Source organism: Chenopodium album, chromosome 9 (assembly GCF_948465745.1).
Source record: "Chenopodium album chromosome 9, dcCheAlbu1.1, whole genome shotgun sequence".
In the NCBI taxonomy this organism is placed as follows: domain Eukaryota; kingdom Viridiplantae; phylum Streptophyta; class Magnoliopsida; order Caryophyllales; family Amaranthaceae; genus Chenopodium; species Chenopodium album.
In genome coordinates, this window is record NC_137842.1 from 9672191 (window position 1) to 9744279 (window position 72089).

General features: G+C 37.3%; 3 protein-coding genes and 1 non-coding gene across 8 annotated transcripts; 3 read left to right on the plus strand and 1 right to left on the minus strand.

Moving 5' to 3' along the window:
• The first annotated feature begins 80 nt into the window (after positions 1-80).
• On the plus strand, positions 81-11136 carry LOC145558373 (protein ENHANCED DISEASE RESISTANCE 2-like). The gene is made up of 21 exons (XM_081619597.1): positions 81-512; positions 1009-1083; positions 1233-1286; positions 1383-1448; positions 1550-1611; positions 2027-2157; positions 2266-2312; positions 2388-2488; positions 3699-3794; positions 3906-3970; positions 4078-4149; positions 5177-5323; positions 5416-5705; positions 6297-6357; positions 6480-6655; positions 7653-7754; positions 7869-7919; positions 8029-8169; positions 9709-9804; positions 10276-10377; positions 10650-11136. The coding sequence occupies exons 1-21, from the start codon at positions 357-359 to the stop codon at positions 10737-10739; spliced, it is 2181 nt and encodes a 726-aa protein (XP_081475723.1). The 5' UTR covers positions 81-356; the 3' UTR covers positions 10740-11136.
• Positions 11137-17567: 6431 nt separating this feature from the next.
• LOC145561063 (small nucleolar RNA R71) lies at positions 17568-17674 on the minus strand. Its single transcript, XR_014093647.1, has one exon. It is a non-coding gene; the product is annotated as a small nucleolar RNA R71 (small nucleolar RNA).
• Positions 17675-25673: 7999 nt separating this feature from the next.
• On the plus strand, positions 25674-26180 carry LOC145557427 (uncharacterized). Its single transcript, XM_081618609.1, has one exon. The coding sequence runs from the start codon at positions 25674-25676 to the stop codon at positions 26178-26180; it is 507 nt and encodes a 168-aa protein (XP_081474735.1).
• Positions 26181-40052: 13872 nt separating this feature from the next.
• On the plus strand, positions 40053-52745 carry LOC145558374 (protein-tyrosine sulfotransferase-like). 5 transcript variants are annotated; one of them, XM_081619599.1, is made up of 14 exons: positions 40056-40222; positions 40354-40391; positions 40493-40572; positions 41140-41317; positions 41403-41474; positions 43520-43808; positions 45483-45620; positions 45924-46028; positions 46182-46329; positions 50663-50712; positions 50804-50866; positions 50971-51093; positions 51359-51484; positions 52113-52745. In XM_081619599.1, the coding sequence occupies exons 3-14, from the start codon at positions 40524-40526 to the stop codon at positions 52266-52268; spliced, it is 1497 nt and encodes a 498-aa protein (XP_081475725.1). In that variant the 5' UTR covers positions 40056-40222; positions 40354-40391; positions 40493-40523; the 3' UTR covers positions 52269-52745. The 5 variants fall into 5 exon arrangements, with proteins under 5 accessions (XP_081475726.1, XP_081475725.1, XP_081475724.1 ...); XM_081619600.1 differs by having other exon boundaries at positions 40053-40391; positions 52119-52745; XM_081619598.1 differs by having other exon boundaries at positions 40056-40391.
• Positions 52746-72089: the final 19344 nt, after the last annotated feature.

Genomic DNA, 72089 nt, shown 5'->3' on the forward strand with positions numbered 1-72089 from the left:
GCCCATCACTGGTAATCTGTCAATCTTTTGTCTTACACAGTCAGCCAATCAATCACTGCCATTGACAGACTAAACTTGTAAAGAGAAAGAGACTCCTTTCAACTCCCCTTCTTCAACAAGACTCTTAATTAGATTCGCTTTAATCATAAATTAACAATTTTTAATCTTGTTTATCTTAATAATTCTCTGATTCCCTATTAAAATTGGGTCAAAAATTATTCCAAAAAAATCTTTGAATATTAGCAAGATTAAAACCGCTTTATAAAAAAAAAAACCCCATTAATTATAACTGAAATTTTCTGGGAGATTAACACGATTGAAGAAGCGGGTATTGCAGATTTGCAGTAATTAATCAAATGGGTATGTCTGAAACTGGAGAAAAAATTGAGGGTTGGTTGTATTTGATTAGTTCTAATCGTCTGGGGTTGAAGAATTCGCGAAAACGCTACTTTGTTCTTCAGAATCATCATTTCAAATGCTACAAATCAATCCCTAATTCCCAGAATGAGTTGGTAATGAAATTTTTAAACTGTTTTATTAGATTTATCTTTACTATACTAATTGTGCATAACTGAATAACTGCACTATTTTTTGGGGAATTTTTATTTAAATTTCCTGCAATTAAGGTTTAGTGATAATGTAGAATTGTGCCTTCTGGAAAATTTAATATTTGATGTGTCTTGAACCAATTTATTTTATCTGCTGCATGCAAACACTGTTTGTTGGACGAATGTCGGGTTCGTAACGGTTATAAACAATTTATCTATGATGCACATTGTATGTTGTAAGGTTATAAGGTCTCAATTGGGTCATAGTTGTTCTACCTATGATGAGACCATCTATATGCTTATTTCTAGTATAACTTGTTGAACTAATTGCTGTCTGAAGTTTGCAGCATTTTAGTCGTGTTCTCAAAATGTTATTTTGGAATTTGATTTTGTCTTTGTAGGAGGAGCCATAATTTTCTAAGTTGAATAAACCCTCTGCTTGTGATTTGGTTTGTTTCAGCATCCTGTCAAAAGCACGATCGTAGACTCCTGCATTCGTGTTGCAGATAATGGCAGAGAGAGTATTCACAGAAAAGTAAGGATGATTAAGATTTGAAGTTTTGAACCTTATCAGGATTCTTTAGTATGGGGGTTTGAGATGATCTATATTATCGCCTTTCTAATGCCTTTTTTTTTTTTTTTTTTTTTTTTTTTTTTTATCAAAATTCTATGTTTGGCTTGCAGGTATTCTTTATTTTCACACTTTATAATAGTTCTAATCACAATGATCAGCTAAAGGTATACATATTTTCTATCAGAGTTTGTTGTTGCTATTATTATTGTCATCATTATTATCATAGTGAGATATTCTAATGCTGGAAGACAAAATTGTAGTTGGGCGCAAGTAGTCCTGAAGTAGCAGCCAGATGGATACATTTCTTTCAGGAAGCAGTATCTAAGGTTTAAAGTTGTTGCTGTTTTTTTTTTTTTAATGTCTTTTTCCCCTTATATCAACTGGGATTTTGAGGCCCTTCAAAGTAAACAGGCTTTCCTCTATGTAGGTGTGTCCCGTTGATGAGATTAGTGGATTGGGTTGTCCCAAGAACACATGGCAGTCTTACAGGTAACCTGGTTGTCATGCAGTATGTGTCTTGTTTACTTGATCAACTTCTTACAGTATGTAATACGCTGTTCTGATCATATCAGTTTGGCAGTTGGTTTCATACTATTGGTAGCCTTCCTGCATTTTCAAAAGAGTTAAAGGGTATTTGTAGTAGCTGGTGCTATCTTATAGTGATATAGTTTTGCTATGCTTATTAGATTTTACATTTCATCTCAAATCTCCATGCAGAACATTGAACACTTCTACATTGATAAGGATACTTGAGTAACTTGACAGATGATACTTGGTGGGAAATTTCAGTCTAATCTAAGATCCAGACCCTTGCCTTAGTTTAGCGCTTGTAGCTGAGATTGTGTGCTTTAAAAATTTTATGAGCCAAAAAGTTGACGTTAGTGCAAAATCTTCTGTGAAACAGATTGAACAGTTCTAAGAGGATACATCATTCCAGTTCAACAAATTGGCCTAATGGTTCATCTTCTCAAATGGATCTTATAACTACTGATGTTGTTGCACCTTCTGCATGGACAATTTTTGGATGTCAAAATGGTAAGACTTGGTATTTTCCATAAAGTTTGAAAAAAAAAAACACACACATATACACATATACACACATAAGAAACAAGGAAAATAATTGTATTAATTTTCTTGTTGCAGGATTACGACTATTTAAAGAAGCCAAAGACAGGGATATTCATGGAAAGGTGGGTAGCCTTCCGAAATTCCAAATCTCTCCTTTCTAACCTGAAATATTTTGCTGATTCATCTTTTTTATTCAGCGATGGGATGACTATCCTGCAATCATGGCTGTTGGTGTTGTGGATGGAACATCAGAGAACATATTTCGGGCTGTCATGTCTCTCGGTTCCTTAAGATCACAGTAAGCTTGGTGAAATTTTGTACAGTAACAAATTTTTATATGATAGAGCTTTTCTGTGCTTGCACTTCGCATGTTTCATCATACTTGTACAGATACGTCATACTATGAGTATTATTTTTCTGGTTGCTTCTTTCTCTATGGATTTTTATCAACAAGATAGTATATAGGCGTGCTAACTGTTCTGAAAATGTTAGTAACTTCATATGGTGAATAGGAGAGATGATAATTCCAATCAAACATAACTGTCTCTCATTTGTTTTAAGCATAGCAATATGATCTATTAAAAAACTTAATAAAGAATCGAGGTCTGAGGGGCATAGTGGATCCACAACGTAATTATATGTGACCCTAAAAGTTGTAGCCCTTTTAGGAAATTTAGAAAGCAAACAATAAGATGAATAATACGTATATTATGTTACAAGGCAGTGAAATGCAACCTGTCAAACTTTTATATGAGAAAGTATGTATGTGAAAATAAATTAATAAATAAATTATGATTCAGGTGTAACATATAAGAGAATCAATTGGAAATGTTTAGCATGAAAGAGATCTATAGTCTAGCTGTTGCATGAGTAGTGAAGAGTGATCTTCTGCTGCATCTGTGATGAAGAGTGTACTATTGCTGAATCAGTGGTGAAGAGTGATGTCACTCACTGAATCAATAGTCTAATTATGCGGGAAATTGATTTTTTTTTACAATTAACTAGTTTTGAATAGTGCAATAGGTATTGACAAAATTAGCTGTATGTTTATGACTAATTGCTATCTGGATTTTAAATTCCAACTCATTTGCACTTTGCTTCATGTGAAGATTTCATCTGGGATTCATCTCAGGGTTGTGTTCCTGCTTTCTTTTCTCCATCGTTTCAATTTAATAAGTGGAGAGCTTGCTTGACATCTGTACGAAGTTCCCAGTTTTTGTTCTTCTCTTTCTTGAGAAACCATTGATTTAATTTTTTTTTTTTAATACTGGCTAAGATGAGCATAGGACTTGTTTTGTTTTTTGGCTAATATGTATGATCAATGTGGTCCAAACTAACTTTTAAGAATGGGCTGTTTCTGTGACTGATCTGTCCTAAAATCTGGTCCTGAAGAGAGATATTTTTCTAATTTTAATTTGAATTATTAAAATCTTTTGAGCAAAGGAATTGTTATGTCTTTCTCTTTGTATTGTTTCAGCAACTAATTTGATTTATTTATTTATTTTTAGATGGGATTACTCTTTTTATAGAGGGAATGTTGTTGAGAACCTTGATGGCCACACAGATATAGTTCACAAGGAGCTATGTGCTTCTTGGCTACCTTGGTGAGAAATTTTTTGAATGCTACATGATGGTTTTATCTATTAACTATTCTGAGGTTATTTTGTTTTTCATGATACCAAATTATCAACTAATTAGTTTTTCATGCTTTCCAGGGGAATGAAACAAAGAGACCTCTTGTTGAGACGGTATTGGAGAAGGGATGACGATGGAACATATGGTGCATATATATATGCTTTAGTGCTTAACCTTCATTACAAGCTGAGTTTTATTATTTCCATACTTATAGCTGCATAGCTCATGATTTCTCTGATTTTTGTGTCACAGTGATCCTTTATCATTCGGTATATCACAAAAAGTGCCCTCAGCAGAAAGGCTTTGTTCGTGCATGCCTTAAAAGTAATGTACTTTGAGCTACACATTTATCTAAAATATACCGTATTTACTGCTATGTTCATTCTACAATCCAATTTTTATATTTCCGAGCTGGATATTTACTAGTTTTTCGGGAGAATGTACATGTCTGCTGACTCTGCTCTATTTCCTGACCCATTAATTTTGGCCAACTTTTTGTTAATTCAAGCAACATCCTAAAATTTTACAGAACAGTGGTGTAAGAGGTGTTTGGCCATTAGACATGGTTAGAAAAATATCCCAGGTATAATACTGTTCTGCTTTATTCTTTAGTCAAGAAGCAATGGATATATCTAAGTTTAGGTCACCATTGTAGAACATTGCCTATTTGGGGCACAAAAATGAAATTCCTTTTAATTGGACTGTTCTAATGCTGCAATCATGTTTCATCCAAAATTTCAATTAACATGCCATGCAGTGAAGTTGATCTTTTGTATTGGTTGCGGTTTTTGCTGTTGTGCTGAATTTTTACATTTATACCTTGAAATGAGGAAGCATTTATTACTTTGTAAGGACTTAGAAGTTTGATTAATGACAGTTGGAATAGCTAAGAAATAACTGTTGAAGGAATTATTATCATATTTCCTCGGTTCCTCCGTTTCACGAAAAATGCAACACCTCATATTTCACGTTTGTTAATGAATTGTGTCAATAACTAATATCTTTAATCATCAATAAGTTTAAAACAAAAAAAAAAAAAAAAAAAAAACAAAAAACTGACATTATGAAAATATAAATCATGAAAGTTAGTCAGAGTAGAGTATGTGAATTGTACATAAGTATAGTGTTGTAATTTTAGTGAAACAGAGGAAGTATATTTCTTATACTTGTATATTTATAAATTCTTGTATTGAGTCCTTTGGTTATTTAGATGAAGAGTCCATTTGATACTAGTGACTACACAATATTTCAATATAATCATTTCTATTTTCTTATATATAGTGATTTTTTAAGGTCCAAATTTATGTCATGCGTAAACTGTAGTTTGATTAGGGGATGCTCTTTTTTGCAGGTGGAGGTTATGTAATAACTCCGATCAGCCATGGGAAGCAGTCTGTTGTGAAACATATGCTTGCCATTGATTGGAAACAGTGGGCAGCTTATTTGGCACCCTCTTTAGCCCGATCAACAACTATACATATGCTTGGGAGAATTGCTGGTATGGCTTTTTCTAAATATGCAATATTGATTTTGGGGTGTGCATATCAAATATCTTCCATGAGTCTTTGCCTTAGAGAGTTTTGTTTACAGCATTAAGGGAACTTTTCAAAGCAAAGGCAGGAGATTGCTTCTCTAATATAATATCTGGTGATTTGGCTTTTTGCCATAACACACAGAATGAGAATAGGACTGAAATTTACCCACCTTCTCCAAACGGGGTAGAAAATATGGAAGAGCAAAAAGACGAAACAGCTGAACTTGGTAGCCTTGCTGAACTCAATGATGTTAGTGATGAATTTTTTGATGCTCCAGAAGGATCAGATTTTGATCTACCAGATCATGGTTGGCCTTCTGACTGCAGTCCAGAGACAATTTTGCAGGTATAAATCTCTTATTAAATTACCTAGTATATGGATGGGAGCTAGTGAAAACTAATTTTAATCTGATGTAGCTTATAGTAGCGGTCTCCTTGGGCCATCATAAAAATTATTCTCCACGTCTTAATAACTAAGAACTATGAAATTATTGAAATATTTCTGTTTCTAGTAATTAATAAAGTTACTCTCGGTTGGTCTGAATCACCTCATTAGTAATCAGTTCCTGACTCCTTGTCTATGCCATTGCTACATACTGTTGTCATTGAAGTTCATAATTTTTTTTAGCAAAATTGCTTCTGACGGGATCATTTTGTAACTACCCTAAGTTTAATGGTAGTGGCAGAATGAGAAATTTGAAAACTACAGGTTTCATTAAAACTGATCAGAAATTTGTGATTAGAATATTTCAATTTGGATTTCCTCCAACAAAAAAAAAAATAAGTGTGATAAAACTGAATTATAATTTTTATCAAGCTTATAATTTTCATAGCAGTATAGGACCCTCCTTAATCTAACAGTAAGTCATTCTTTGGATTTTATTCATACTATCTGCTGGCTTCATCATGTCATCTTACTTCTACTCTGAATTGATAGGATTCACGGCCAAAGCTATCAACTGCTGCTGTGTTTGCAAAAAAATTGCATGAGTTAGCAGGTCAGTTAAATGTTTGAATTAATTGTGAATTTAAGGCATACTGTAAGCTAAATTTTATCACGAATGGCATTATGAAGTACTCCTATGTACTAGAAGTCTTGAACTCATTTCTTTTGATTCAGTGCATAAGAAGGGCTACGTCGATTTGATTGAGATGGCTGCCAAAGATGGAACATCTTGCTGCTATGGTGCAACACTTAATAAGGATCCAACATGTACCGTTGCTTCCAGTTGGACAACAGCCGAACCATCTACATTTTTGATTCGTGGAAAGACGTATTTAAAAGACAGTAAAAAAGTATGTGGGTAAAGAATGCTGATAATGATTGATTATTAATGTTGGTCTTCAAAAAAAAAAAAACTAATGTTGACTAGTGTTCTTGTCTTAAGATAAAGTTGTGGCAAGTTGAATGCAAGAATGCAAGATGCAGCTTTTAGATAGATTACTAATATTAGGAGGAGAGTGGAATTTCGTGTGTAGGGGTGAAATCCGCAAATCTACGGATTCAGAAAAAAAAGGAGTAGACATTCTTGGAAAAATGAAAAATCTAGGTCCCTAATTTGTTCAACAAAATGCGCTTACTTCCTTCAAGCTTCAAGAAAGACTTATGTAGTGTGCGCTAGCTGAAAAGGGAGGGGATGCGCCTCGCGTATAGGCTCGCTGCTTTGAAACCTGTGCCAGCTCGATAACAAATTTCTCATAACGAGCACGCTGTATGTTTTTTGATAATCTTTGAAACAATTCTTCTTTGCCCGATAGATGCGGAGAATCAAATCAGGGGTCAGCGCTAGAATAAGGAGAACCTAGGGGCTGGCAAGGATAAAGTAGTTGAAGCCAAAGGCGACACCTTTTTTTAATACTTAACATTAATTTCTTGGTTTCAGCAATTTCATCGCCTGATGTCTTACTTCTTTCATTTTTCTTACCAAATTTGGTCATTATGTCATCATCTTCATGGTACCATGGATCAAATAGAACCTGTGAAAATTATATCATGTGGTTTGGCATCCTGAAAAAGACAGCATCCCCGGCTTAATATGGTGGATTTTCATAAGTGTGTCAATATTATGAGACGTGTGCTCCTCCATTTTCTAGTGCTAGCTTTTATTAATAGAATTTCATATGAATTAAATTACTAAGAGAAAAGGATTTACTGTATATGTTAAGCAGCTAGGAAACCTCTGCTGAGGCCTATAAGATAATCTTATTCTGCACAACCGCTGATGTGTTTTTGGAGTTTTTCAGAGCTCGCTATTTTTATGCAATTACTTAAGTGGTTCTGCATGGTGTGCAGATCAAAGCAAATCAGACCTTGATGAAAATGGTTGCTGCTGACTGGCTATCATCTGACAAAAGAGAAGATGATCTAGGGGGTCGCCCTGGTAGTATTGTGCAGGTTATTGCGATCACTTTGTTATTTATGTGTTGATAATGTATTTAATGTCAATGAAAGCTTAACCTGCAAGTAGATAGTTTGAATTAATAGAAGATAATTGTTTCTGGCTCACAGAATTATGCAGCGAAGGGCGGGTCTGAATTCTTTTTCATAGTTAATATACAGGTATTCTTTGTCAGTTTGTTAACTTGATTATTGTTGCAGTTATGAGAAATTTTTTAATATCCTAAATCTACAGAACTACATTACTAAGTTTCTAGGTTATATTACCCAGGTCCCTGGATCAAAGACGTACAATCTAGCACTGTACTATATGATTAATAATCTAGAAGACGCACCTCTGCTGAAGAGTTTTGTTGACAGAGACGATGCTTACAGAAATTCAAAATTTAAACTTATTCCGTACATATCCAAGGTCAGTGTGTATAACACTGGTCTCTGCTCTGAGAAAATGCATTAGATTTTTTATCCTGTCTATCTTGTGCAATTAGAACTTGTTTTGTGCATTTTTTATAATTTCATCCATTAAATATTTTGTGGACTCTATGGTGCTTATCCTGCCTGATAATCCTGACAAGCTGACCTCCTTCTCATACTTCCAGTAGAATAGTAGATAGTCTTGGGTGAGACCATGTCACACTAACTTATTGTGAGACTGTAAAAGGTAAGAAGTGGTCAATCACGAACAGCAAATGTCCATATTAGACAATCACAATTCACAAGTGCATGCTGGTAACTTCCAAAATGAGTGACATGTCTGGTGGCACTTACTACTTAGTGTCACAGTGGTACTGCTTCGTACTGCCAGAAGATTTTGTATTACTACCATAGGGATTTATTGAAGCATCTCACCAAAAAGTTTCATAGTATTATCAGTGCACCTTTGAGACCACACTTTCAAAAACGTTAGTCCTAGTATTATCACACTTTCACCAGAACCCTTCAAAGTACTTGCAGATCTTTACCGTGCCCAGATTCCTCGCTGAAACTAGCAGCAGATGGATTGCTTAGGATGGCATAGAGGTCATTTGCAGAGGTACAGGGAATCCTCCCACTATAAGCCCCTGCATTTGTTATTCACCTCCATCCTACCACTTGAGGAATTTCCATAATATGCCTATCTAGTGCTGATACATTAAAAACTTTCAACTAGAAGATATAAGTCTTTTGTTCTGATGCTTCGTGTTTTCAACACCTTTAAGATAGAAATAAAATTTCTTTTATTTTCCTAGCAAAATATGAGAATATCATCTGCAATGAGGAGGTGAGAAATACAGGGTCATCCCTTCAAATACTGATACCTTGCAAATTATTCCTGCAGAGAAATCAGAGACTTGTAATAGACAGTGTTTGCTAATTTCTCCTAGCTGTGAACCTTTACCCTTTGATTTGTAATGTTGTAGTAGACAGTGTAATCTGGTAAAGAGAAAATTCTATTGATTGACTCAAAATGCATGTGTTTCAGGAATCTAACAAATCTATATGTTCCTTGTGTGTGCTTAATCCTGTGGAGAAGTTCATGTTTGTGCAAATCTTTGATTGGAAAATGTTCAATTTCCTTATAATTTAGTCAAAACTATATTCCAAAATGAGCCTGTTCATGGTGTATCAATTACATTGCATGCATATTAATGTCTTAACCTGTACAAAAAAAGAAGAACCATTGCGTACCGTTCTTGCTGTGTGCAGAGAAGGTCCATGTGTGCCATCTTGCCCTGTACTGTTACGGCTTGTGTCTAAACTTTAAGCTCATACCACAATACAATTTTGTTTAGATGTTTACTATAATGTTCTATGCCTCTGGAAGTGTAGAATCCTCTTGGGGGGAGAGACTAGAAAACATGGCATCTTATGTCATTGTCTTGTGAGTGAGTTTTTGGAAGGGTTTTCGTCAGAAATTTATAAAATTATTCTTCTGGAATGCCACCTGTTTAACCCTGTCTATTTATTTCAGGGCTCATGGATTGTCAAACAAAGTGTTGGAAAGAAAGCATGCTTAGTGGGCCAAGCATTGGAAATTAATTATTTTCAAGGGATGAATTATATAGAGGTAGGTGCTTGACAATCAAAATATTATCTTTGTTATTATGTTGGATTTTGGCTTGTTGTTTATATTGGAGCTCTCTCGTGGCGACCCTTGGTAATTGGCAGACATATTGGGGTTTAATTCATAAAGTTACTATCAAAGCTCTGCAAATTGTTCTATCTATGTTTGTTTTTGACTTGATCTGAGCATGTTCATTAATCTTGAATCCCTTGATATCTAGACTTTGTTACTTGGAATGTGTCATCCTATCATCAATTATTAAGACTTAAAGCTGTAAAAATGTAAGACTTTAAGCTGGTCATCGGCTAGAAACTCCTTAACATCAGTGATTCAGTATATCTTTTGCAATTATGGGATGTGAACAATTTAGACTATTTTTGCATTCAGTCATTTGGATCACATTGGTGGGAGTTTTTACGAGGCTGTGTTTTTTTAAAGTGGAGCCCTGACTATTTTTTTCTGCAATCCTTGCAGCTTGGAATTGATATTGGTTCATCATCAGTGGCAAGAGGAGTAGTTAGTCTTGTTCTTGGCTACCTTAACAACTTGGTTATTGAAATGGCATTCTTGATTCAGGTACAACTTGGTTATATACGCTTTTGCATAACATTAGGGGAGAAGGAACTTATCTTTTTCAAATTATTAAACTAATTGGAAGTTATATACGAAGTAATACATTTAGAATGTGGCTTGTATTTACAGTCTGAGTTCAGATTTTACGACTTTATGTCTTTATCATTTTATTGAAAAATGTTGTGTCTTGATTAATTTATCAATTACTATGGAACACTAAACTGGAAATGGAAGCATTTATAAATTGTTGATTTTCTGTAAACTGTTGTTTGTAGGCGGATACAGATGAAGAGCTCCCTGAACAACTTCTTGGAACCTGTCGTCTCAACCATGTAGATGCTTCTAAAGCGGTTCAAGTAACATAATAAAATCAGAATCAGGATTTTATTCATTTACTTTTCCGATGAGGTGCCTTATTATCTTGAAATTGAAGCATTTGGTGTTCTTCATTGTCTACGATGAGGCTACCCTGATGAAGTGAAAATTTGATTTTAAACCAAAAATTTTCACATGTATATCCTAGTTCTTTGATGTACATAACTGATTTGTTGGGTTTTACTAATTTATAGTGGATAGTCAATTCTTTGTTGTCTTATAGGGTATACTATGTAGTATAGGATCTTACTATCTTAGCAAAGAAAAAGGTCTAGCTGTAGTGAATTGGACATCCTGTATCAACTGAAATCTCATCCTCTCTACCAAAAGCCATTCAATTGCGCCTCAAAAATTTGTATTGGATTATATGTAGTATTTTATTTTATATACCTTAGGTTTTGTTTGGCATTATTTTTTGTTTTTTGTTTTTTGTTTTCTGTTTTTTTAAAAACTAAAAACCAAAAACAAGAAACAAGAAAAAGTTGTTTCCACTTTTCTATTGTCAGTTTTCAAAATTATCATGATTTTAATAAGTTTAAATATTTTTTTTATTCATTATGTGACATACTACCTCTGGTCCAAATTACTCGCAACTTTTGAATATTTTATATCTCACAAATAATACCCCAAAGTTGCGAGTAATTTGGACTGGAGGTAGTATATAATACACTTTTATAAAACAAAAAACCAAAAAACAGAAAACCACAGCGATGTCAAATGAACCCTTAGTTTCAATGTTCTTAACAGGGCCGGTGATGAGGTTGTGCAACCAGCCCCACCGCACAGGGCCCCCAAACTAAAAGGGCCCCAAAATCCAATTTACTCTATATCATATTGGCTGCATCAAAGTATCATAAAATTTAGTGTAGCGTAGTGGGGCAAATTTTAAGATGCACCACGCCTATACTTTTGAATAATCAGTAAAAAAATCTGAACAATTGCAAATTTTGAACATGTAGTAAAAACATATGTGAACATCGCAAATTTTGAACATTTAGTTAAAAAATCTGAACAATTGCAATGCAGCATGCCTATACTTTTGAACATTTAGTAAAAGAAATTTGAACAATCAAGAATTTTGAACACTTAGTTAAAAAATCTGAACATCACAATTTTGAACATTTAGTAAAAAAATCTGAAAAATCGCAATGCATCACGCCTATAATTTTGAACTTTTAGTAAAAAAATATGAACAATAATTTTTTTTGAACATTTAGTAAAAAAAAATCTAAACAATCGCAAATTTTTAATTATTACGAGTTTGACAAATTTTGAACTGACTCGTAATAATTCAATAGTTTTGTGGAGTAATATAAACTGAACATTTAAGGTATACAAAATGAACATTTCTTGATAAAATATGAACATAAAAATTGCATGTTTATGTTCAATTTTTGTGACGTGTTCATATTCTTTTTATTAAATGTTCATTTTTTGTAAAATGTTCAATTTTTTTTAATAAATGTTCAAAAGTATAGTCGTGGTGCACTTATTTCTAGGTGCACCATGGTGCACATAATACTAATTAGCGTAGTGGTAGAGTGGCACGACCTAACAATGGGTATCACTCAGCTATAGAACCAAGGTTTGAATCTCTTGGGATTCATTTTTTTTAGTCCAAGGTCCTTTTTTGTGTTTAGTTCTAACTTTTATGTCTTTAGTAACTTTTTATGTTCTACGTGAGCTTAATGTCTTATTTCCAATTAATTATCTGAGGTCTGAATGTCTATTTTTTTTAAGAACTGATTCAAATCTTGATACGTAGTATTTTTTGTCTTTCATAAATTAACTATATCTCCTATCAAATTAAAATTCATCTTCCTTTCACTTGTTGCTATGTGTATAAAAATTCACCATTATCCTTAATGGTAAAACACAGGGCCGGTGATGAGGCTGTGCAACCAGCCCCACCGCACAGGCCCCCAAACTAAAAGGGCCCCAAAATCCAATTTACTCTATATCATATTGGATGCATTAAAGTACCATAAAATTTTAGTGTAGCGTAGTGGTAGAGCGGCACGACCCAACAATGGGTATCACTCAGCTAGAGAACCAAGGTTTGAATCTCTTGGGATTCATTTTTTTTAGTCCAAGGTCCTTTTTTGTGTTTAGTTCTAACTTTTAAGTCTTTAGTAACTTTTTATGTTCTACGTGCTTAGCACCCCACTAAAGCTTAATATCTTAGTTCTAATTAATTTTCTGAAGTCTGAATGTCTATTTATTTTTATTTTTTTAAGAACTGATTCAAGTCTTGATACGTAGTAATTTTTGTCTTTTATAAATTAACTATATCTCCTATCAAATTAAAATTCATCCTCCTTTCACTTGTTGCTATGTGTATAAAAATTCACCATTATCCTTAATAGTAAAACATTTCACAGTTTATATCACATACGGTATAATTATTTATATTAGCTTCCTCAGGAGAAAAAAAAAATGTTAGGCCTATTTTTTAAAATTAGCACAGGGCCCCTAAAATATATGGGACGGCCCTGGTTCTTAACATTTGCTATTTACACAAGAATTCTGTGTAAAGTGTCTAATGATAGGCCTTGTAAATGGGCACACTTACATCCAAATATATTCAATCAAGATTAGTGTTTTTATTTTTTACAATATGTATTGGCATATAGAATTTTTTTTTTTTTTTTTTTTTTTGGAAAGGTGCAAGGTTTTAGTTTATATTTCTTTGTCTATTATTTTATTATTTATGAGTAGTTTTGCGGAAAAAAAAATTATTATTTGTTAATAGTCCAACTATTACTTTTGCAAAACACTATCAATTACTTCGACAATTAACTTTTACTCGCTACTTTACAACTTATTTTTACCCAATGCTAGTTAAAGCTAATCGCTACTCAATAGGTAAAAGTACTCAATATTGCTAACTAGGTTAAAATCCCGTGCAACATGGTTGTTAAATATTTTTGACAACAATATGGCAAAATATAAAGTATATAAAAGATATGCAGAAATATTTCATTTTGGTATATATGGAATATGATTGTCAAATTGGAAAGAAAATATTATAAGGTATGAATAGTTTACTTAAAGATTTTGCACAAAAATTAAATAAATAAATAAAGAAATTCACAAGGTAATGACTAGTGTAATTGGTTATGCGCTGTTAGTATAAGTTAATGGATAAATTTTGCCAAACATAGCCTTAATACAAGTAACCTCTTAATTTGGCGGCCTCTAGTACAACTTAATTCATTAGAATCTACATGGCGGCCTCTAGGTTTTGTCGTATCTATTTTGTGGAAAAAAATTGACACAATAACCTCTTAATTTGATTAACCTGCGCCGTTTTGACCCCACCACCACCTAGCTGTCACCACCTCCAACCCAATACTGCCTAACCCCACCTACCTACCCTTAAAACCACCCTACTTACCAAAAACCACCCAACTCCGCCTCAAACCCACCCCACCACTGCACAACCCTAAGGTTCGAACCACCTCCCCAATTTGAAACAACCTAATCACCTAAGAATTACCCACCCCCCATTCGAAAACTACCCACCTGAAAACACTTGAATAGTATAGGGGTGGGTGATTTTGAATTGGGATGGGTTCGAAGTGAATTAGGTGGTGTACGGGATATACCGGTAGTATCATAACATGCCGGTAAAAGAGTGCCTTGCAGTTTAAAGAAATGGTTAATCATTGAATAATTCATGTCCTTACCGGCATTAGTCTCTACCACGTGGAGAGCTGCTTCTCGGAACGTGGCATGTCCTACTGACACATGGAGAGCTGCTTAGTGCCGCGTAAGCACCTGCTAGTACCAAGGTCGGTGTGCCACCTATCTGTATAGGTGGCACCTGCTTGGTTGCGTTCCTATAAATACCCAAACAAATTCTCATTTCAAAGGTAGAATCTCTCTCTCTCTCTAAAACATTTTCTCTCTCTTCTTTCACTTTCTTCTCACAAAGGTACTAACTTTAGCATCGGAGTGGTTATTCCCGGATAACCCCCGGGCTAGCTAATTTGCATTGGTTTTGTAGGTGAGCAATTGGACGGTAAACCATTACCAGCCCTCAGACACTGACGGAAGCAGAATCCAGCAGGAACAATTGGCGCTAGAAGGAGGGGGTAGTAATAACTTCTATCGTCCAACAGGACCTCTCACAGTCATGGAAGGAAGTAAGGGAACTTCAGTACCGGTACCAGAAGTTGATAACCGGCAATACGATAACAATGTCCTTAATGCTAACACGAATAAAACCATAGTACCAGAAATCATGGTCGAAGATGAAACTCATCTCCTTCACGGTAACACAATGAATAGGCCCATAACACCTAACCGTAGCAGAGCAGTGACCCCAGATCCCTTGGAGGGGTTTACCCCGGAGGAGCTGGAGATAACGGCCAGGGTCATGCGGGCTATGTCTAAGAAAAGAAAGGAAACCGAGTTAGCGGCAGGGGGAATACGGGATAAGATACTGATGTATCCATTTTATATAGTATTTTACCCCCGTCCCTTGGTCATAATTAGTAGTGTTTTTGGCTCTTTAGGGCCACTTTTATTACTAATTGGTGTTTTCTAGTGTTTTCGTAGATTCGGTTGACTTTTGCAGGGATTTATGTTTTTGGAGTATTTTCCCGAGATATTTAGGAGCAATCACGAGCATTGGAGAAGCACGACCAGATTTTATAGCCCAGGGCCGGTTAGAGCCATCGAACCGGTGATTAAGGGCTCGGTAGAGGTGATACCGGGGCATTTGGACCGAGTATTCAAGACCCAAAGAGGAAACCCAGATTGGCCCGAAGAATTGGAGCCCAATCGAAGTCCAAATATTGGCCCAAATGATCCGCCCGGCCAAAAAGGCTGGCGCCCGGAGGCGCGCCCGGCCGGGCGGGAGGAGCGCCCGGTGACGCGCCCGGCCGGGCGCGAGATTGTTATTAGAGGTGGAAAAAGGCGCGCCCGATCGGGCGGTGCCTCGCCCGATCGGGCGCGTGTATATTCAGGAGACAACTAGAGTCGTTTTAATTTGTTTTAGTTTAGGATTTTTGTACGGAGTATAAATACTCCTCCGTAATACGATTTTAGGACGACTTCTTCTTCTCTTTATCCTTTCTCTTAGACTTTCTCTCTCTACTTAGTTTTCTCTCTCTAAACTCTCTCCCTAAACCTTTGTTCTTATTCCTTTGATTAATTCCAGATTTATTTTGGTGACGATTTCTTTTCCCTTAATCTTAGTTATTTATTTTATTCCTTTGATCATGATTTATTTTATTGCTTTGCTTAGTCTATATCTAATTATGTGTGAGTAGTTTAATTTCTAGGGTTTATGGGGATCTAATAAATAATATGAAGGGGTAAATTTATTGTTGTTATTTATCAATGCTAGATTAATTTCCTATTGATTGATTTAATGCTCTGTGACTAGATTAGGCCTATCTTTTATGCATGAGTTTGACAATATTGATTCAAGAATCTGAGAGATGAGAATTAATGTTTAGGTCTAGTTTCAATAGGCAAGTTAATTTATAAATGGTTAAGTCAAGATTCGAGAGATGAGATTTAATACCGGTAATTTAATTGTGTGATTGTAATAAGTAGCGAGAGCCCTTTACAATCTGATTAATTGATGCATTGATGATTGACTATTATTGATTGTTAGTATTGCATGATGATTTCTTATTGGATTGTTTTAATGTTTTACAATTGCGGCTTGTAAAAGTATAGCAATATTAAATTGATGAATCGAGCAGATGTTAATTTGATATTAAAGGCTATTTTCAATAAGAACTTAGATCTAGTAAATTGCGAGAGCCTGTTAGATCTATGTTGATTAATAAATTGCGAGAGCCTGTTAATCATGTTATTTATGCAATGTCAATGATTGATTACCCTATTTTACCCCGGAGTATTATTTATTGGTGAACCTATGCCCTAGATCCTTTTATATATTATTTTCTCCCTTTTCCTACTCTTTTTAGTTTAGTTTCATATTCAACTTTTAATATTGATTACTTAAATAATTTAGATTATAATATTTAATTAGGAGTAAAAAGACTTGTTTCCCTGTGGAGATCGACCCTACTTCCCTATCTACTTTAGTTAGTGAATTAGGTAATTATTTTTGATTAGGGGATACGACTTTACCCTGTCAAAATTTGGCGCCGTTGCCGGGGAAACGGTTTTATTTTTATTTCTGATTATTTTTGTAGTCTAGATTATTTCCCTTTTTGTCTCAGAGAGCGTTAGTTCTCTGAGACAAATCTCATATTTGCTTCTAGTTTTTGTTTATGCCCAGGTGTTCCAGATCAGGTTACATCCCATTCGATCCTGAGATCGAACGTTCCTTCCATAGACAGAAAAACTTCTACAAGCAAATCCTGGCGGATTCTGGTGATAATAACAATAATCACCGAGATTCTCCAACTGGTTCTAGCAATTCAGAGGCATCATCAGACACAGAATCAGAGATGGCGGTTCCAAAGAAACTTAGTGATTATTCACAACCAAAGCTTACGGATTTTCCACATTTCACCCCCACTCCGGCTCTTGATGGGGTTCAATTTGAAATTAAGCCTCAATTTATAACGATGATAGAGAGGAAGCAATTCAGTGGAGCCAAGGGTGAAGACCCGAATCTTCACATTGCCGACTATTGTCAATATTGCAACACCATAAGGCAAGCCGGGGTCACTCAAGACCAAATCAGGGAGATTCTCTTTCCCTTTTCTTTAACTGGAAAAGCTAAATTGTGGTTTAATGGTTTAAATAGAACTACGCTTGGTATAACTGACTGGGAAACTCTTGTTTTGAATTTTTATAACAAATATTATCCTGCAGAGAGAACACCAGTACTACGGAGTGTGATTCAGAACTTCGCCCAAGAAGCCGATGAGTCTTTATATGAGGCTTGGGAGAGGTTCAAGGACTTACAAAGAGAATGCCCTCACCACAATTTAGCACAATGGCAGTTAATCCAAGTCTTTTATAATGGCATTGGAAATTCTTCTAGAATAATTTTAGACTCTGCAGCTAGTGGGAGATTTATGAATCTTAATGTTGATGACGCAGGTCAGGTTATTGAAGATATGGCGATACACAATTCCCAATATGGGAATCCCAGAGGATTTGCTAACAAGGGGAAACATAGCATCGACTCTGTATCCTTTTTGCAAGCTCAATTGACCTCTATTTGTCAAAAATTAGATAATCTGAGCACTGCTAACGTAGCCAATGTTTCTGCGATTAATAATAATTCTAATGAGGCTTTCTGTGAAAATTGTGGTATTGTAGGTCATTGGGAGCAAGATTGCAGGAGTTCCGTGGAGCAAGTTAATGCCTTCCAAGCTTATAGGCAGAATAACCCATACTCCAACACTTACAATCCTGGGTATCGGAATCATCCATACCTTTCCTACCGGAGCACTAATGTTCAAAATCCACCACCACAAGAACCACAGGTGCCACAGCAACAGCAACAGAAATACTATCATCCCAATGCTGGCCAAAAGAATCAACCACAACAACCCCCCTCATCTTCAGACCCTTCTTTAGGGGAAATTAGAGCAATGTTGGTTAATATGCAAAAGCACATGGAGAGCAGAGATGCGACAATTGATCAAATTCTAGCGCATAACAAAATTGTAGATAATCAAATCGCACAACTTTCCGCTACTCTACAAGCACGCCAACAGGGAGCCCTGCCGGCACAGCCGACTAGGCCTACGGATCAAGCATTTGCAATTACTCTAAGGAGTGGTTCAAACTATGAAGGGCCCTCTATGCCCAGAGTTGATGAACCTATTTTATTAAATAATGCTAATCTTGATTCCATTAAACCAAACAATGTAGTTGCTAGCCCTGCAGGGCTAGAAGATAATACTAACACATCTAATCCTACATTGCAGGGTAAAACTCCGGAGAAGGTGGCTACTCCAGACAAAGAGAAAAATGCTCAAAAGCCAATTATCAAACTTCCTTTCCCCAATCGTCAATTGAAGACAAACTTGGATAAGCAGTTTGGTAAGTTCCTGGAGGTGGTTAAGGATTTGAAGGTAACAGTCCCCTTTACTGAATTGATCACACAAATCCCCTCATATGCAAAATTTATGAAAGAAATTTTGACGAGAAAAAGGTCTATTAGTGAGGTAGAGACAGTAGCTTTCACTGCAGAGTGTAGTGCCGTACTTCAAAATAAGTCTCCACCTAAATTGAAAGATCCGGGTAGTTTTTCTATCCCTTGTCATATTGGTAATCTTCTGATTGATAATGCATTATGTGATTTGGGTGCTAGTGTTAGCGTTATGCCATTATCTGTGTGTTCTAAGTTAAATATGGGTAAATTAAAAGCTACCAATATAACTCTGCAAATGGCCGACCGTTCTTTCAAATACCCCCTAGGTGTTTTAGAGGACGTCCCCGTTAGAGTAGGTAAATTTTATATACATGTAGACTTTGTTGTTCTTGATATGGCTGAGGATATGCAAACCCCAATTATTTTGGGTAGACCATTCCTTAACACTGCAGGAGCAGTCATAGATGTTAGAAGTGGTAAGCTAACACTATCTGTAGGGGACGATAAAGTGGTTTTTAATCTGAATAATACCCTCAAAAGCTCCATGACTGAGGAGAAATGTTTCAGTGTTAATGTGGTTGTAAATTATTCTAATAAGCCCCAAGCTCTTGAGAAAGATCCCTTGGAGGCGGTATCTTGTGTTGCATCCATTTCAGATGAGATAGACAAATGGCAGAAGGAAGTCGATGCAATAGAAAGAGCATTCTATAATGTTGGTCTTGGTTTCGAGGATGAACAAGTGGAACCGATAGAGCAAGTTGTGCGAATCGAGCCTACGGTAAGTGTTCCGCCAGATCGAGTTGCAAGTGTTGAACACAATGACAATTTGAAGCAACATTCGATCGAAGAAGGGTTTTTAGTGCGTAGCATTGAAGATCCCCCTGTCCAAGTCATGGAGGATCCACCAGATAAGGCGACTTGGCGTCCCACAGGACATGTCAGGAAGCCGCATCGCGGCCTAAACATCGCTAGACCGGGTGAGAAACCACCCGATCAAGCGTTAGGCCAAGGGTCTTAGGAATTGTACTTGGTAAGAAGGTCGTGCGGGACCTAGATAAACCAGCGCTTTGCGGGAGGCAACCCGTATTTTTAATGTTTTTTGGACCAGTTTTTCTTTTCGTTTTCTTAAGTGAGGAGAGATGAGGGAATTTAATGAGTCTTTTTTTTTAGTATTTGTACAGGTTTGAAGGAAAATAGTTAGACAACTTTTTGAGAACAGAAGGAAATTAGCTATCACCGAATTAGTCTCGGGCCCGACCGGGCGAGGCGCGAGAGCAATGTTTCAAAATAGGAAATTTCGCCCGACCGGGCGAGAAGCGCCCGATCGGGCGCGAATTTTGACGTATACGGACTAATTTGTCCGCCCGATCGGGCATGCCTCGCCCGACCGGGCGCGAGAACAAGATGGAAAATTTTGGTCAGATCGCCCGACCGGGCGAGAAGCGCCCGATCGGGCGCGAACACGTGACAAATTTTATCGCCCGACCGGGCGCGAGAAAAAGCCCAACATTCTCCAGATCGCCCGATCGGGCGAACCACCGCCCGACCGGGCGCGAGTCCACTTACGCGTCCCTTCTTCTTTCTTTCTTCTTTCTTTCTTCATTTCTTCTTTCCTCCATTACTTTCTCTCTCTAAAACTCAAATTTTCTCTGACTTCTCTCTAAGATTTCTCCTCCATTACCAATCCAAATTCAAAACTTTTTATATATTTGTAATCCTCTCTTCATCCTCTTCACTCTCATACAAAAAATTTTCAGTTTTAATTCCAAAAAAATTTTCGACCCATTTCTCTACATGACTTCAAAGAGAGCAAGATCAATTTTTGGTAGGAGCTCCAGCTCGAGGGAGGAGTACGACCCAGACTTACAGCTCCCGTATTGGCCGACGATCCGGATCGTGATCCGGGAACAGAAAGAACGTTTGGAGCATTTGGTCGGTCGTGAGGTAATCCCTTCTCGATGGTTACACCGCCCTACCTTAGAATCATATGGTTTGTTTGATTATGTAAAACGATTTTTGAATGATATTGGCATGAGAAAATTCGTTGACATGCATTATCCTACATACCGAGAACTTACATGTGAATTTTTGTCCACTTTTCATGTTGTTAGTAGTAGAAATGGACCTAATTTATTTTTCAGGTTAAATAATAGAAATATTAGTTTAACTTTTGTTGAATTTTGTAAAATTTTTGAATTAAATTCTGAATTATCTCACCAGTGGCATGAAGATTATAAAATGGGTGATTTATATTTTGCTTTGACTGGTTTACCTGCCCCCGACCCCCAACATGCTAGTACCAAACCCATTCACCACCCTGTCCCGAAAATCTGGCAAAGGTTTGCGGGATTGTGTTTCTTGGGTAGGGCCGAGCCTCATAACGCTCAAACCAACGAACTAGCTATAATAGGACATTATGTATACGGGTTCGGGAAATTGAATATAGGCAGGTTCATAGTTCATCACCTGAGTCGGCATGCCACAACCAGCACCACTTCCAAGTCCCCTATCCGTTTAGGTGGCCTCATCACTCGAATAGCGGTGAAAAAGGCCGGTTTTGTAGTAGACGGACCCCACCAGCTGACTAACTGTGGACCAGACACCTACATGACTGCTAGGTATTTTGAAGATGTGGGGTGGGTTAGGCCGGATAACGAGCAGACACCCTTTTGGTGTATTAGGACTGGGAATGAGCAACCCTTGCCTATTTTTCCCTTTCCCAGTCCAGACTTGACCGCCTTTCCCCCAGGGCAACTTTCCTATACCTATGATGCTTTAGTCGCCAACGCTAGGGGACAGGCACCACCACCACCAGTTCCACCACCTCAGCCCCAGCCCGAGGTGGCTTTCTCTCCACCTCGTATGTCTCATTCCGTCTCTCATGTTGACTCTGACCCAGTTTGGGATTTTCAGAGTATAGGTCAGGCCCTAGGACGTATTGAGCATGCACAGACTGACCTTAGGAGGATGGTGGGCTCTATTGACCACAGGTTAGGGTACCTAGAGAGGAACCAGGGTAGAGCTCTCTACCCTATGTACGATGATTATGCTCGTCGGGGCAACATTCCCGACGATGCTATCCACCCTGACTGGTTTCAGCCCCCACCCCAGGGATACGGTAGGGATCCCACTGCCCGTGGTATTTACTCTGACTATTCTTCCTTTTTCGGGTACGGGCAGGACATTCCTTTCGGGGGACCGGCGGGGGGGAGTTTTCACGCTGACTATTTTGGTGGTAGCTCTTCTGGTGCAGGTGGTGCAGGTGGCAGTGGAGGTGCGGGCTTCGGCTCGATGGACGAGGATGATGAGGACTAGCTATGCTGGGCTAGTTTCCGAGCCAATGAGGACATTGTCTGATTCTGGCTTGGGGGAGATTTTGGTTTGGTATTTTTCTTTTTCTCTTTTCTTTTATTTTTGGTGTGTTTTCTTAGGTTATTTTTTTTTGTTTTCTAGGTTAGCTTTATTGCTTTATTTATATATAAAAATCCAAAAATACGTTCCAATGAATTATAAATTATGCTTCCCTGTGCCCCTTACTTTACAAAATTGTTTTGATTCCTGGTATTTGATGATAAACATTATGGATTAGTTGATCATGATTTGATGTTTGAGTGCCTTGAAACCTTAACATGCGTCAATTTTGTCCAACTACTTGTGAATATAGTGCTTGACTAGTTGATTTGGTTAGGATTGTGTGATAGTTCCATAGTTCCTGGTATGTCAATGAATTTGAGTATTGGTTTGCAACTACTAGTAATGTTTATATGATTCATTATTATGCACATTGTGGAGGACGAAGGCATTTGTTCTTTTAGGTAGCTTCCAGATATTGTAGATACATTTGTTCCCTTCTTGCTACCCATGTTGTTGCCTTGACTTTTTATTGTTTATTAGCCACATTACAAGCCTATTTTGCCCCATTGGTTACTAGTCCCAAGCTTGGCTTGGGGGAGCTATTAGTGAGTGAGGTGAGGGAGTTTGTAGTGTGCTTATTATTTGCACAATTTGGGTGGGGTTTGAGAAGTTGTTTTGTTATTATTCATGTTTATTTTTGATGAGTATGAGAGTTATATTTTCTTGAAAAAAATAAAGCATGATGTTATGAAAAAATAGAAGTTCAAAGAGAAAAAAAAAAGAAAAATGTGAAAAAAATAAGCGAACTTCAAAAGGAAAAAAAATGTTCAAATGTTCTAGTTGGAGGTTTGTAAAGAATAATTCTGAGCCTCAATGAAAAAAAATTCAAGTTTGGAAAATAAAGTTTGTTTATTCACTCTATTACTCCATTATTATATCTTATGAGTGAAATTGTAAGAGTTGGGTTTATTTATTATGATTGGAGTATATTTGGTTGATGTTAGAGTTGGTTATGTAGGAGATGTTGATCATTATTTATTCTTGATCATGGGTTTTATTAGGATATTGCTCCCTTAAGCATAGCTTTTCTCTCACGTATTTCCAAATTTATCCTACCCTTTACCCTAGCCTTACATTACAAACTTTAAAGACCTTCCGACCTTTGTACATAGAATTGTATGAATGTGAAAGTGTTTCTTATCAATGCAAGTTATGATTTGGCATATTTCGAGTCGACTAGTAGGATTGAGCGTTCATTGTTTTTATACACACGAGAGTGTGAGTTGGGAGGGCATTGTTCACATTAGAGGGGTGGTTGGAGAGCGATCGAGTACATCTTTTACTCGCCACATAAATGAGAGTTGAGTGTGTGAGCACTAGTCCTGAATTCTATATGCTCTTGTGGTTTGCTCTGTTTGACAATTGTTAGGGAAGAAAGGTAATTGGATGGATTTGATTGGTTGACTCTGAAGCGTGTTTATTTGATTTACCCTGGATCGCTTGTACTTGATTTTTACTTATTGGGGTGAAGCATATTTATTGATTCATTGATGAGATCTTTGCTTAGGGACAAGCAAAGGTTTGGCTTGGGGGAGTTTGATGTATCCATTTTATATAGTATTTTACCCCCGTCCCTTGGTCATAATTAGTAGTGTTTTTGGCTCTTTAGGGCCACTTTTATTACTAATTGGTGTTTTCTAGTGTTTTCGTAGATTCGGTTGACTTTTGCAGGGATTTATGCTTTTGGAGTATTTTCCCGAGATATTTAGGAGCAATCACGAGCATTGGAGAAGCACGACCAGATTTTATAGCCCAGGGCCGGTTAGAGCCATCGAACCGGTGATTAAGGGCTCGGTAGAGGTGATACCGGGGCATTTGGACCGAGTATTCAAGACCCAAAGAGGAAACCCAGATTGGCCCGAAGAATTGGAGCCCAATCGAAGTCCAAATATTGGCCCAAATAATCCGCCCGGCCAAAAAGGCTGGCGCCCGGAGGCGCGCCCGGCCGGGCGGGAGGAGCGCCCGGTGACGCGCCCGGCCGGGCGCGAGATTGTTATTAGAGGTGGAAAAAGGCGCGCCCGATCGGGCGGTGCCTCGCCCGATCGGGCGCGTGTATATTCAGGAGACAACTAGAGTCGTTTTAATTTGTTTTAGTTTAGGATTTTTGTACGGAGTATAAATACTCCTCCGTAATACGATTTTAGGACGACTTCTTCTTCTCTTTATCCTTTCTCTTAGACTTTCTCTCTCTACTTAGTTTTCTCTCTCTAAACTCTCTCCCTAAACCTTTGTTCTTATTCCTTTGATTAATTCCAGATTTATTTTGGTGACGATTTCTTTTCCCTTAATCTTAGTTATTTATTTTATTCCTTTGATCATGATTTATTTTATTGCTTTGCTTAGTCTATATCTAATTATGTGTGAGTAGTTTAATTTCTAGGGTTTATGGGGATCTAATAAATAATATGAAGGGGTAAATTTATTGTTGTTATTTATCAATGCTAGATTAATTTCCTATTGATTGATTTAATGCTCTGTGACTAGATTAGGCCTATCTTTTATGCATGAGTTTGACAATATTGATTCAAGAATATGAGAGATGAGAATTAATGTTTAGGTCTAGTTTCAATAGGCAAGTTAATTTATAAATGGTTAAGTCAAGATTCGAGAGATGAGATTTAATACCGGTAATTTAATTGTGTGATTGTAATAAGTAGCGAGAGCCCTTTACAATCTGATTAATTGATGCATTGATGATTGACTATTATTGATTGTTAGTATTGCATGATGATTTCTTATTGGATTGTTTTAATGTTTTACAATTGCGGCTTGTAAAAGTATAGCAATATTAAATTGATGAATCGAGCAGATGTTAATTTGATATTAAAGGCTATTTTCAATAAGAACTTAGATCTAGTAAATTGCGAGAGCCTGTTAGATCTATGTTGATTAATAAATTGCGAGAGCCTGTTAATCATGTTATTTATGCAATGTCAATGATTGATTACCCTATTTTACCCCGGAGTATTATTTATTGGTGAACCTATGCCCTAGATCCTTTTATATATTATTTTCTCCCTTTTCCTACTCTTTTTAGTTTAGTTTCATATTCAACTTTTAATATTGATTACTTAAATAATTTAGATTATAATATTTAATTAGGAGTAAAAAGACTTGTTTCCCTGTGGAGATCGACCCTACTTCCCTATCTACTTTAGTTAGTGAATTAGGTAATTATTTTTGATTAGGGGATACGACTTTACCCTGTCAGATACCGACAAAGCCGCCGATAGTCAATTTGGAGAGTCTGTTCAACCAGGCGGGACAGCAACAACCGTCAAGAAGCCGTGGCCAAGAGACCACACCGACCGAGCGCCAACTAACACAAGGCGCCCAGGTGGGAGATTCAGGTTCTTATCGGCATGAGATCTCTAGTGGCCCGGAAAGGCGGACAGTCAGGGAAATCATCAGGCCCAAAATATCTTCGTTCACACAAGAGGTACTCGACCAGCAAATGGAGAAAATAAAGATGCCGTCTTGTACATATGACGGTAAGGGTGATCCGAAGCGGTATGTGGCCGCGTTTGAGAGTCATATGTTGCTGTATACGGACACCGATGCTGTGTGGTGTAAAGTTTTCCCAACGACTCTTACCGGCGCAGCCTCGGATTGGTTCTCCAATTTAGAGCCTGGATCAATTGACTGCTTTGAGACCCTGGTGGAGTTGTTCACAGGTCAGTACATAAGTAATAGTGCGAGACAAAGGACATCTGGCGAACTCATGGCTATTCAACAACGAAAGGATGAGTCGCTCAGAGATTTCATTAGACGCTTCAATAATGAAGCTAACACTATACCGAAATTGCAGCAAGAGATTGCCGTGATGGCATTGATGAATGGGCTAGGTGACAACGACTTCAAAAAATATATGTCGCGGAAGTGTTTCCCAAACTTAGGGGTAGCATTTGCCAAAGCTCACGAATACATAAAAAGTGAGGAGCTGCTAAAAACAAGCCGTCAGATATCGTCGGCATAGCCCTCCAGAAGGCAAGGTGATAATAGCTCGAATTCCCAGATGGGTGGGGTAAGCAGGGCGCTGCCGCAAGGCCAACAGCGATCCGCAAGGCCGACAAGGGGATTGGGTCGTTACAGTAGTTATACGCAGTTAAACACCCCGAGAGCGGCAATATATTCAATAAACCAGAATAGAGAAGATTGGAGTCGACCGGCACCGATGATAACGAAGGGTCGGGACGTGAAGAAATATTGCATGTTTCACAGAGATGTTGGTCATTACACCGAAGAATGTGTTCAGCTAAAAGAGAACTTTGAGGATCTTATAAGGAAGGGACGATTATCCCAGTATCGTACTCAGGCAGGTCCCAGCCGACAGCAAAATTCACAGCCTAGGCAAACCGAGCACCGAAAGCAGGGGGAACAGTCAATGCAAGATGATACTTACAGGCAGAATCATGCGGAAACGTCCAGACAGGGAGGTAATCCGACTGGACGTAAAATAACAATCGACGTTATCACGGGAGGGCCGGTATACGGAGGTTCCGTAAGCGGGGCCAAGAAGAGTTTGTCGGAATACCGACACCTAGTGAACGCTTTGAGCGTAGAGGAACGACCTCGGCCTTCTTCCATGCTTTCGATATCTTTTACGGAGGAGGATGCTAAGGGAATAGTTTACCCTCATGATGATCCGTTGGTGCTGATACTGACGGTAAATGGAGCAGATATCAAACGGGCACTCGTTGACGGCGGAAGTTCCGCAAATATTCTGTTTGCTAGAGCTTTTGATGCCATGAGGATTGGCCGAAAATACTTGACGCCAGTGTCCTATCCCGTGATAGGCTTCAACGGATCGACAGTACGACCTGAAGGTAGAATTGTTCTTCAGGTTCGAATGGGAGAGGGTTCGGCAGTAAGAGATGTCATGGCAGAGTTTTTGGTGATTGATGTGTCATCCGCTTACAACGCCATTGTCGGTAGGCCTTTAATTCATGACATGCAAGCTGTGGTGTCAACGTACCACTTAACCATGGTATATGTATCCAATGCGGGAACAACAGAGCGCGTACGGGGTAGTCAGACTATGGCAAGGGAGTGTTATGTATCGGCACTGAAGCAACCAGGCCGACAGCCAGCTGGTGAACGGACACCAGCCAAGCGAGAACGAATTCCTTCCACGCATGACTTGGCTATGGAAAATTTTGATACTAGGCCGGTAACTGCTCCACGTCCTTCCCCGGGAGGCGAGACTGTCGAGATCGAGTTGCAGCCTGGAGATCCCGGTAGGGTAGTGCGTGTGGGATCCGATATGGATGTCGACACGCGCTGCCATTTGGTGGAATTGTTGCGAGAAAGTGCTGACGTATTTGCTTTCTCGGCCGACGAGATGCCCGGGATACATCCCGACGTCATAGTGCACAAGCTCAATGTCGACAGGAGAGCAAGACCTGTTCGACAGAAAAAAAGGAACTTTTCAACAGAGAAAATGGAGGCTATTCAATCAGAGGTGAACAAATTGCTAGCGGCCGGTTTTATCGAACCCTGCACATATCCCGAATGGTTAGCGAATGTGGTCATGGTAAAGAAGCCGTCAGGGAAGTGGAGAATGTGCGTGGACTTTACGGACTTGAAGAGAGCCTGTCCGAAAGATTGCTATCCTTTGCCGAGGATAGATAGATTGGTAGATTCAACTTCCGATCACGCGCTACTGAGCTTCATGGACGCTTTCTCTGGGTATCACCAGGTCAGCTTATATGAGCCGGATCGAACCAAGGCGGCATTCATTACCGATTCCGGAGTTTTTTGTTACAGGGCTATGCCGTTTGGATTGAGAAATGCAGGGGCCACATATCAGAAACTGGTCGACAAGGTATTTGCGAACCAGAAAGGAAGGAATGTAGAAGTGTACGTGGACGATTCAATTGTGAAAAGCCGTTTGGCTACGGATCACGTCGCTGATTTGAGAGAAACTTTTGAAACCCTTCGACGCTACCGGATGAAGTTAAACCCGGAGAAATGTGTGTTCGGCGTCCGATCAGGAAAGTTTCTCGGTTTTATGGTGAGCGAAAGGGGTATAGATGCTAACCCTGATAAGATTGAGGCGATTCTTAGCTTGCCAGAACCAAAGTGTATAAAAGATGTACAAAAGCTCACCGGTCGAATGGCTGCGTTAACAAGATTCATCAGCAAGTCAGCTGATAAAGCCTTACCATTCTTTGTAATTTTGCGACAAAACAAGCTATTTGAATGGGGGAAGGACCAATCTAAGGCGTTCCAGGCTGTGAAAAATCATTTGAGGTCCTTACCCACCATCGCAAGGCCGGAACAAGGAGAAACGTTACAGCTTTATATCTCGGCCTCGGCAAAGACGGTAGCAGCGGTGCTCCTAGTAGAGCGGCAAAAGATCCAACTGCCAATTTACTTCGTGAGCCACGTTTTAAATGCTGCCGAGAGAAGGTATCCGGTAGTAGAGAAGATCGCGTATGCAGTAGTTGTGGCTGCACGAAAATTGCGTCCTTACTTCGATGCGCATGCAATTGATATCTTAACGAATCAGCCGTTAGAGAAATCTTTGCAAAAGATGGAAGCGTCTGGCCGCTTGCTTAAATGGGCGATTGAATTATCTGAATATGTTATTACATATAAGCCAAGGGTATCAATCAAAGCCCAGGCTTTGTCTGACTTCATTGTCGAAACGTCATATTATGAAGAGGAGGATGATGCCGGCACATGGAAGATATCAGTTGACGGTTCATCTGCTTCAACCGGCTCAGGGGCTGGGGTAATTATGATCTCTCCCCAGGGAGATGTGTTCGAGTATGCCGTTAAGTTCAAGTTCAAAGCCTCGAACAATGAGGCAGAATATGAAGCAGCGTTAGCAGGGGTACAGCTGTGCATATCTGCGGAAGCAAAGCGCATTGAGATGACAACTGACTCTCAATTAGTGGCAAATCAGTTTAACGGCACTTACGAAACTCGAGAGCCAAGTATGACGGCATATTTGGCAAAACTCAAGAGTGTTACTTCTGGTCTAGAATACTTCGAAATCAAGTTGGTTCCTCGGGCAATGAACGCACAGGCAGACGCCTTGGCTAAACTCGCAAGTTCAAGCTTCAATGACTTAGAAAGGACAGTTATGGTGGAGGTTTTGAAAGAAAGAAGTATTGACGAACAACCTCCTAAGGACGTATGTTGCACGACTGCGGGACGAGAATGGTATGATGATATCTTGGCTTACAAGGTACATAATGTTCTTCCTATCGACAAGACGGAGGCAAGAAAGGTTCAGAAAGACAGTGTCTGGTTTATTATGTTCCGAGGCTTGTTGTATAAGCGGGGGTTTTCGTTACCGCTACGAAGATGTATAACGGCTTATGAGTCGGCAAGGCTGATAGAAGAAATACACGAGGGTGGTTGCGGTAACCATGCAGGGGGTCGGTCAATGTCCTTGGAAGCAATGAAGCGGGGTTACTATTGGCCGACAATGAATGCGGATACCATGGAATATGCGAAAAAATGTGACAAATGCCAGAAGTACGGGCCGGTGATTAACCAACCTCCAAATGATCTAACACCCATTCTTAACCCAATCCCATTTGCTCAGTGGGGGATGGACATAATTGGGCCGTTTACGTCAGCAACAGGTGGCCGTAAGTTCTTGATTGTGGGGATAGACTACTTCACCAAATGGATAGAAGCAGAGCCGGTGGCAAAGATTACAGCGACTGAGGTAAAGAAGTTTATCTGGAAAAGCATCTTTACGCGATTCGGATTGCCGACAGCAATGGTGTTTGATCACGGTTCACAATTTGATTGCAGCCCGGTAAAAGACTTCTTAAGCATATATAAAGTCAAGTTTGCGTACGCAGCGGTATGTCACCCGCAGTCAAACGGCCAAGCTGAGGCCGCTAACAAGCAGATACTAGGGGCAATTAAGAAAAAGGTAGAAGACGCTAAAGGCTTGTGGGCAGATCTAATACCTGAAATTTTATGGGCAAATCGTACGACAACAAGGGAAACAACGGGGGAATCTCCTTTTAACCTCGCTTTCGGCTCCGAGGCTGTGGTTCCGGTGGAAGTGGGCTTACCTTCTTTTCGGGTACAACACTTCTGCGAAAGTCAAAATGATTTGCTACTTCGACAGCAATTGGATTTCCTACCGGAAGTAAGGTTGACAGCTGCCATAAAATCTGCGGCATACAAAAACCGAATGAGACACGCTTATAATCGGCGCGTCAATTATCAACCCATGGAAGATGGTGATTTAGTTCTGCGTAGAACAGCCGCGACCGGTAAAGGGAACGCAGAGGGTAAATTCACTGCAACTTGGGAGGGGCCTTACCAAATATATGAAACACTTAGGCAAGGGTCTTATCGGCTAATGACCCTTGAAGGTGTTCCCCTGAAGAATGTTTGGAACGCTAGTGTGTTAAAGAAATATTTCATGTGAAACTTAAATATGTTCTACTTTATGTATCTATTTGATGACATGTTGTCACACGTATGTTAACGACATTTGCTAGTATTGTAATCTATTTCAACACTTATGAAATACAATCGTATTACCTACTTTCGATACGATCTGATCACAGCCTAGCTAGCTGACTCGGTCGTTCAAGTGAGGGAATATAAAAAAATATATAATAATAATGATAATGGACCTCAAGGGGAGTTGAAAGTGCGGTCTGATCCACTGCCTTTGCTCAGCCTGACAAAGGTTGGATACTTTATCTCGATATGTTTTATATCCGATATTCAGCACAGGCATTCCAGAGTTTTCCCAGAATTTGTTTACGAATAAATTCTGCCGAAAAACTTGGGGAGTATTATTGGTAGGGTATATCTTGGAAATACCGATAATAAAGTATTATTGGTAAGATGTATTATTGGTAGGGTACATCTTAGAAATACCGATAATAAAGTATTATTGGTAAGATGTATTTTGAAAATACCGATAACAAGGTTGGGTGTATTCTTGGGTCTTCCAAAAATTTTAAAATCGCAAATAAAATACCAAGAAGTGTAATTTTGAAAGCCGAAAACGTAAATTCATGTTAAAAATCAAGGAGTATCTAAAACGCGATTCAAGGAAGGCAATCATTAAATGTTAGTTAAAAGGTAAAATAACGACCATAGCATAAACAAAATAATCAAGGCAGTAAGGATTACGGTAAGGGTTGAAAGAAATAAATTGTAACGAGTACATACATACGCAAATAAAATGTTCAAAACAATTGAAAGAAAAAATGTGACATAATACAGACGGATATAATTGTTTGAAGCATAAAGCAGATACAGACAAGCATGAATATTACAGCCCAGAGATGACTGCCCTCCTGATTAATTCTTGTCGGCCTCCTTGGTTGATTCACCCGCGTTAACAGGCTCTTTTTCAGCTTCTTTACTGGAGGGACCGGTAGACCCATCTTTACCAGCATGAGTGGCAATAGGGCTACTGATAAGGGCGTCATCAAACTCCACGTCCGGCAACTCGCGTGGGTCTAAATTGGTTATCACAGCATGTGGGGGGAGCTCGTCAAAGTACTCACTCTCATAGCTGGTAGGAGAGTGGTTCATATCTTCATTAAAAGCCCTCTCGACGCCTGCCATTTCGTCGAATCCCACCCCTCCGCTTTGCACACACAGCGATGCGCAGAGACCCAGCCGGCAGTATACCGGTCAACCAGCAAGTTGGCGTAAAGGTCGGTCTGCAGGAACCGATTAACGACTCGGCGCCTGATTCCCGGCTTGTCGCGCTCCATCTGCTCAACTTGGCTGGCCAGCTTTGCCTTAGCATCCCTCTCGTCCTTCAGGCTCTGCTCGAGGCTGGCTACCTTCTTTTGCAACAGCTCCTGGTCCGTCAGTTTCCTGTTCAGCTCAGACACTTGCTTTTGCAAGGTCTTTACATCAGATTTAACCTTGTCGCGCTCCTTGACGACGAGCTTGCAAGCGTCATCAGCCTTCTTCAGCCTGGTCTCGGCATTATCGGCGGCGCGCTGATAATGCTGGTACATGTGCACCACCTCGACAGCAGAGTTGACGGTCTAAATCGACGGTAACAGAAATTGTCGTTAGTAATAATGATGTAACGCAGAAATGACAGGCACCTAAAGGTAATAATGATGACTTGCCTGGAGCATATTGTTCATAAGCTGGCCACAGGGAGTGGCAATGCGATTGGCTGGCCTGTCGGCTGGAGTTGCCAAATCCTTCAGCATTCTCCACCCTATGCTCCCGCCAGTGTTAGGGTCGTCACTGAGAACGGACTCTTCACGATTAACATTGATTCGGGGATGCCATGGGTCACCGGCAGCACCGAACGGTACAGCCAATTCCTCAGCAACTCCTTCCGGGATTCTGACGTGTGGAATCTCGATGAAGTCGCTGACAAGGGCAGGGACGAAAGCGCCCTTGCTGAGACCGCCAGAGCGCGTCGAAACGACCGCCGGAGTCTCCTTGGGAGGAGGCTTGTCGATATTGGCCAGATGGCCGGTTCTGACCCCTCCAGCGCCGGCACTGGGAGCAGTTGGGTCCCGTAAGGTGACCGTCAGTTTTCTCAGCGGTTGGGTTTCGGTCTCATCCTCCAGGTTAACTACCCCTTCCGGCCAGATCCCTTGTGCATCCTGTTCGAAGGATGCCGCCTCATTGTCATGATGTTTTTGTTTTTTTTGTTGTTGTTGTTGTTCTCGGTCGGAGGACTCAGATGTCCTCTTTGACGCATTCCCTCCACCCCTTTTCACAGCTAAGGTGCGAGGTCTGGTAGCGCGGTCGGTAGGAGCCATGTCTTGTACTCTTGTTCTTTTTCTTTTGCTGGCTCTAGTGGCAAAGGCGGGGAGAGTGTCGTATGACTTCCTCGGCCGATCGGGGCACTGTTGTTTCACTCGCCCGTCAGGATGCAAGCCTAGCCGGCTGAAGTCGAGTTTATCAATACCTGGCGAGAGACACAACCGATAAGGAACGTCGAAAATAAACATTATAAAGGTAAAACCAAAAAAAAAAAAAAAAAAAAAAAAAAAAAAAAAAAAACGAAAACGAAAAAATTACTATGTATATATATAGTGTGTTAAGGAACACACATGCAGGTAAGAGAGGACAGGCAGGGTACTTATAGAAATTATTATCAGAGATAAAGTGCGCAAACAGTAAAGATAAATTTAAATACATGTATGTAATTTAATAACACTTCCATACCAAATGCATCGGTATGGCAGAGACCGACATGAGATAGAGGGGCGTTGCCCAGTATATAATTACAATGGGGCAGCCACACCCCCGGAACCGCTTTATTCTTCTTACCAGCATTAACATATGTACAATTAAACCACTTAAAACCCTTTTTCTCCATTTTTCCTAATTTTCTCGACCGTATGGTCTCGAACATACTGTGCGGATGGTGAAATCTCCTACGGACGATAAAGTCCTCGGGAACACTCATAAAATAAAATTCCTTCTTCCAGTTCTTGCAACTGGTTAACTTTGGCCACACAGTGCATTTCCCGGGAGCAGTAAACAAAGACCACCACCCAGGTGATTGGCTGTCCCTCTTTATCCAATGTAGCCTCCTAAAAAGGTTCAAGGTAAGGGAAAAGTCCATGAAGATCATTACCCAGACAAGAGAGACTATGTTGCGAATGGTCGGAGGCGTTAACTGTGCAATAGATACATTCCAAGCCCGAAATATTTTTTCAATATAGTGGTGAAGCGGAAACCGTAAGCCAAATTCAAAATGTTTGGCATATACGACGATATGGCCGGGAGGACAGTCCAAGGCCGTTTGACCTATGCCCGGTAATCTCAGTTCATATCCGTCAGGTAGACGGTAGAAGCGTTTACCATGTTGACAATAGTCTTTCTCGGTCGCTGTCTACAACCATACTGGATCCACGACGCAGTCATTTATCTCGTAGCTGCTAGGGATTTCTTGTGGTACTAGATATTTTGCATCATCTTGATCTGAGTCATATTCCTCGTCGAGACGTTCTTCGTCTGCGATCTGAGCAGCAACATTGAAATCCGCAGCAATTTCCTCGTCGGTCTCGTCGCCTTCCTCCTCATCATCTCCTCCCTCAAGATTTTCTGATCCCTCTGCATCTTCATCACCGATGCTATCACCCACACTTTCTTGACGGTCTAGGCTTTCCTCAACTGACCGGATATCTTCTTCTCGGATATCCGAAGCTTCATGCTCAGGGTCACCAACTTCTTCATCAACAGCAGGTCTACTGCTTTCACCAACCTCACGTTGGAAACTGGTATGTTTGGTTCTCGGCATCCTGTCAATATTAGTGCCGTATTGATTAAACAAATCCAAGTTTGACCTTAAATGATATTGAACGCTAATAGGCTCAACGTCGGCAATCTCTGTGTCCTCTGGGATATCGGGGTTGGTAGGACGCAAAGCCTTCTCGGCGTCAGCCAAAAATTTATGACGGTAATAAGCTTCTCTTTCTTCTATAGAGGTTAAGGGGGTACAGAGTTCAGCCTCATTGGCTTTACCCGTATTCGCATGCATTCCAGACCCAGACATTTACAAATAATGAAATAAACGCAAAACTACTTAACCACAAACCAGCGAAAAATCGAAAAGAGAGTTAGGGTTTTTTACCTCTTTTTGAACTCAACTCTTGAAGCGTGACTCGGAAATTAAGTGTCCTCCGTTTACAAACACCGGTCACAACACAACCGAACAAACCCTTGACAAATTGAGCCTTGAATCGCAGAAATATAAGCGCAGTACGAGCGAAGTGAAGTAGAAATTTTTCGAAATTTTTTCGCAAAGGAAATGAAGGGTCAAAGTGCGAAATAAGCTATTTATACTGTCCAAATGAAGCGGTTGATGTGACATTTACTGCATGCAATCCAACGCCTATGATAAAACACCTTTTCAAAATTAACCTGATTCGATGACTGACACGTGCCCCATTACTTTATTACATTTTCCCGCCAAATCCTGGGGGGTAAATTTTTAAATAAACAACAAATCGTTTTACCTCCTATTTTCGGTTTCATATTTAATTCACAATAACCATGTCGGCATTTTATCCATGCTTTATTGAGCAAAATTACTACCGTCAATTTGCTCACTTGGGGGGCAAATTGTAGATTTTTTCTTGTTGATTTATTGAACAAAGTTACTACCGTCAATTTGCTCACTTGGGGGGCAAATTGTAGATTTTTTCTTGTTGATTTATTGAGCAAAGTTACTACCGTCAATTTGCTCACTTGGGGGGCAAATTGTAGATTTTTTCTTTTTGATTTATTGAGCAAAGTTACTACCGTCAATTTGCTCACTTGGGGGGCAAATCGTAGATTTTTTTCTTGTTGATTTATTGAGTAAATTACCACCGTGTTCCATCACAAGTGAGCACGTCAGTTTTACTAACGTCCTCACTTGGGGGGCTAGTTGTACGGGATATACCGGTAGTATCATAACATGCCGGTAAAAGAGTGCCTTGCAGTTTAAAGAAATGGTTAATCATTGAATAATTCATGTCCTTACCGGCATTAGTCTCTACCACGTGGAGAGCTGCTTCTCGGAACGTGGCATGTCCTACTGACACATGGAGAGCTGCTTAGTGCCGCGTAAGCACCTGCTAGTACGAAGGTCGGTGTGCCACCTATCTGTATAGGTGGCACCTGCTTGGTTGCGTTCCTATAAATACCCAAACAAATTCTCATTTCAAAGGTAGAATCTCTCTCTCTCTCTCTAAAACATTTTCTCTCTCTTCTTTCACTTTCTTCTCACAAAGGTACTAACTTTAGCATCGGAGTGGTTATTCCCGGATAACCCCCGGGCTAGCTAATTTGCATTGGCTGTGTAGGTGAGCAATTGGATGGTAAACCATTACCAGCCCTCAGACACTGACGGAAGCAGAATCCAGCAGGAACAGGTGGTTTTGGGGTGGGTGAGGTGGTTTTGAGGAGAATTCGAGGCGGGTTGGGTGTGAGGGAGAATCGGATTGTTTTTAGAGTGGTTGTAGGGTGATTAGCTAGGGTTAGAGGTGGTGGCTATTGGGTGGCAACGTGATGGTGCTTTTGGTGGCTAATCTAGTAAGATTAGGTGGGTGATATGGTGTTAATTAGCGGTAAGTTAATTAGTAAATTTTAGATTAAGGTTAAAAAAAAATTAACTATTTAATTCTATGACTTCGAACCCATCCCATATCAAAAATAATAATTCTCTTGTAAGAATACTTAGGTTCAAAAACCTTTTACAAATATGTGCATGAAAGTATTATAGATATCAAAGATTCTTTGTCTTTTAATATTCTAGCACGTTGGATTTCAACCTAATAAATGTTTGAAAATACACATTGTAGAAATGTAGACAAGTCTTGCTTACTTGCGCCCTCAACCATTGGCGAAGCCAGAGCTGTCCCCCCTACTTCCCAAAAATAAATCAGCTATATATATTATTGTGAAGGATATTAAGAGATACAAAGTGGATGATGTGGTGGTTAGTGGAGTGGAATTTTTTACAAGAAACCAGAGTTTGAACCTTATTGTTGTATTCTTTTCGCTTTTTTTCTTTTTTTTTTTTTTTTTTTTTTTTTTTTTTTTTTTTTTTGGTAAATGAAGAATCCTTTTGTTTTATTTATTAACAAGTTTTAATTTATTTACATAATTGTGATTGTAATATTGCATGAACAAAACCCCTAAATTACGATTGTCATTGAACCTTGGTGCAGTATTTCCATTCTTTTTTTTTAAAAAATGTTTTAAGAAGCATTCCTTCCATTTTTTAATTAACATATATAATAATAATAATAATAATAATAATAATAATGATGATTTTGCATGAACAAAACCCCCTAAATTACGTTTGTTATAGGTAATTATAAATTATGACTACTTCCTCCGTGTTTTAATAAGTGTTGTAGTTTGACCAAACACGTATGTCGAGACATGACTTTAACCATTAATTAATCTAATTATATGTTAGTAAAATCATAGGAAATTTTATACTTCGTACTACATAGTATGAAAGTATACATTATAACGAATCCAACAATGTCTAATACAACAACATTTGTCTGTTATATATTACTCCTTCCGTTTTTAGATACTCCATTTCTCCATGACACGTATGCCGATACTAATCTTTTATCAATAATATCTTTGATTATCGATAAATATAAATTCTAAAAATTAAAAATTAAAAATTAATAATCTATTCATTGAGACGATTCAAATAAGTAATCAAAAGAATATAAATGTATAAATGAATAGTGCAAAAAATAAAAATGGAGCAAGTATTTAAAAACGGAGGGAGTAGTAAAATAATCAAGCCAAAGTCATATGTGAATAGTGAAAAATGTCAAACTGTAACACTTATTAAAACACGGAGAGAGTATTGCATTTAATAACATATACTATCTAATGTTCAAATTTTTCAAAAATTTACAACTCATAAGCTAGCGATAATTTTTGGAGGAAAATTCGATATATGATGTTGAATTTTTATTAGGAAAAATTGTCAAAAATAAAATGACTTTTAGGCGGTCTTCCAAAAATAAAATGACCTTTTGATTATTCCAAAATAAAACGACATTTGATAGACATCTGCTCAAAATAGAATAAAAAACTGGAAACCTGTTTAAAAGGTTAGACCTGAACATGTGTCATAATGTAAGAGGTTGGGATTATTTTTACATTTTTCTTTTTAATAAAATTGATTTTTAATTAAAAAAAAAAAAAAAGAATTCTTTCTCTTTAATTTCCTCCCCTCCCCCGAAATGTCATCCATCTTCTTCCCGCAACCCACCGCAGCCAACACAACCACGACCCCCTCACAATCTATTTTCCCTTAGCCACCCCTTAACCACCCGCAACCATAAAAGCCACCCCACAACTGCCTTAAAACCGACCCAAAACCACTCTATCCTCCTTAAAACCACCCCACAATCCCCCTCATCCACACCACACACCCCGAAACAACCCCCTTAACCAAGCCCATAAACCTCTAATCGTTGAATCCCTCGCTAAAAGAGCTGAGGGTGTCTTTATTTTGAGCGGGTTTATAGTTGGGTTTCTAGCAGTTTACAAGGTGAATTTTAAAATGTGGTGTTTATGGGTGGTTTCGAGCGGCTGGGGTAATTGATGGTGCGGCAATGTTGGTGAAGGTGAAGGGTGGAATAGGGGTTGCCGACATGGACAACGATGGGGGTTAAGTTTGGTCCGGAAACTGTTGGGTTAATCTCCCCAAATCACAATCAAGTATTATTATTAGTCGTAATAATAATAGTGGTGTAAGAAAGAAGAAGAAGAAAAAAAAAAGGAGAATGCATGTCTGTAGTTGGACGGTGGAGTGGAGCAGTAGTAAACTAAGGGACTTGAAAGTCCAATTGTACTATGGTTGTGGGCTTGTGGCAGAAGGTTTTAAAAGCAAACCTTGACTTTGTTTACTTGCATTTATTTGGCAAGTTGGTGGAAGTTCAAGGGTTGAAGAGGAAGCTTGCTTGATATTTTGCTATATAATGTAGCCATGTATCGTGAGTTGGGGTAGCAAGATAAAGCAGAAGCATACTAGCAAAGAAGTAGTGCATAGCTATAGTAGTGAGGGAGGAAGTGATGGAGAGGCAAATACAATATTAGTGTGAGGGGTATTTTAGGATTAGAATAATTACCAACATTAAAAGTACTTAGCGTAGACTATTCTAAAATACATTGTATCTAATATTGTAATTATAGTAGTGCTCATTGTACTCCCAAAATTATTGCTAGTAAAGTTATTTTCGTCAGTGGAGATCCATACCGTGGTTTTCCTCCTTATTGAGGAGGGGTTTTCCACAAAAATCTTGAGTGTTGTTTTCTTGTTGTTTCGTATTTATTATTCTTACCGATATTGTGTTTATCTGTTGCTCCGGTCCCAACAGAAATGACAGTAGGGTGAGGTGTTGGATGTGGGATTGGGGTTTCGTAGGTTGGGGTTGGTACTTGGTATTTAGGGAATTTTTTTTTTAGTTAAAATCATTTTTATTAATTACAAACATGTAAAAATATAAAAAAAACATAAAAATACAGCTACTTATCTCATTGCGCCAAGTGTTACTATTAAATATTTAACAGGCTACCAACAGGTCATGTTCTATTTTGGGCGTATGTCTATCAAAGGTTGTTTTATTTTGGAATAATCAAAAGGTCATTTTATTCTTAAAAGACCGTTTAAAGGTAATTTTATTTTTGACAATTTTTCCTTTTTATTAAATACTCCGTATTTTTTTTTTTTTTTGAGTTGTACACGTTAACTATTGAACTTTCTATGTATTTAAGTATTGGTGTTTTTAGCTAAATATATTTGTCATAGTATGTAATATTCATCTGTCCCCCCGGTTTAAAATTTTTGGCTCTGCCACTGCCCTCAACAATTTAGATAACTAATTAATATATTATCTAAAATAGTATTCCCTCCATTCCAAAAAGTTCGACACAGTTTGCATTTGCGCGATATACAATGTGCATATTTGACCAAGTTAGAAATTCAGATAATTTGCATAATTTAGAATCTAAAAAGATCTCACATGCTAATTTGTACTTAATTTTTATAATTTTTTTTTTAAAAAGTGGTCAAAGTCATTTTAATTTGGCCACATGAGCAGTAACTAAGTCGAACTTTTAAAAACGAAAAATCTAAAATTTAACTTTTAATCCAAAATCAGATCAAATCCAATCATTAGAGAACTAATCATATTTTCCAAATTGGACAATATTTTTGCTCAATCTCAATCACTATCAAATCTTATTTTAATTCAAAATCAGATCAAATCCGATCATTAACAACTAATCATAATTTCCAAATTCGACATTATTTTTGCTCAACCCCAATCAAATCTTAAAAACCCCATTCTTACAGAGTTGACATTGATTCACAATCCACTTCCCAAATTACCCTTCTATTTCTTTAAACTAGTCCTCAGTTCCTCACCATAAGTCCACTCACCACCACCAACACCAACAACAACAATTAGAAGTGCGCTTATTTTCTCTCTCCTCTCTGTGTTGTTCCCGGCAAATTCCACTCGAAATCCGTATTTTTCGGGAACCAACACCACTTTCTTTGCTTTGGTCTGCTCATTTTCCCGACATATTTTTCACCTTCACGAGATTTTGCCCTCCTATAATTTGCTTTCATGCTTTCCATGTTAACTATTATTGTATGATCTTACTTTTTTTTTTCTCCCCTTTTTAATTATTAGGGTTTTCATCTTTCACAATTCTTGCAGGATTAATTCTGGTAATTTCTACTTAAGATTTCCTTTAAATTTGATTAATTTGGATGATTTTGATATGAATTTGTAGTGTGTTACTGAAATTTGTCTAATTTTGTTGTTTCAGCAATTAAGTAGGTGTTCATTCTTCAAGTTTGATGGATTTTAATTCAAAATGGATTGTTCCGATTTTGATTATTGGATCAGGTACTTCTGTTTTTGCTTCATTTTCTGCTGTTCTTTGATTGCTTTGAATTTTCCCTTTAAATGCTATATTTTTATAGTGTTCTTGTAATTGGAGTAAGAGAGTTTTGGATTTTTTAGTGTATGAGAATATAAAATGTATTGATTTTGGAAACTCTTAAAACTTAGGCTACTTAGCAATTTAGCATGTGTCAGAAATGATAAGAAGTTGCTATCAAGAGAACAATTAACCTTGTCTTTGTAATGGCCGAGGGGAATTGATGGAAAACTCAGTTCATCCAGTACAGTGCACACTTGACTGCTTCACCCCAGAATGTCAATCCTTTTTCTTGACTTTGTCGCCGGGTATTGGATGGGGGTATTGTTGAGATGGTAGGAATCTGATATGTAGATGAAACTTGAGGTTTTGTCGTCCTATTAATGTGGCGAGCAGTTTGTGTATCGTTGTTTTGTTATTTAAGTTTGTTTCTGTTGTTAATGTATTGTGTGCAATAGTGAAGCTTTATTGTTTCATGTATTTAGGTTTGACTTTTGGATGAATATCGTCCTCTTCTCTTGTCAATCATTCAGTTTTTATGCTCGTAAATGCCTCTTCTGATGAAGATGACTACCAACGCTGTGAGATTGCTGTAAACAATTGGGCCGCTTCTCAACTTAGTCAAGAAGTTAAAGAAGATAAACATACGCTTCGTGATCTGTTGTTCTTCCTACATATACCAAGAACTGGAGGACGCACATATTTTCACTGGTAACTGAATTGTGTAGTAAAGTGTTGGAAGCTGCAATTTTTATTTTGGTTGAAAAAGGAACTTACAACATTTGTTTGTTTGCAGTTTCTTGAAAAAGTTGTACTCCTCGAAGCTGGAATGTCCTCGTTCCTATGACAAATTGCGGTTCAATCCTAGGTATCAGTTTTTCCATTTTCCTTTGTTAGTCTATAATGTTTTTGTATACCATTTACCCCTTCCCCAGTTTGGCTGGCTCATCTCTTTTGTTATAAATGAATGGGTGAGGAGCCAAAGAGAGAGTATATGTAATACACTGGTGTCAATATCTCATCAGGTACTGGTGGTAGAAGTTCAAGCATCATTTTCAATGTGTGTTGATGAATTTTGTGCAGCAACAGTAGATAACTTGTCTTACATTCTCCTTTTCTATTTGCGAAATGTTGTTATGGTCATCTGTTAGATTTGAGGTTCAATGGTTTTCGTTGTTGAAAATTTGAGTTGTGAATGTGTGATCATTTGGAGGTAGGATGATGTACACAGAAATATAATACTATATGGGTGTTTAAGTAGAATATCTTTTGATATTATAATATGTGATAGAAGATCCATTTAAATGTGCAAAAATAGAGAAGTAAAGATAGGTCCCATGCCACGCGCTATAATTATAAAGGAACTTTCATGGAAAGGGAGCTCTAGCTTTCCATGTTCCTATAACATGGTACTACCATAGGATTAGAGCTTTTGGAGAGACTATGCTCTATTGCAACATCTATAAGGCCTTAATTAGGATGGAATCGAATTAACCTTGACCAATTTGCACGACAAAGTTGTTAACCCGCGCCGTTCCATCAACCGACTGGTAATGCATCAAGCATTAACATCAATGCCTGAAAGGGTCTAATTGTGCAAAAGCAGAAAAGACAAGAAAGGTTCCCACCTGGAGCAGGTTGAGGGGTTGGAGGTTATCCTTGTGATAACAGAGAAGCTGCATATGCCAGACTCTTGATTTAATATGCCACATCCATAAGCTACTTCACAATGAATGAGAAGATTTACAATTTGAATAAGGTTGGTGCAAAATTTGAACCTGAGAGTTGTGGGTTATTTTATAGAGTATATGTATAAATTTCAGTGGTGTACAAAAAACTTACTGGAAGATTTTTACAAAGAGTAAGCATCAAACAAATGAATATAATAATGATTTCCTATGATGTCACTTTTAATCTTGTTTTTTTTTTCTTTCCTTTTTGTTTTGTTTTTTTTTTTTTTTTTTTTTTTTTTTTTTTTTTTTTTTTTTTTTTTTTTTTTGGTGCCAGATTTTTACTCCCTCCACTTTGCTGAAATGGCTACACATGGTTTGTTACAATTTTTAATGCACTTCATTGACCATTAATATTGTTAGTTACATATTTATTAAAAAAATGTAAGATTTGATATCTTAAATTACTCATTGCAATAAACCAAATAATACCTCTCATAGTCACATGATACATTATTGATGTTGGTATGAGTGGTAATATTTTGTCAAAGATATGTAATGATTTTGTTTTGAACTGGGCTTGAGTCCCCAGAGGATAAATAGACTCTTTGATTGATAGAAAAAACAGCAAAAAAAGTTAAAGCTTTGAACCTTTTCAGCAAACTGTAACCCCCCTTGATCTTCTACTTGTTCCTTGCATAAGTGTGAGCTTAGTGATGAATTTGGAAAAGATCTTTGGCAGGAAGTTGTAGCTTCGTTTAGGTATGTCCATGGATTACTCTTTGAGACTTCAACATTGTTATTCTTCGTATATTTTGAAGAAAATCCTTGGCTTACTGGTAGCTCTGTGTTTATCAAAGTCATGTCAACACGGCTTGCTATGTTTTTTAAATAGCACTTTCAAATCTAAAAATATACTGTAATTAGAAAGTGTCATTCCCAATCCTACACCTCCCTTATCGTTCATTGTTGATGAATCTTGTAATTGTTGGAGCAAACTGTTCAAAATGATCAATCGTGTAATTTGTGTTGATTTGCTGCTCCTTTTGAAGATGCCTTTAATAGAAAGGACCTTATATATCTGGTTTATTTTGTAATTTATACTTTTTATACTAACTGCTCTCATTTTATTTTATTTATGTTTTCTTCAACCCAACTTTTTAGTTGTAAATATTGGTAGGAATCTCTTGCATTTTCCAATTTTGATGTACAAATTATGAATATCTTCTCTGTTTTTCTGCAGAAAAGCTCATTGCAGGTTGCTAGTCACTCATGATGATTATAGCATGATGACCAAGCTACCACATGATAAGACATCAGTGGTGACAATATTAAGAAACCCAGTTGATCGTGTATTCAGTACATATGAATTTTCAATTGAGGTAGCTGCTAGATTTTTGGTGCATCCTAACTTAACATCTGCCATGCAAATGGCTGGACGTTTGCGAAAGAAAAACAATGTGGTTAGCACGCTAGATATATGGCCATGGAAGTATTTGGTTCCATGGATGAGAGAAGACCTATTTTCTAGGGTATGGCTTACTGTTGTTTCTTCTTTTATTTTTATTAATTGGTGAAATTCATATGTATGGTGTCAAGATTTGTATAATTAATTTTGAGTTACCACGTTGCTTTGATTGCTTCTACTGCATTCATGTCATTTAGAGCTTGTAATTTGCATAGGGAGTTAAGGAATCTTGCTGGAAAGTTAATTTAATTAAAGACCACAAGTACAGTGCTCAATAAACGTTTCATGTAGAATGAATTTCATTCCCTTGCACTCTACAAGATTCATGTCTGAAAGGGAGAAAAATTCTTCTCTTATGCTTTGCTCCTTCTTTGGGCTGTCGTTACCCCTGAAGTATGTGGTAGTGATGGCAATACTAGAAATGCTACTCCAAATGATGCTATTATTGTGGTGGTGATACAGGTATTGATTGGCTATTACATTTACAATGGCACATGTGAGCCTTTGATGCTTTATTACCGGATCATCTTTTGGCATGTGTTCAAGGATGCCTCATAAACGATTTTTGGAATGCATTTAATTTTTGTTCCCCTTTTTTCTTTTCTGTCCGTGAAAAATAATAAGTAAAAACTTTCTTACTTAACCTATTTTGCTTAACTGGACTTGCTTTTGTTTAACTTAGTTTATCAATTTGCTTAACTTATTTTGGATGTTTTTATATTTAACTTAATTATCTTTGCTAATACTTATATAAATAAATTAGAGGAGAAAATAACCATAGTAAAAATCATTAATTTCTAAAATTACCTGTTTTAGTTGTACATTGATGTTTTGATTTGGTATATTATCTTCTCTTTAAGCTTTTATCATGCATATTCCCAATCATGCTGTAGTGTCCACTATGCCTGCCATGGCAACCACTTTTTAAATTTCACTATATTAGTATCTTGTTAGAAACATATAGTGCTTGGTTTGGCAAACATTTTTTTTTTTTTTTTTTTTTTTTTTTGGGGCATCTAAAGGGATGGAAAGCAATATTCCCAAAGGCAGAAATCAATTTCCTTTTGTAAGTAATTAACACATTTTCCACTCTTCTCCTTGTCTTTCTTATTCTCTCCTCTCATCCATCCTCTCCCTTTTACTTCCAGTTTACTTTTCTCCATAACTTTTCTGGTATGCTACCAAACAAAGGAAAGCTAGTTTCCAATAGTGCTTTCCTTTGAAAAATATCTTCCATGGAAGCCATTTCCCATTGAACATGATCTCATGAAAACCAAATGGAGCTAGAGGTAGGACTGGTGGACACTTAGACCATGTGACATGTTGATAATTCATGTATGTTTGCTTTTATATAATGATATTCGCACATTGTTACTCTCACTTTATCATTTTCTCTCCCTTACATTTTCTCAATTTATTTGTAGTTTGTGGTATGATTGCAACTAGACATATAAGTGCGTAAAGCCTCAATTTATGGCAAAATTGGTGTAATCTCATATAGTATGTTTGAGAAGTTACTAAGTTTGTAGACTATGTATCCTTGTATGCATTCTTGGAAACTAGATCTTAGCGGTGGTCTTGATTTTTTTTTTTTATTATTTTTTTTTTTTTTGAAGTTAATGATATTGTTTTCAAATGCTTCATAAAGTTGGGATTTGTGCCTGATTGGGATCCTAGAATGTTTAGATTTAGATGCTCAACTAAAAATCTTGATATTATTATTTGTTTACATGGACAGAGAGATGCTAGGGTGAGTCAGAATCTAAATCATGTTAGTAAAGACTCGTACAATATGGAAGACTTTGCTATGCCGCTGCTTCAATACATTAATGATCCAATTGCTTTGGATATCGTTCACAATGGGGCCACTTTTCAGGTATCTCTGCTTGGTTCTTCTTAATCAGCATTGTTCTTTTGTACAGTCGCTATGTTGCTCTTTAAAATTGTGATAGCTATAAGCCTCATTCTTTGATCTGATGGTTCATTGGATCAGAAGTGGTTCAGTTTGACTGGCTATGCTCATTTGCATCCATTTAATTAATTCTGAAAGACCATGCAGTTCTATGGTATTTCAGGGTGCAATGATATTTTACTATTGTCAATTTTGGGATCTGCCTGTTCTTCTGACTTCATATTCTTGATGACATGTAGTTAAAATTTTCTCTACAACTGGCTGCAGGTTGCTGGACTAACAAATAATTCTAATTTAGCGGAGTCACATGAAGTGCGTATGTGTGTTCAGAAGTATCATTCTCTGGGGGATTCTGTGCTTGATGTGGCAAAGGTAGCATGATTTTCTCTGCTCTTGGATGTTTTGCTGACACATATACCAAGTTTGCACCTGGTGCAGCCTTAATGCTCCCTTTTTTTTTCTCTACAACTGGCTGCAGGTTGCTGGACTAACAAATAATTCCTTTTTTTTTTCCAAATCTTGCAGAGGAGGTTGGACAATATGTTATATGTTGGATTGACTGAAGACCACAAAGGATCTGCAACAACATTTGCACATGTAGTTGGTGCACAAGTCATTTCTCAGTTGGTAGGATCAAATTCTAGCATGGATCATCAAGCTAATAATATAACAGGTCAGCTGTACAGAAATTTTTGAAAGTTTTGATGAATATTTTATGATCAGAAGGTGGATTGGTTGTGGCAGGGGGTGCCTAGTTGGTAATCCTCTTAACCAGGACAATTAATCATCTAACCAACCATGAAAAGTTCATATTTTATACAAATATTCAAGTCAGTTCCTATACAATGTGCTTAACTGCTAAGAATCAACTGTGCTTAATCACCATTAATGGCAGAAAATAGGAAAAGGAAGATGATTTATTTTGTTTATTATTTTTATTAATAATAGGAAATTACAGTAAATATGTGGTATTTTTTATTTTCTACAGTTGGATTCTCTGCCAATTTAAGCTAACCCAAAATACTAATATTTCGTAAGCTAATCGCTGCCTAATCCTCTCTAATTATAGTATTATTCCTCTAACTAACTCATTTATCTTCCCCCTCAAGACTCTATTAATTGAATTATATTGCACTACCTGATACTCCCTCCCATTTTCATAATGCTAAATTATATGCTTTGAATTAAATTAATTCATAGCATAATGCTAATTGCTCTAGGCAGTACAACTTTAATTTGGCCTCAAGTGATATAACAATGATGGCTAACGACTCTAGCTTCTAGTAATATTTGCTTGTCCCTCAAAAATATGAGACGTGAGGGCTTCCCAGATAGCTAGGATGACATTACATATCATCTTCCAACTTCAATGCTTCTGGCTTCTATAAGTCCTCTTCTACTCAATCTAATTTGTTTTTATCCCTGTTGCCATACTAGCATTATGCCTTTACATTCTCAGCTTTCTACCATAAACTTTAAGTGAGAGATGCTCTCAGAGTTGAATAATCTTTTAAGATTATGAACCTCATCTTTGTCCCTGTATAAATCTATGTTTCCTTGTGTTAATTCTGCTCTGCATCATAAACCAACAGAAGGAGCTATATCTAGGAGTACTTAATTTTTACAATTTTAATTGGCCCACTAAACCTTGTCTTCACTACTCTATAGTAGTAACCACGAGCAGTGGTATAAGCCCCTTTATGATTAGCAAACCTGCAAGGAATCAGCCTTAACCTCCTCTACTATTCACTTTATGCACGTAAGAAAAAGGTGTCAAAATCAGTTAGCTCCACTTGAGCTCTTGAGCGCTATCAAGTAATTCAATTCTAGTTTGTTATGAAAGATTTTATCTTACTGTGCTCTGTTAGAAAGGAGTTTGTTATGGGTGTTAGGAGTTTCTGCTTTAAATTGAGGGATGCAATAATAAGGCATGCAGAATATTGATTGAAACTTTTATCTTGATTTTTTTTTTTTTTTTTTTTTTTTTGTGGGAGAGAGCCGAGAGACCTTGCCTCTTGAAAGTAAGGACTTGTATTTTTTTATTGCTTTAATCAATATACAGCCATCTATCTTAGTATTTCTCCCTAATTCCTGCTGTTCTCCTTGCCAGATTCTATCTGATTCCTAACAAAATCATCTGTTCACGCTGTTTATTATTTCTGCCCTCCCCAGTATTAGATCTGCAAACAAGATTGCAGTGATTGGGAGATATATGTTGTAGGAGGCTTTACCTTCCTATATACTCCCTTTGTCCCTTATTTAGTGGCCTATTTGATTTTTTTCACGGGAATTAAGAAAGTTGTAGATTCCTTAAAACTAATGATTGGGAATATAAATATGCATGTGGGGTTAGAGAGAGAGAAAAAAAATAGTTGGTAATTATTAAGGAAAAATTGCTGGTAGTAATCCCACCTTTGGGGCATCCGCGAAAAATAATCCTACCTTTGGGATATTTTTAAATAATCCGACCTTTATACTAAATCCGCTCAAAATGTTCCCAAGTGACTTGTAACCGGTTGAATAGGTAATTTTTTTTAATTAAGCCTAATCTACCCATGTCACAACGTTATTGGTAAAAAAAAAAACTTTTACTAATATATTTTTTACAGAAATAATTATTACTTTTTTTTTTTTTTTTAAGGAAATAAAGAAATAATTATTACTAATTAAACTTAATTAACTTATTTAAAACTAAATTTTTTAAAACTAATTAAAAATTTAAAACAATCACCACCACCAACCCCAACCCCAACCCCAGCCACCTCTCTGCCCCACCACCAACCCAAACCGGTCGCCAGCCTCTGCCGCTGACCGCAGCTCCCTCACGCTTGTCGCCGCCACTCCCCTACCCTATTTTGTCACATCCTCTTACCGAAATTAAGGCTGAGAAAAGGAGGGGGTCAAAATCGAGGCATGAGAAGGGTGGTGAAGGCCGAAATCCGGCCGAGGAGAAGGGGAGAAGGCCAAAAAAGTGCCAGAGGAGGGGGCAGAAGCTTGGTGGGGGAAGTGGGAGGTCGGGATTGGGACGGGGAAGGGTTTCGAATTGAAGGGGCTTGGTGGTTTAGGGGGAGGGGGCTGGGTCTGGACGAGAAAGGGATTTTCAGGAGAGGGGGTCTTGTCCGGCGCCGGCGGTGGTTGGGGCCTGAGTGGCCGAAGCCGAGGGGCGGGGGATTGGCAGCGGCGATGGCTTAGGCAGCTGGTGGGTGATTTTATTATTATTATCATATTTTATTTTCTTTAAAAAAAATCTAATTTTTTTTAAAAAAAAATTATTTTAATTTATTTTATTTGACCAATCACAGCCCGCCACGTATCATGTAACTTGTTATAACGGGTTACATGACCGGTGGGGACCGTTTTGTGCGGATTGAGTATAAAGGTCGGATTATTTAAAAATATCCCAAAGGTGGGATTATTCCCAGCAATTTTTCCAATTATTAAAGAGAGGGAGAGAGAAAGTGTTGGGAAATAATGTCAAAAGTACATAAAAATAAAAGAAAAATCATAACTCATCAAAAAGGGTGTAATTTGGTCAAAAAGTACACTCTTTAAATATAAATAGACCACTAATTTTGGCTTCCCAAAAATGGAATACAAGCTACTAAATAAGGTACAGAGGGAGTAGTATTTTTCTTGTTCATGGCATTAACATACATTTTAGGCTAGACAAAAACAGAAGGCTGGTAGACAACTCAAGTAACACAACAGCAGATATTAGCTGCAGTGTAATCTGTAATAGAGGTGCATAGAGCCACAGCATCATTTGTGTATGTCTTCTCCATGAATTGTGGTCTAAGCATAATTAGGCTGACTTTGGCTCTTGATAATTACTTAGGTTCAGTTGTGTAACCCTTTTACATCTAAAGGGGAAGTGCCCAGAATGAAACCAGAGAGAGGCCAGAATTTTTATCATTAATTAATATGGTACTGGAATTTGACAAATAGAGGGCAGACTTAGTGACTAACTGTGATTGGCACACAGGCCAGAGGAAGCATAGAAAGTGGTAAAATCCTTGAGCATTAACATAATTGAAGGTATATCCCTTTGAGTACAGGATTTTAGTCGACTTATTAATAAATTGAGTTAGGTGTTGTGGTGTTATTACTGTTATATGGGACTGTATTAAGTGCTAAGTACTTTTTTTAAATTTGATTTTGGCATTTCGCAAACTCTTTTTTAATGAACCTCAAAAAGATGAAATTTCTCTTACCTCAGCTGCTAGGTGACTGATTCCCTGCCAACTTGATCCTCTGGAGGAATGATGGGTTTACTCCATCAGAAAATGTTGGTTCCTTTATGAGTTTTTCAGTCACTAATTGCAAGTTAAAAATATTAAAAGTTGGGGAAAGTTTATCCTTTCACCATGCTCCAAGATATACATTTGAAACTGGATCTGGACTTCTGGAGCATATTTCCTATTCGATAGGAACCGATGGGTGGGGGAGTGTTGGGGGGGGGGGGGGGGGGGACAACACTCCAAAATTTTTAAAAGTTTCCCAGGGTTTTTGGATCTATTTCACCATTTGTTTTCTAAATCAATTGTGTTTTTTATTAGTATATTGTCACATTGTTTGGATTGAGAGAGTTGGAGGGAAAGGAAAGAAGAGAATAGAAAGGATTCATCTTCCCTTCTTTACCTTTTGGTAGTAGGGAAGGGAAATGGAAGGATTCATTTTCCCTCCCTCTTTAATAAACTAAATCCTTCCAATGTTGGAGAAAATGTAACCTTATTTTCTCCCTTCCCTTCCATTCCTCCCCCTTCCTTCTTCTTCCCTCTTCCTTTTTTCTATGCAAACAAACTGACAGTGTCACTATGGTTTAAGATATATTTGAAACTGGATCTGGAGCATATTTACTGTCTCGATGTTTGTTTTCTAAATCAGCATATTTTTTTGGTACTGACAGTGTCACTATGCTCAATTCCAAGTTATTATTTACCTATTATGTAATATTAGGGGTTCTGATGCATCAAAAGGATTGATTCTGACACTTCAAAAATCTGCAGAACAAAGCTATTCACATGCAGCGTCTGAATCTCAACATGGTCAACACACGGTTAGTTGTGATACTGTTTTTAGTACTTCCATTTAAGAGCATATGCAATAGTTTTCTCGATTTGTCATGCTTCATGCTGCCTGCTCTACAGAGTATTTCTATTGATGAAAGCCCAAGCAACATACCAACTGCGGATGGAGAGTTTAGAAAAAGTGTAAGAATTATAAGATTGATCTCTTTGATAATCTGATTGTCCTAAATCATTTACATCCTATTTTCATCTTGAAGCATGTAACTTACTGTGTTTAAGCCATTTAGGAAATGACTGTTGGGAAACTTATGGAATCGTACGAATCGTGCATTGGTAATTTGCGGAAGTCGCAGTCACAACGGCGAATCACTTCTCTGAAAAGAATTTCCCCTGTGAATTATACAAAAGAGGTGTGTGACAGTTGTAATGTCATAACAAAGTTTGTTAATTGTGAGCATTTTGGGTTATGTTGTTCGAAGAATATTTTACTTGGGCAAAAAAGTAGAGAGTGTTTTTGTTTTAAACTATCATTTTTGCAATCCTGTAGGATCCTAGGAAGATGAGTATTAACTGATGTTACTTTCAATTTTATATTGAGCAATCATATTTTGTAGATTACCAATGTGGGTATTAGACAGTAGGTGTTCACTGACACTCTGGAGTCTTACATTACAGGCACGCCGTCAGGTGCCAGAATCAGTTATTGAGCAGATAATTTCACTGAATAGACTTGATATGGAGCTTTACAAGTATGCTAAAAAACTCTTTGCCGGGCAACATGAGCAGACAGTGCAAAAATTGGTGAGTGCTGTAATCTGAGCCTCTTATTCTCTAAATTATAAAATTTTGCTCAAGAATACTAATTCGAAGAAACACAATCATGTTGCCTATATCCGTTTTTGAAATTTGTTATTTTCAGTCAGTTAGAACCAATGCTTTTCCAAAATGGTCAAGGTGTGAATTTCCACGTCTTCTAATATTTGCCATATTCTTTTTTATGCCCAATCCTTAATTTCATTCTCTGGCGAGCTGCCATTTGCTTCTGATAGTTCTTGCCTTTGCTTAAGCATTTTCTTAATAGTCTCAGCTCCTCCATCATCCTATGGCCTTTGGACTTCGAAGTAATATAATGATGTTGATTGACACCTTTAATGACTATTCAAAAGCTCTTTGATTTTCTTTTTTTGTTCTAGGAAATTTAAGAGCAGTCCTTTTTTTACTTGAGCAAAAGGCGGTTTGACTGTTGATTTGTAGATCAGCATTTCTACCCTCTGATAAACTTCACTTTGTTGACAAATATATTGATATCGGTGACTCATTGGTTAAGTTGTTGCATGAATGCATTTAAATAATCCGTATGAGTTTTGTTACTGTAAGCTTTGTTAATTGCAAGTTTGAAATAACCATACCCTGTTGTAACAAAATGTAGCTCAAGTTGCAGGAAAGACAAAACGGCATCCTGATGAACTCATTTACGGCTCCACCCTGGGAAAATATCTCTTTAATCATGGCTGTCGTTTTGGTGATTGTTGCTATATCAGTATTTGTAAATGCTAGAAGAAGAATGTCTAAAGTTAAGATATGATAGAACCTGAACATAGACAGATTTTTATAAAGGTTTATAGAGAAATGAATGGCTGCCATCCTACAATGCATCACCTGATCAAATCGCTTGACATGTGCTGGGGATTTGTCTATTTTGAAGGGACGGCAATTATGAACAATACTATTGATTTGCACAGCAACTGAAACTATAGTTGTTCAGGTGGTCTTGATCCTGACTGCTCAATTTTTTTGCCATTTTGTCACTGCAAATACAAGGAAGGATATCTCTGCGGCTAACGCTGGCAAAGTCTTTTCTTCTCAAAATCTATTAAAGATATTTCAAGAATACCGGGTTAAGACAATAGAGTTTCTTCGTTTGTCTATAGAATTTGGCAGCCATTTTTAATGGTAGAGTACTTTTCTCTCGTTTAGATGATATGCAGTTAATTGCATTGAACATAAAAAAAATGTACTGTATTATTCTACATGTATAACAATTTTTCGGTAAAGACTAGAATAGACCCGGTCTACAATAACTAGTATACTATACGAATGTGATTATATCATACGAAATGGGATTATATTACTACAAAAGTGATTATATCATCCTTTAGATAAATGTATCACTTAAAAAGTGAATTTATCATAATATGAGATTATATAATTCAAAATATGACTCACAAAAAGATAATTATATCGTTTAAAAAAGTGATTATATCATCCAATGTGATTATATTGCTTGAAAGTATCAAATTTTGGATCTATAATAATTTATTGTAAATCGAGTTTAGTAATCCTTCAAGTAAACCCGTAATCCCCAAATAACCCCGTAACCCCTAAAGTAACCTCGTAACCCCTCAACTCATCTAGTAACCCCTGACCTAGTAACCCATGACAAAAGTAACCCCTGACCGACCTGGTAACCCCTGACTTAGTAACCCCTAACCAGATCTAGTAACCCCTAACCTAACCACCAATTCCACTGCTAAAGTGGCCACCAAACCACCAATTCCAACCACCACAACAATCAGAGGCCTATTAATATCTAAGTTTCCGTAACCTTAGAGGCCTATTAATATCTAAGTTTCCATAACCTTAGAGGCCTTAATCTTTTCACGAAAAATTACAGTAACACAGAAATAAGAAAGTTTCAAGAAATAAGTTCTTCAATTGGAGTATTTTGGACCCTGAGCACGAATCAAAGTATCACTACAGTGAAAATAAGAAAGAAGCAACATTAGCTAAGTACCAAGTCACCAATAATGCGAATGAATCAATTGAAAATGGGAATGAAATTAATTAATTTGTATGTGAATTTGTTGAAATTTAGGGGAAATGTTAGGGTTTGAAGCTTCGAAATTTAGAGGTGGAGATCTGGGCTGGTTTGATTGACAACGTCGAAGACGAAGACAGTGACAAAGATGGTGCTCCGACCATTGACGGTTAGAGAAAGCTAGAATGAGAAAATGAGAGGAGATAGAAAATATAAATAAATAAATAATTAAATAAATAAATGTGGTTGGCCGCACAGTGTGCCAGCCACATATGAAAGTTGGTGTTCAGAAAATATGTCATTATTTTTAATTTTTTGCAAAACAAAAAAAAATTAAATAAATAAAAAAGCACTGAGAATTGTCTAAAAGACTAAAAGCAAATTGGAAAAAAAATACTGCATTTTTTTTTTCTAAGTACCCATAAGTGCTAGTCATAATCGATCAATATACGTGTATAACAAGTAATGTCGAATAATCATTTTGAATTATGAAGTTCTATTTACGTCCATTAATATCGTGAATTGATTATTTTAGGTGATAGATTATGCATGTCATTAGTAGGTGATACATTACAGTATTACACATATGTAAGATGGTCGGAATTTTTGTAGTGGACGAGGTGAGATTATGGGTGGTTTGATAACTTAAAAATGGAATTTAGTTCAGAAACTTAACAAATCCACAGTAAATATTAAGTAGGAATACCTTTCAATATTGTAATTTAGAAAATTAAGTAGAGATATACCTAGCAAATTTTACAAAACAACTCCTAGCTTATTTTACAAATCCTCAATACATATTAAGTAGGGATACCTATCAACATTGTAGTTTAGAAAATTAAGTAGGATACCTAGCAAATTCTACATAAACAGAAATTCACAAATCACAACATTAGCAAATTTTATAATTTGGTTAAGCAGTAGCTCAAATTCACAACATCAGCATATTATAATACGAAGTATTTAAGCAGGTATGACAGGAAAGGGAAATCAGAGGCAAAGTAACAATATGGAGTATTGAATTGATTACAAGTTTCAGACAATCACATGTCTTGGAATGTATTTGACATTTTTGACAATCACAAATTATCTAGAATGCTTTGGCAATTTATTTGTTAACCAAATGCAATCGGAAACCATTTATACCATTGGTTATACAATCAGTAAAGAGCAACACATTCGTACTCGACAGCTCCATCAGCCTGCATTAAGAATACCGAAAACATGAGCCATCTACTCAGCGTTATAAGATAGCCAAGTATTAATAAAAGTGAATTCAGAGTTTATAATCTTATTAGTGTTCAGATTCTTTCCAAATATGAAACAGTAATGAATGATTGTCCCAACTAACCCAAAAACTCTCTCCTTTTAGCCCCCATAATCTCCAACAAGTCCCCCGGATTTACAAAAATAACCCGCGCAATCACCAAAAGTCCCTATCAGATGGAGGTAGCCCTCTCACTCAAATAACTCTACTCAAAGAACCTCGGGTTAACACCATAAGATGCCACCTTTAGCCACTCCTCCCGAAGATGTTCCTGTTAGCTAATTAGTTTCACATTGGACCATATATCCAAAGAAGAACAAAGAATCAACTATAACTCGCCCTCGCAAGGATGCAACACACTAAAACGCGTATAAGCTCAATAGTACTCTGTTTGTGTTGCAAGGATTCGGATCAGTAAGAAAGTGGAACTATATTGAGGTTCGATAGTTTAACACAACACTTTATAGATATTGCTCATCCCAAAACAAACAATTTACATTGCTCACTACTTGGTGGCAAACCCTAAATATTAAACCTTCAAGACAAACAACCGACAAGTTGGGGTTTACTCTACTTTTCGGCCTCCGTATCCAATTCAATTTTTCAATTTCAAAGTACAATAAGATCAATAACCAACAAAAATTCAAACCAAAATAGCAAACCATGATAATTTTTACCAATCACAACAAACAAATAAAACCCATAATTCCAAACCAAAAAATCCCATAATATAACAATCAAAGCTAACAAAAATTCAAATTATCAATCAAATAATCATGATTCGACCAAAATCACTCACAAATTAACATAAAAAACCATTCAAAATACAGAAAATTAAAAGAAAAAAGCGAAAAGAGAGAGAATCAAAACCATGAAGAAGAAGATCAATTGTAGTAGAGCTCAAGACCCATTCCATCATGAATCTCATAATCCTCAAGAGTAATATGATCCTTGTAAATTGTATACCACTTCTGAATTCGGATCTTTTCGGCACGAGTACCAGTTTGAGCAGCAACAAGCTTCTTCAAGTCTCCAATGGTGTCATCTTTGTTGCACTTCACTCTAACTTTCTTCCCTAACCTATCGTTCAACACCACCTCAATCATCTTTCCTACTTTGCACGATCTAATTCTTCAATTGATTTGGGGAATTTTTCTCCAGGAAACCCTAAAATTGTTGATTAAGGGGTTGCTTGGGTTTTTATATTCTTATACCGTTGAAAATTATACGTACGGGTTATTCTAGAATCTTGGAAATTCTTGGTGAATTTCACGCGACATAAGAAGGTCGGCGCATGATTTTAGATTTTATTTATTTTTATATTTATAAGGATGTTAAGCAGCTGGTGCTTGTTCTCATTGACTGAATTGCGCTGAACTAAACTAAACTTATTAGAACTGAACTAGATAGACGAGATAAGAAAATTAGGAGCTAAACTGAACTTATTAGAGCTTAAAGGTTAAAAAAAAAAAAAAAAAAAAAAAAACTTATTAGAGCTAAAATGAACTGAAATGAAAATAATTTGATGAGAACATAAAGCCACAAAAAAAAAAAAAAAAAAAAAAGCCCAAAAACTTAAAAAAATATAAATTTTGTATATTAACACTCACAAAATACACCTTTTTTTGAAATTACCACCAAAAAAAAAAAATTATTTTAAATTACCACTCGTTAAATTAAAAACCAATAAAATTCTCACCTGTTAAAAATTTTTGCCTTTCTGGTAAAGTCTCTAACAATGGACCTCACATAACAGCTAGTATGACTATTTTGGCCTCTTTTTTCCCCTCGATTTTCTCCATAAATTTTCTCTTTAAACTCATACACAATTTCTTCATCAATGATGCTTAATTCACAATCAGGTATTCGCATCAGGCATGATCAATTCTTTGTTAAATTAGGGTTCTTCTCACATTAAAATTGGGGTAAATTGGGGGGTTTTTTGAATTACGGTTATTCTCACATTAAAACTGGGGCAAATTTGGGCATTTTCTGAATTAGGGTTCGTTGCACAATTAAATTTGGGGGTTTTCCGCAATTAGGGTTCATGTTACAAAATATGGCGACTTTTCCTACTTCTTTCCCTCATTCCAAAACATGAAAGTACACTAGAGTAATGATTTTGCATAAAGGAATTTTGTTTTTTTTAAGGTTTACTTTCATAAACTTGAGAGATGTTGATCATTTGACAGAGAATTTAAGAGGAAAAGGGAATATTGATGATTTGACAGAGAATTTGTGAAGAAATTGAATGGAGTAAGAGTATAGAACGGTTTAATAGAATAGTGAGATAGGAAAATCGATAGAAGAGAAGGAAAAAAGAGAAGGAAAAAAGGGAAGGAAATAAAAAATAAAAAAGTGGGTGGTAATTTACAAAATTTCCTAATAATAATGAAAAATTGTTAGATGTTAAAGAAAATACAAAGTGAAGCTCACATGTGATATGTACTTCGGACAATTATATGCATATGAGTCAACAAGCGTACAATCATGTATATATTTTATCATAAAACTTTGACTATATAATGAAAGATTTACGTAGTAGCATACTACTACATTTCACCACATCTTCTTTCACTTTCTCAATTACTGATAAAAATTTGTATCGGTAAAGAGTTTTTAGCACGTTATCAGGTTCAGTCTATGAATTTGTTAGCCAATTACAGCAACGCACTATTAGTTTTTCGTTCTCTGAATATGAAAAACGATTCATTCAGACCTTGAGAGGAAATTGTATAAATTTTGGGTCAAGAAGTACCACATTTAAGTGCAATTGAAGTCTTAATTAACTTAGCTAACAACACTAGACCCGACATAGCTATCTCCGTGAATTTGTCATCCAGGTACATGCGTATAGCAACGCATTGACATATAGACATTGGAAGGGAATTTGACACTTACTCAGGTACCTACGAGGGACACAAGACCTTTGTTTATTTTATCAACGAAAACAAGATGATGCTCTCGTTAGGTATGCATACGTTGGATATGATACTTATCATATCCATAAAATGTCAGGCCAAGTCACAAACTGTATACCTGTTCACTTATGGCGGTACTGCAATATCATGGAAATCAACAAAACAGACATTGAGCAACATCCTTGAATCATGCAAAGTTGAAGCAGGACGAGAATGTGTATGGCTAAGGTCGAGGAATAACAAAAAAATCCAACCATCATCTTTAAAGACAATCCAACAACATACATCTCTTAAGTAACCGTAAAACATATATATTAAGGGAGGTAGAACAAAACATATATCCCCAAAACTATTCTTCACACATGATCTGCAAAAGGAAGAGAAGATAGATGTCCAGCAAATTCAGTCTTGTGATAATCTTCCAATCTGTTCACCAAATCCCTCCCTTCAAAGAAATTTGAGCAATTAGTTCACAAAATCGGAATGCGGCATCTTCGTGAACTACGTTGAAATCAGCGGGAGTGTTATATGCGCTAAACTCATTTTCCTTCGATTAGGTTTTTATCCCACTGGGTTATTCCTGACAAGATTTTTAATGAGGCAGTATACCAAAGCATATAATATAATATCTTTGTACTCTTTTTCCTAGCTATTGTTTTTATCCCATAGAGTCTTACCTAACAAGGTTTTTAATAAGGCAACCCATACCCTATTTCATGTGAATATTCAAGGGGGAGTGTTAAAGAAAATACAAAGTGATGTTCACATGTTATTAAATTGCGATTTGAATCGTAGAATGAATCGTATACGATCGATTCCAATCCACCTAAACGATGTAAATAGTCGGTAGAATCGCTATGCTGTAGAATCACTCATAGAATCGGTACCAATTCGACAATTCTGTAACGATTCCAATCCTGCAAAAAGTCTGATTTTCCAAAACTCATAACTTTTAATTGCGAAGTCGAAATGGGGAAATAGTATTGGAAAACATAAAAATTCAAACCTGCAATATTTAAATAAAGAGACAAAAAAATATATGGGAACAATTATTTCATTAATAATTTGTGGGTTACAACTCTCGTAGATCTCTTGATTCCTCTCTACAAAGGGCTAGGGTTTTAATATTTGTTTGTAGTACGGGCCTTGTCTGATTAATCCATACTATGTACCTACAATGTTTGGTAGTAGGGAGGAGATGAAGTCTTTGTGACTTGTTCCATTTGAGCCTCCTTAAACCCTATAAACAACCCCTTTATATAGAGATTTGTATAGTAGTTAATAAGATAATAATTAAATATTCTGCGAGATCTTGAAGATAAATATCTTATATTTATTGAAATTATCTCCTAATTTAGATATATCTGACACCTAATAATTAACAAAATTTCAGTGTCAACAAATGCCCCCTCGAGATTTGTTGTGGAGATTTGACATCGGATGCAACTTGGTCTCGTAATTTTCCTGTAGAATTTGAAAGCAAATTTGGCATGCCCCCATTAAATCTACGAGTTTTGAAATTCGGAGAGCTGAGATGAAGAGAAAAAAATTTCCAACCAAGCGTGCCAAAAGATACATTAACTCATGCCCCCATTAAATCTATGAGTTTTGTAAACAATAGCTTTGTTTACTTTTATCAAGGGATTTCTATTATACATTAACTCATGTATTTGACTAACTTATATATATTATATATGTTGTACATATATTCACTTTTGATTGATTGTTTGTGCTTGTTAGTGTGTGGAACGTAATCCTTGTTTACGTATGTGCGAATATTTAATTTTAGTCAATTTTTATGTCATAAGTGGAGGGTATTCGACTTGCTCCCAAAAAATTAATTGGAGTACACTTACCTATCCAAATTTTACTATTATGGTTAACAAAAGTTTTATACATCAATAAATAATTTATGAACAAATTAAGTAGATAGAAAGCAAAAATTAAACTTGTTCAAATTATAGATGACTTAGCCATATGTTGTTATTTGATGTTTACAAAATTTGCAACGACTTAGCCGAAATTAAACTTGTTCAAAATTGTGCAAAACATGCTATAGACACCCATTTGTGTCTCCCCAAAACAAAACCCAGTGATGAGTACCTTTCGCGTCGAATCATAGTCGAATGAAGTGAAAGTGTGGAAAGTTTAGTGTTGCGGATAGTTTTAATTTCTTTTCTCTTCTCTCTGTTTTTGAAAACTTATTTTAAGAAAACAGCCAATACAGTTTGGTTGGTCCATTATATGGGTCCAATAGTAGTGTAGTTGGATGGGGCTTGACAAGAGCTTTCCAACGATATATTATAAGCCCAATTCCGATAAATATTGAGGAAGTTATGGCCAATTTATTGAACTGGGTCCGGTTTGAGCCTTATATGCGGCCCAATGATCAAGGGGAGGGCCTAGTATAGATTTATCATTCCTAATGCAATTAGGAATGGTTTTAGTCTTCTAGATTCTTCTAGAATGTTCTTTTCATTCCTAATTCAATTAGCATTGATAAATTGACTTTTGTTGACTTTTTAGAGTTTTAATTAGAATCAAAGAACATATTTTGAGGAAAATACAATTTTATCCTCCTGTATGGCAATTTTTATCTGATTTTAAGAAAACGCGTGAATTTCTGAATCAACGCCAAACGCCAGTTGTAGCGCCTGGCGCTAGCATTGGCGCCTGACGCTAATGTTGGCGTCTGGCGCCAATAGCCGGCGTTGGCGCTAATCAGATTTTATCTGCGTTAGAACTCTGTTTTTGATATTTTATCTTTTGGCTGATTTTCTTTATAAATAACGTCGTAAAAACTCCGTTTTAATGGTCAATTTTTACCTATTTTCACCAAATCTCATCAAGATTTTCTTGATTACTCTCTTTCTCTCTCTTTTCTAAACTAGCTTCTCACAAATATAAAAATTCCGCATTCATTAGATTTAGATACACCTAGCCATATTCAAAGTTGCCTTCGCCCTAGACGTGAAAGAAAGAGGTACGAGGCATCAAAGTAAGTACTTTAATGGTTTTTATTGATGTTATGATGATGTAGAAATCATGCTTAGGTTGTTATTATGATTCCTAGTATCATGTCTAGGGTAAATTTAATATCAAGTATGATTGTTATGATGCCTTTTATTTTATTCCTAATATTTATGATTGTTAGTATCATGTTAGGATTAAAGCTTTGATTTTTATTGCTTAGTGACATGCTAGGGTTTGTTATTAATCTTATTAGTATCATGCCTAGGATCTTGCTATTTTTATGCTTTAACATGATTATTTTAATTATTATTATTATGATTATAATTTTATGATTGTTATAATTATTATTATGATGATTATATATTATGTTGCTTGATATTATATTTATTGTTATTGCTTGATCACGCCTTTATGCATGTTTAAAGGGAATTGGTACTTGTAATCACGCTTAATAAGATATTTAATAATCTTGTTTAGGGTTAATTTGATTATAATTCAAGTGATCGCCAATAATAGTTTTATTTGTGCATTAATATTCAACCAACATAGATAAACAGGTTTAGGGTTAATCCTATTGATTGCATGTTAGTCAAAAAACGCACATGAATACGATCTGAATAAAGTAGAGGCCTATTATTAGGGCAGATTCAATCTCTTTTAGGTTGGATTTGTACCTTCATCCCCGAACCCTATTTGGTTCAAGACCTTATGGAGTTGACGATCTCTTGGATCGATAAGGGGTGTAACCTTCACCCTGTGAACGGTTTACAAGTTCCTAAAACTTGTTGGCAACTCTTTTGCTCTATTTTCTTTCCCTCTGGACGCCACCGTACTTTAGTGTATGATCACAGTGGGGTTCAAGCTAGGGGATTAACGCTTGAAATATTCCCTACAGTTTTTGGCGACTCCGCTTGGGAGGATTTCTATTTTAATTCCTTAATTTGTTTCGGCAATGATTTAGAATGAGTGGATGAGACTCGAAACGTTCTAAGTATTTCATGTGCGTAATTTTGATTAACATTATGGTCATATGCATAAAAAAGATCTCATTGGAAAGACCATCCATAATGAGTTAAAACATAGGATTTTACACGTAGGAAATTTGAGAAATATCTTTCCCAACTAGGACCGAAATAACACTGTGCGAAACTGGAAAATTTTATCGAGCACAGAAAGCTGCTGAGGCATGTAGGAATTAGCGTCAGTGAATAGAAGCTGGCGCCAGACTTTTAACTGTAGCGCCAGACGACAGCCATGTCGCCAGGCGCTACAGCTAAATCTTCGCGCCAACCTCTGTTTGCTGGCGCCATATTCTTCCAATACCGAGCTAGAAATATGCGTTCTAATTTCGACCAGTTTTTCGTATTGTTTGCTCGATCCTACTTCCTGATTGAATTTTTTCTCACTTTTCTGAAACCCATATGTGTTCTACATATGGACATAACCCTATGGGAATTCATACTCCATCTACCTGATTGAACGCTCTGAGCAACAAAGGGTACATCCGAGAATGTTGAATTCACCAAACCATGGAAGCGAGTTTTTCTAAAACTCGCGGTGTCCCATCCACTCGCGCCAACCCTTCACGGTTAGGCATCCGCGAGGTGTATCAGGACAATTAACCATGGACCCTCTATTGACTAAACCATATCCTGAACTTTAGAGAGCTAGATCCATGGTTAGGTTGCAAACTCATTGCATCATATTGTGCCTACTTGACTTATTGTGCATTATTTGTTGGGCATATATATGTTTTCTTAACCGTTTGTTTGACTTGTGTTGAGATTAAATAAATTAATGACTAAAAGAACTTTGCCTAATTAATTTGAGTAAATAAAGTCTAATTTTTTAATCAGAATTGACCTAGTACGACTTTAGGCATACCCTGTTGATTAATAACACCGAAAACAGTTCCAGATTGAAGCTCCAGCATTGGCGCCAAAGTCTGAACTGTAGCGCCACTCTGTGGAGTGTGGCGCCTAGCGACAACTCTGTCGTCTAGCGCTACACTACACAGTGCGGCGTCAATCCTGTCGTTTTGGCGACAGTTCGGTTTATTGCCCGAGTCATCACCTAGTGTCTAATTAACCAGTTTGCTAATTAATTCGGTTAATTTTCGCTGTCAATAACACTTTGTGAAGTCGTTAATTGAGTCTAGGCACTAAGTCCCATGGTCATAACACGAGTCTTAACATGTCACCTACACTCACTAGTCTTAGCACGCACTTTGAGTATATGTCACCATGACCATGTCTTAGGTTCATGCATGAGTCGGTTTTTTCCGTCATTTAAGTTGGGGGTACATTCTATTCCTAGTTCTTCATATCCCTCCATCTACATCATTTTTCTTCACATTCTATTCCATCTTTCTTCATTTCCTCCATCCATTGCATGTTGAATAGAGTTTGAGTCAAATAATTAACAATAAATATCCCCAAATTTCTTTTCCACAGTATTTGGTCAAGGAGAGAAGGGCGATTAATCAAGGACAACCTCTTTATTCAAGTTTCCCTTTTTGATAAACCAATTTGTCAAAAGAGGAAGGCTAAAAAGATAATGGCAAGTCAAGAAGAGGTCAATGAACTTAGGAATCAATTGAATGACGTGACTGAGGTGTTAAAGGCTTTAACCCTCAAAATTGATGACCCTGTGAAGCAACAACAAATGAACCTTATGCAAGAAAGCTTGAGCAAGCTATCTAGTGATTATAAATTTCAAGGCATTAGTTCACAAGGGGTCTCGCTGGACAAGGAACTTCTTCCGCATAAGTTCAACGCCACTGACATCCCTAAATTCAAGGCAACAGATAACCCTTACTTTCATCTAAGAGCTTTTGAAACTATAATGAGCATTAAGGGTATCGATAAGAAGGTTTTCCCCTCTCTGTTCCCACTATCTCTCGAGACCGTTTGCCAGCAATGGTTCTTTTCTCTTGAGAAAGAAAAAATCTCCACCTGGGAGTCCATAGCAAACGCTTTTATAGACAGATATAAGTGAAACATCCAAGACGAAACAGACCATAGACAACTCGAGATGTTAAAACAAAAAGAAAACGAAGGGTTCGTGTCTTTCTTCAATAAATGGAGGGAAACTTCCGCTAATATGGTCAAGGCTCCCACCGAAAAAGAATATGTGAGGATGTTTATCAAGAATCTCCAAGGGAAGTATTCAAGACACTTAAAGTACCAACACAACTTGAATACTTTCAAGGCTGTCTATAATATAGGCATTGACATTGAAGATGACCTTCTGAAAGATAATAATGCGAAAGGAAAGAAGAACGACCATCCCTTTTCTTCCTCTCCCATTAATGAGGTACATGCCACGAACGCCTCTAAATCGCGAATCCAAAGGTCAAAAAGAGTGTTCACCCCACTTGGTATGAGTTATGAAACGGCTTTCGAAAAGCTACACCACAAAGGACTAGTCATGCCCATAGGGCCTATCAAAGATCCAGTTCCAGAAGCCAGGCCACCTAAGTGGGACCCCAATAAGCACTGCAAATATCACCAAGGAAAGGGTCACGACACTGAGGAGTGTTGGAAACTCAAAGAAGCTATTCAAGATCTGATCGATAACAATGAAACTTCCGAGATTCTAGCCATAGAAGATGATTAAACATCCTTCGATCCATCACTTCTTATCACACCTGTAGGAGAGCCCATGATCGAGACAACTTATATAACCTCTCTCGATGAAGTAGCCATGATTGAGGAGGATGAAAGTCTTTTCTTAGATAATACCAGGGAAGACTCGTCAAATCTAAAAGAGGACGTTCGAAAATTGCAAGATGTCGTTGCCATGCTCTTGAATGTGGTAGAAGGATTAGGAAATTGGGTAATGGCCATCGAACAAAATCCTCGCCAAGGGCTTAATGAAGAACTCAATGCTCCTAAGCCACGAGCAAAATGGACCATTGAAGAATACACACCAATAAGAATGACTCACAACGAAGCTTTTGACTATGTTCACGATCAAGGCCATATTCACTCCATTGGTCCCAGTCAAGACCTTCCACATGAAAACCGTTTTCCCAATTGGGATCTAAATTCCTATTGTCGATACCATAAAGGTCGCGGTCACACTACTGAAAAGTGTCTCGCCCTCAAGGATCGTGTTCAAGACTTCATTGATGCAAATCTCCTTCATGTTCCTCCGCGCGACAAGAAGGCCAAGATTAGTAACGATAGTAACAATGGTTGTAAAAGGAAGAAGAACGACTATCCTTCTTCTTCCGAAAACACCTACTCTAGCAACAGTGTTGGTACTTTCGACCTTAGTGAGATCCTAGGCATGGATAGTCGAGGATTTAGAAAGCAACCGAATAGGGATTTTACCCCTATTGGAATTAGCTACGATGATGCATTCGATCGACTCCATGCCAAGGGACTCATCACTCCTATTGGACCTCTTCAAGATCCTCCGCTTGAGAAGAGAGTGCCTAGTTGGAATCCAAATATGCGCTGCAAGTACCATCAAGGTAGGGGTCATGCCACTGAGAGCTGTTGGAAGCTAAAGGAGGCTATCCAACATTTGATTGATAATAACAAGCTTCCCACACCTCCAGTTAACAAGAAGAGCGAGTGATGATAAAGCAAACAATACAAGACAAGAGGCGAGCTTCAATGACGAGATTTCATGACATCATTTTTTCTTTTTCTTTATTTACCCTTTCCCCAATAAGTCTAGCATAGGCACCTTTTCTTTTCCCTTAGATTAATTTTGTAGATTCTTTCTTTTCCCTTTTTTAATAAAATGAGCATTTATTTCCTTGCATATGACCATCGCATTGCATTGCATCCAAAAAAAAAAAATATCCATGTCGAATTAAGCACAAGGTATACCGATGATTTAAGGCGCCCTGTAGCCACATCATATTGTCTTTCACCTTTCTAATTTACAATCCTTTCTTGATAAACCCCTTTGAGCCTCGTCTAACGATAGACCTTTCTTTTTTCAACCCACATCTACCTAACCTTGGGATGGGATGGTGAATAACTTATGCAATCTCAAAAGCTTGAGTGATTTCAAAAGATCAAAATAAAAAATAATAGCAAAAATAAGCAAAAGCAAAAAATAAATAAAAGTGTACAAAAGGGTAAGTGTTCCAATGTCTTTGATATGAAAATATCTTTGATAAGAACACGTCTCAGATTGCGTCTCTTATCGAGTGCTCGGTACCGTGCCTGAGAAACATGAATGCCAAGTGAGTGATAGACCGCATGATCGGGATTGTCCACACTTATAAAAATGAAATAAATGCTAAAGCAAAAGAAAGAGCTAAAAAAGAGTAGAAATTCAAGTATAAAAACAAATATTCAAAAGCAAGGTCGCACACCTTGGGGGCTTATCGAGGGTCTTGAGCCTTTATCCCCTTCTTTTATAACCTTTAGCCTTACCACGTTACAACCCCTTAAAAGACCTTTTTGAGGTATACACACACTTGTGCGAGGTTCGGCTAGAGCTACGTTCGGCCTGATTCCTAACGGATACGTAGGAAACCTCACATTGAGGTGCGACCGTAATAAAAATGCATTCATATTCACATTCATACACCATGATCATATCAAGGGATCTCCTATGCTCATCCCTATTCATGTAGAACTAGACTTGGGGGCTTGATCCCTACATCATTAGCCTACCTAGCCTAAGAGTCACCATTATTTGATTCTTCTAAAAATAATATCTTTCAACACACTTAGCTCTTGCGGCCTAACTTTAGTGTCACTTTCACACACTGCACAGATACATGACCAAATATACTTCCCTTAGGAACCCTTTGTCATGAAATCTTAACATAACACTGAAGCATGCCTTGTCATGTCAAAATGCCCAACATCACTCATCATTGCATCACGAAGTATGAAGTGCTTAGTCTCCGTGCCTAAGTTACCTAAATACTTTCATCATTGAGTCAACCATTGAGATAGCCTAGGATGAATTAATCCTTGCACCTTGAGAGATGTATCAAACAACATTTGACTAAGCTCATTCAACATGCACCTTCAACACTTCGATCCTTTTTCGCGTCTTTCTTTTTCGGGAGAAAGTCGGTACCCTCCACAAAAATGACGAAAAATTTTTGCTTTTTTGCATTTTTGAGTCGCACGATCACAATAGAATGCACACACGGGTCATGAGTCACACGTGTCATTTCACTTCGAGTCGAGTCAATCTCGAGTCAGTCACAGAGAGTCAAGTTTATACCTTGAGTCGTGTCAAATTAATGAGTCAAGCGACATTAAACCTTAGGTCAACCCTAAAGAAAGATTAGCAAAGTTCTATAGTAAAAAATAAATACAGGTGCAGCAGAATAGGGAAGACCCTACTCCAGCGCCAGACGAAAACATCTAGCGTCTGGCAGCAGGTTTTAGCGCCTGGCGTTAGATCACAGCGTCTGGCGCCAATTCTTGGCGTCAGAGATATTTCAACAGCGACAGAGTTCAGAGCTTCTCAGAAAGGTGGTTTCGACCTCACACAGCAATTTCGGGTTCCTTGGTACGCCAGTTAGCCCCTATGAGCAATTTGACATGATTAAGTAATCGGTTTGATGAAAGATTGTCTCACTTAGCTTAAAGCGCCTAAGAATTGGCTCATCACAAAGACACCGACATACTGGTTTTAGCGGAAGCAAAGTTCAAGCGAGCTTTAGAGATCGGCAAGCGTTGGTCTTTGGAAATTTTTCTGCGGAATATTATCGCAACAAACGTTCAATCATCGAAGCTCTTTGCTCCAGAGACGCGTGGGCATATTAATCGAGCTCTTTTGTTCAGAGACGCGTGGACATATCATCAAAAGCTCTATTTGTTCAGAGACGCGTGGACATTTCTTTCAAAAGCTCTTTTGTTCAGAGACGCGTGAACATTTCCATCAAGCTCTTTTGCTTAGAGACGCGTGGGCATCCTATCATCAAAGCTCTTTTGTTCAGATATGCGTGGACATTTCCATCAAGCTCTTTTGCTCAGAGACGCGTGGGCATCCTATCATCAAAGCTCTTTTGTTCAGAGACGCGTGGACACATCATTCAGAAGTTCATATTAAAAAAGAATATAATAAAAAAGCTCTTTGTTCAGAGACGAGTGAACATCGAAATAGCAAGATGGCGTTCCCTAGATTGTGGAGAGTTGTAAAAAACAACTGAAGGTAATTTCAAGCGAAGTTGTCTTCGATAGTATTCCCTTTGACGTGGAATATTATTAAAGCGGAAGAGGATCGTTTCAAGCGAAGCAGTCTTCAATATTGGAAGCAGTTACAAGCGTAGCGTTTTCAAGCGGGATGGCATTCTCTTGGCAGGAGGTCATCAAAACAACGACAATGCGGCAGCAAATCGGTTACTTTCAGAGACGTGTGCTCGACGGTGCAAGATACGCATTTCTTAACTCTTTTATCTGTTTAACTAACGCTAGTTTTGCAGGTATCGGCGTTACACGAGTGACTTAGAATCGCAGAATGTTCTGAATCATTCTCCGTCCCTATCGATACTTTGACTTTTGTTTTCAAAACTTGTGTTTATCCAAACTCAGTCAAAGTGGGGGCTTCTGTAGACACTCATTTGTGTCTCCCCTAAACAAAACCCAGTGATGAGTACCTTTTGCGTCGAATCATAATCGAATGAAGTGGAAGTGTGGAAAGTTTAGTGTTGCGGATAGTTTTAATTTCTTTTCTCTTCTCTCTGTTTTTGAAAACTTATTTTAAGAAAACAGCCAATCCAGTTTGGTTGGTCCATGATATGGGTCCAATAGTAGTGTAGTTGGATGGGGCTTGACAAGAGCTTTCCAACGATATATTATAAGCCCAATTCCGATAAATATTGAGGAAGTTATGGTCAATTTACTGAATTGAGCCTGGTTTGAGCCTTATATGCGGCCTAATGATCAAGGGGAGGGCCTAATATAGATTTATCATTCCTAATGCAATTAGGAATGGTTTTAGTCTTCTAGATTTTTCTAGAATGTTCTTTTCATTCCTAATTCAATTAGCATTGATAAATTGACTTTTGTTGACTTTTTAGAGTTTTAATTAGAATCAAAGAACATATTTTGAGGAAAATACGATTTTATCCTCCTGTACGGCAATTTTTATCTGATTTTAAGAAAACGCGTGAATTTCTGAATCAGCGCCAAACGCCAGCTGTAGCGCCTGGCGCTAGCATTGGCGCCTAGCGCTAATGTTGGCGTCTGGCGCCAATAGCCGGCGTTGGCGCTAATCAGTTTTTATCTGCGTTAGAACTCTGTTTTTGATATTTTATCTTTTGGCTGATTTTCTTTATAAATAACGTCGTAAAAACTCCGTTTTCAATGATCAATTTTCACCTATTTTCACCAACTCTCATCAAGATTTTCTTGATTACTCTCTTTCTCTCTCTTTTCTAAACTAGCTTCTCACAAATGTAAAAATTCCGCATTCATTAGATTTAGATACACCTAGCCATATTCAAAGTTGGCTTCGCCCTAGACGTGAAAGAAAGAGGTACGAGGCATCAAAGTAAGTACTTTAATGGTTTTTATTGATGTTATGATGATGTAGAAATCATGCTTAGGTTGTTATTATGATTCCTAGTATCATGTCTAGGGTAAATTTAATATCAAGTATGATTGTTATGATGCCTTTTATTTTCTTCCTAATATTTATGATTGTTAGTATCATGTTAGGATTAAAGCTTTGATTTTTATTGCTTAGTGACATGCTAGGGTTTGTTATTAATCTTGTTAGTATCATGCCTAGGATCTTGCTATTTTTATGCTTTAACATGATTATTTTAATTATTATTATTATGATTATAATTTTATGATTGTTATAATTATTATTATGATGATTATATATTATGTTGCTTGATATTATATTTATTGCTATTGCTTGATCACGCCTTTATGCATGTTTAAAGGGAATTGGTACTTGTAATCACGCTTAATAAGATATTTAATAATCTTGTTTAGGGTTAATTTGATTATAATTCAAGTGATCGCCAATAATAGTTTTATTTGTGCATTAATATTCAACCAACAAAGATAAACAGGTTTAGTGTTAATCCTATTGATTGCATGTTAGTAAAAAAACGCACATGAATACGATCTGAATAAAGTAGAGGCCTATTATTAGGGCAGGTTCAATCTCTTTTAGGTTGGATTTGTACCTTCATCCCCGAGCCCTATTTGGTTCAAGACCTTATGGAGTTGACGATCTCTTGGATCGATTAGGGGTGTAACCTTCACCCTGTGAACTGTTTACAAGTTCCTAAAACTTGTTGGCGACTCTTTTGCTCTATCTTCTTTCCCTCTGGAAGCCACCTTACTTTAGTGTATGATCACAGTGGGGTTCAAGCTAGGGGATTAACACTTGAAATATTCCCTACACATGCGTAAGCCCTTTTGTGTTCCTAACCATACATAACATTTTATTCTGTCTTCTCAATAGTTTTCCCAAGACTTCCCCTTGGATTTCATCTCGATTCACTTCCAATCTTGTCACACTATCTTAGTTAGTTTTGAATTTAGGACACTCGATATCCTTATATTCTAAATGACCAAATTTGAAGCATATCAACTTCAAACCTTCATACTGTAATTTCCAGACTCTTCCATTTAGTCTAAATTTAGACAATAGAGGTTTTGTTAAATCAACTTCGATACAAAATCGCACATATTAACCTCCATTTATGGATTCCGTATTTCTATCAATACGTATAACTTTGCCAATTTTTTCTCCAATTCTATGCAAGAAATTTCGATCAAGTATTCAAATGAGAAACCCGAGATTCTTTAGCCACGCAGTCAAAAGCTAAGATTTGATTGGTTCTTCATCCGGGATAAAGTTCGATACTCATTTCCTGATTGTAAGATGTAACACACTAGAATTTTCTTTCCTTTAAAATACCTATTTTGCTCTTTTTAAAATACGAAATAGGAAAATCTAAGACATTACCACCACCGTAATAACGACTAAGGCAATTATCAAAGGCACACCGTGGAAGACTCATTTCAAAAATCAGCCAAAATAAGTTAACTTAAAAGTTAAACCAAATGAAAGTAAAATCAAACCAAAGTCAAATGAAGTCAAATAAAGTCAATCAACCTATAACTTGGAACCATTCTAGGCCCTTTTCAAAACCCAAACGAATGATAAAACCTTGGTATTAGTCTCACAAGCTAAGTACAACAAATAAATCACGTCATATTCTTATAGAAACTAATTAAATAGGATTCGCTCTTCACTCATGCTCATCATGAATATGCTTTATCACCGGAATAGTTTCTCTTTACTTTATCCCTACTACTCTCCATTAGAAATGGGTCGTCGTATGGCCAAGATAAAGACAGGGCCAAACAAACATGCAAACACACAATCAGCAATGCTAAGTACATAAGCGTAAACAGTGCACACTAACATGCTTTCATCCTAGCTTCACACAACTTACCTTGTTGCACCTGCTTACAAGCATAGTGACAGGATAAAGTCATATCACCTAATCAAAAGAATAACCTAAGTCCTCTAACTAAAGCAGATAGGGAAGTAGGGTCGAATCTACAGGGAAACAAGTCTTTTTATTCCTAACTAATTAATATAATCTAAATTATAAAGTAACCAATTTGTTTCTATGAGAATTAAACTAAGGAGAATTAATAAACAAAAGCAAATTAAACTAAGGAGATATCAATAAATCAAAGCCTAGGGTATAGGTTCACTAATAAATAATATTATAGGGTAAAACACAACAATCAATCATCAATGCATAAAATAATCAGATCATAAAGGGCTTTCGCTACGCATTACAACCTACAAAATTAATCTACCGCTATTAAATCGCATCTCTCGAGTCTTAACTTAACCATTTATAAATTAATCTGCCTGTTGAAACTAAGCCTTAACATCAATTGTCATCTCTCGAATCTTGAATCAAATTGCATAACTCATGCAATTAAACCTGGCCAAATCTAATTGCATAACATTAAATCGATCAATAGGAAATCAATCAAAGCATTGACAATCAACAATAATAAATTACCTTTTCATATAATTTATGGATCCCCACAAACCCTAGAAATAAAACTACTCACACATATTAAAATCTAAACTAAGCAAGGCAATAAAACAAGCCATGATTAATCAAAGCAATTAAATTATTGAAAATAAAAGGGGAAGAAATCGTTACTAAAATAAACAGAAATAATGAATTGCATAAACCAAAAGAGTTGAGCGAACAAGAATATTAATCAAAAGCTTAAAACTAAAATCTAGAAATTAACTAATGAAAAGATGTAATCGAATCTCCTTTACCAAAATGTATTTATATATACTTGGCTAATAAATCCCAAATTAAAACGAAGTAGAAGTCGTAAAATGTTCCTCATAAACACGCGCTCGATCGGGCGCCATCTCGCCCGGATAAGCCCGCCTTCGGCTGGTGGCCTTCTAATATCGCGACCGATC

Excerpts from the sequence above, each read along its gene's own strand:
- LOC145557427 (XM_081618609.1), top strand. The coding sequence starts at position 25,674 with ATGCCGTCTTGTACATATGACGGTAAGGGTGATCCGAAGCGGTATGTG.
- LOC145558374 (XM_081619598.1), top strand. The coding sequence starts at position 40,524 with ATGGATTTTAATTCAAAATGGATTGTTCCGATTTTGATTATTGGATCA. Across the intron at positions 46,029-46,181 it reads CTGTGCTTGATGTGGCAAAG|AGGAGGTTGGACAATATGTT; the intron begins GTAGCATGATTT and ends CAAATCTTGCAG. Across the intron at positions 50,867-50,970 it reads ATGGAGAGTTTAGAAAAAGT|GAAATGACTGTTGGGAAACT; the intron begins GTAAGAATTATA and ends TAAGCCATTTAG.
- LOC145558373 (XM_081619597.1), top strand. The coding sequence starts at position 357 with ATGGGTATGTCTGAAACTGGAGAAAAAATTGAGGGTTGGTTGTATTTG. Across the intron at positions 1,084-1,232 it reads GAGAGAGTATTCACAGAAAA|GTATTCTTTATTTTCACACT; the intron begins GTAAGGATGATT and ends TTTGGCTTGCAG. Across the intron at positions 1,287-1,382 it reads ATCACAATGATCAGCTAAAG|TTGGGCGCAAGTAGTCCTGA; the intron begins GTATACATATTT and ends ACAAAATTGTAG.